The sequence below is a fragment of the Callospermophilus lateralis genome, unplaced genomic scaffold (genome assembly GCF_048772815.1).
Source record: "Callospermophilus lateralis isolate mCalLat2 unplaced genomic scaffold, mCalLat2.hap1 Scaffold_116, whole genome shotgun sequence".
Lineage (NCBI taxonomy): Eukaryota > Metazoa > Chordata > Mammalia > Rodentia > Sciuridae > Callospermophilus > Callospermophilus lateralis.
Genome location: NW_027511893.1, coordinates 1154300 through 1226388, shown reverse-complemented (window position 1 = coordinate 1226388; position 72089 = coordinate 1154300).

The window sequence follows — 72089 nt, the reverse complement described above, 5'->3', positions numbered from 1 at the left end:
ATGGCCCAGTTGGTGTTAGGTTTTCCTTGGTTTTGAATTCTCAAAGTTATTTGATAGAGAAACTTAAGTCAAATATTTGCAATAGGTGTTCATATACTCCTGACGAGCCAACTCATTTGTCATTGAAATTTGGTTTACCTGAAATGTAAGGATGTGTTCTTTTGTGCAGGTAGACACAAATGCTGTCTGTTTCCCTAGATGGATGGAGTGTCACTCCACAGATCTCACTGGAAGGTTGTTAAATACAAGTCCAGGCATAGCAGTGAGCACTGTTCTGGGTGGATCAAAGGACCAAAGGATTTGTTTCTCCAGTTGCCAAGGGACATCCCTCAGCATTAAACCAAGTGTTGCCTTGGCTGAAGAGTCTCTTTGCCCAGTGTCACTTCTCCCTTCCCTTCTCCACACCATGACTGGTCAAGGCAAGGACAAGACCCCCTTCCCAACTAGGAGCAACTTGGAAGGGACACACCAACTTGAGAACTCCTCATCATGTTGGTCTAGGGGTCATCAGACTACATGATATCTACTTCTGTGCGCTTCTGCTCTCTTCCCTTCCTTTCCTCATAATCTCATCCTGAGAGGATTCCCAGGAGACTCCCTGCATACTAACCTCTGCCTCAGAGACTTCTCTCCAGGACCTACCTGCCACAGACTCCTTATCTCTCTCTTTCTAAGCCACTGAAAATGCAAGACTGAAAGTCCACGTCTCAATATGTTTAATTATTCTGGAAAAAAAATTAATCTAAGGGATAGAATCATCATCATATTTCTTTGCATATTTGGTTGTCTTTCTATTATCTTTTCTGTCACTGAATTTTGAACTCCTTTAGGGAAGTTGATTGTTTGCTAGAGATGATAGAAATCATTTGCATGATGTTGTAGGTTGGAGATCTTTCCCCTCTAAGCCACCTCTGTTGCAATGGGCTGAGTTGTTTTCATACCAACCCTGATTTTACTGTAAACTATGGCAGATATCAGCCTTTTCTTGCTCTTAAGTGTGGCTTCTTTTTCTTGCCTAAGGATATAGCTTCACCCTTGTCGCAGGTGTACTGTTTCTTGTCACTTTTTAAAATCGTTGAATTTTTTAGAAAAATGAAGACTAGTACTATCAAAGCTGCTATTGAATGCCAACTTGTAAAGTTACTACTTTTTGTCTCATTTTGGTCTTCCTGGACTCAGCAAATAGTTGCTGGGTGTCTGTTCCCTGTAAAGTGTCTTGCTGGTAAATCTCGTTTAACAGGGTCTACAGGCAGAGGCAGGATCCTTGCAATGCACTTTTTGAATGCCTTATACACTCCTTGGAAGGCAGCTCTGATCATATTTGAAATTGGATGATACATTATGTGACTGCTTGTTGATCATCTGTTCCTCTTGATAGAAGCATTAGGAAAGCAGGAAGCATGTTCTACCTTGTCCATTCTATCCCCTAAGCTTCTTATCAGTATTTAAAGGTTGTTGGGTGGAGGAGGACCTGTTATCAAAGGAAGCTGAGAAGTAGTAGTCACCAAGGAAGAAAAATGAGTCTGCCTGTGTTACAAAAACCCCAGGCAAGATATGGTATCAATTTTGTTATGTGTTGCTCTATCTTTGAATATGAAGATTTAGCTCATTAGTGACTTTATGGTGCCCTATTTCAATGAAGGAACCCAATCATCTGTCCCCTCTGTGCCTGCATCCAACAGAGGAGCATTGCCAAGAAAAGTCTTTCCACCCATCTCATTTATCAACCACCCCTAATACTCCCTGGAAACATCACTAGCTTTTCAAGAAGCTTTCTCTCCAGCACCATGCTACCCATTTCACATCTTCCCTATTGTCCAAACTGCTCATTCTTTCTTTCTCCTCTACAAAGAGAAAGTCACGGCCACTAGACTGATTTCTCTACTTTTCTTCCATCACCTAATGTAAGTAATGGGCCTGCACTGTACCCTACCTCATCTCTCCTAGAGAAATTGTCTTTATCTATAAAAAGCCAATCTGTGCATCTTTGATCTGGACCCTACTTCCTTCTGTCTTCTGAGAGATCACATGGCCTCTGTAGCTGCCTCACTTTCCTGTATTTTCAATGTCTTTAGAGATCATTTTCAGATGCATTCATAGGTGGTTCAGCATCTCTCATCCTTAAAAAGCAAGAAATCACAACGAAGACAACTACACCACCAGTACCACCACCAACAACAAAACTCCTTACCTTGGCCTCCCTATCCCAGTTACTGCCTTCTCTTCGTCTCCACCAGTCACATACTATAAATCACATATGATTTACATTTCTTCATTTCCTATTTATCTAAAAACAATTTTATTAAAATATAATTCATATACTGTATAACACACCCATTAAAACTTTACAATCCATTCCTTTTTTTTTTGTATATTCAAAACATTTTGCAACCATAAATGCCATCGATTTTATTTATCTTTACTGTGCTGGGGATTGAACCCAGGGCTGCATGCATGTCGGATAAGTACTCTACCACTGAGCTACACCCCCAGCTCAACACCATCAATTTTAGACCAAGTTCATCACAACAAAACGAAACCCAGTACCCATTGGCAGTCACTCCCCACTTTCCCTTCGTTCTTCCTCTCTACCCCCAGCCCAGAAGAGCCACGAATCTAGTTTCTATCTCTAAGGTTTGACTATTTTGGACATTTAATATAATTGGAATTATAAAATATGTTCTCTTCGTGACTGACTTCAGTCACTTAGCATAATGTTTCAAGAGTTATCTTTATTGTAATATGTACCAGTATTTCTTTTCTTTTACTGCCCAGTAATATTCCACCATAGGGCTATATCACACTATATTTACGTGTTCATCAGTTGACAGACATTTGTATTGTTTTCACTTTTGGCCTGTTATGAATTTTCTGCTATGAGTATCTATGTACAGGCTTTGTGTGGGCATGTTTTCATTTCTTCTGACTATATGCCTAGTAGCAAAATGCAGAATGATAGGGAACTTTATATTTAATCTTTTGAGGAACTGACAGGTTGTGTTACAAAGAGCTATATCTTTTACAATCCTAGCAGTAGTGGATGAAGTTCCAATTTTTCTACATCCTCACTAGCATTCATTATTATCTCTCTTTTGGATAGTGGATGCGAAATGGTGTGTCTGTGGGTTTGTTGAATTTTCCTGATGGCTAGTGATGTTGAGTATCTTTTCATGTGTTTATTAGCCATTTGTAAATCTCTGGAAAAGTGTCTATCCACTTTTTAAAATAGAATTATTTGTCTTTCTATCGTTAACTTGTAATAATATATTCTAGATATAAGTTCCTTGTAAGATACATAATATTTGCAAATATTTTTATAGAAAATATTTTCTATTTCCCCAGTGGAAAATATTTGCAAACATTTCTCCCTTCTGTAGGCTTTTGTCTCATTTTCCTCTTTTTGTTTTCCAGTGTTGGGACTGGAACCCAGGGCCTTGTGCATACTAGACAAGTGCTCTACCACTGAGCCATATCCACAGCCCTTCTTTCAAGTTTCTTGATAGTGTCCTTTGAAGTGCAAAAGATTTTTCACTCTGATGAAGAGATACATAATAGCTTCTCTGATTCTTGTTGGAGGCTCAGGTGAAGTTGGCAATTAATGCACTGACATTGGTATCAATGTGCTCTATCATATCAAAATCATATCAACTGAATAAGGTTCAAGGACCATCAGGTCATTCCAGAGATTGGTATTCTAAAAATATCTCAAACCAACTGTGACTCTCCAGCTTTGTAGGGCATAGAACCCCGAGAGACCAAGAATGGCCCCAAATGACCTCTGAACGAACCCAGAGAGATTCCTATGCCTCATGCTTATTCCTGAAGATCTTTAATCACACCCTTCACTGTGGTGTGTATGTGTGTGTGTGTGTGTGTGTGTGTTCATCAGTATTAAGTTTTGAATTTAAATCACCTACAATCAACTTAAAAAAAAAAAAAACAACCTCAGCATCGTGAGAAAAGATTTCCATGTGAGAAATGTGAGATGAAATGCAGAAGTATGAACCTTTCCTCTCTGTCCCATCCACTTGTTGACCCCATGGAAAGAGCTATCATTTTGCTCAGATTTCAGTCTCTGACACAGCATTTTGAGTTATGTTGGCCACCTGGAACCGAAAGTAACAAGAAAGGAAGAAACTGGAACAGCAGTTCAGCACTGTCCACACAAACATGCTCCCTGCTGGTTGTGGTAAAGGTCAGGAGAGGGGAATCTGGCAGTCTGTCAAGTAGAGGAAGCTTCTGAGCTGTAGGAAGCCAAGCAAAGAGATAGTCTGGGGGGTTAAAAGTCCTGAGCCCCATGAAACAGAGGCTTCCACTGAGAAGATGTAATGGCTATAAGTAACAGAGCTTTTCTGAGAATCTTAAAAGAATGCTATCAGTCTTTTTCTTTTGTTTTAAGTCACTACTATTAGATCCATATGAAATATGTGTTAATTCAATTAGTATTGGTTAGTTTATTTGGTTTTAATGACATCTACTGGAGTTATAAATAGAGAAGATAATGCAAGTAATGTGACATCTGGTTAAGGAATTGAGGGTGTGTAGGGATTCCTTGCATATACACCTGGATGTGAGATGGATGTGGATGGAGAAAGTTGGTGATCTGACACTTATTAAATGACAAAATATTGTCATGCTTGTAGAATAGCTAATGTCCCAAGCACCCTGCTACCTCAAACTTCCCTGCATCTCTTCATTCACATTCCAGCAGGTCGGGGGTTAATACCAGCAGTGGGCTTCCAGAACTCCAAACCCCACACTAAGATCGCTACTTGGATTGTTTAATAGCCTATACCATATTGGTTGTTAACTGTCCTAATGTCACCCTATTCATAGATGTGTGTTGCATGGAATTACCTGCATCCTATGAATTCTTTGATGATGAATTATCTGCATCAGGATCACCTAAGGCACTTGTCAAAAATGCAGATACTTGAGTCCTGAATCCTGGACTCTCTTCATCTCTAGAAGAGCAAGCACTTGCATTTTTAACTATGTCTCAGGTTATTCTAGAACATCTTATCAAATATAGTCTGCATTTTCTGGCATAGAGCCAACCATAGAGCCATGCCTTCCATGTAGATGCCTCTTTCAAGGGAGAATCCAAAGTTCTAAAACTCTTGGTATTCACCACTGTGCTCAGCCTAGTGCTTGTTGATAGGCAATAAAGAGGAAGGACCGTTGATTCAGACGTGTATGCAGAAAAGATAAATTAAGTTTGATGATGATGGTGGTGGGAGTGGCAACCAATCCCTATGAGTGCATACTGTGTGCCAGGTGCTGTAAATCCCTCAGATGGATTAACTAATTGAATCCATACAATAACCCTAATAGGTAGTCTATTATCTCCATTTTATGACCAAGGAATCTAAAACCCAGAGAGACAAAGGGAACTTCCTAAAATCTCATTGTTGGGAGGAAACAGGACTCTAGTGTTGGCTTATCAGACTTCAAAGCCTATCATTCTTTGTATTTACTAAGCCATATTGGGTCTTAGATTAGAAAACAATTCTATAGATAATTTGTAAATCAGATTCTTTGGACTTAATCTCTTCAATTAGCTTTTTTTAAAAAAAAATTTTCTCATTTCATTACATAAGTGGGGGGGAAGTAGGCATGAAAGATGAAGAGGTTCTAAAAACTATACTCTGCCTTGCAGGAGCAAAGATGGAAGAAATAGAATAGAGAAAGCAGAAAGTGTATATAAATATTGTCCAATATGTAGGAACAATTAGAAACCTTTATGTTAAATAAAAATAAGATAAAAATTATAAAGCATTAATAAAAAAAAAAAGAACTTTGCATCTGTCACTAGAACTTGAAAGTCAATTTAAGAAGATAAAAGGATTTTGAGGCTATAGCTAGAAAATAAATAGTAAGGAAAGGGAGACAATTGAGAACCCATTGTGGAGAAATAATGAGGGAACTGTAATTTTATGTAAAGATCATCAAGGGGCCAGTTGACACCTGGACTTGACAATGGCCAAGACAAGCAGTATGGATGTGGGGAAATTAGGGCAGCTCAGAAGAGGCAGTGGATTGAAAGGATAACTGAGCTTTATGCGCATTCAGGTTTGTTTTGAAGTACCCTGCCGGGAAGCTGGGATTAATGAGATCACAGAGTATTATAATTTGATTCTGGTTAAACCATCCTTATGTACTGAGCTTAATGAAGAATGACTAATTAACAACTTTTTGAATGTAAGGGGGGAAACGGGAATATACATCTGAATTGTTTTTTCCAAGGCAAAAACAAGCCCCAAATCAAGATCGGGATTAATGGAATCAGGGTGCTTATTCAGACTTCAATACATCAATGCTGGTGCTTTTCTTTAAATATGCATGCTTTCTATTCATCCTTGATTTATTCATGACATACAGAGAAGACTAGATTTATTCTTACTGGGATCTGGGCAAAATCCCCACTTCTCATCTCTTTTGTATCGGCTTGTGGTGGCACACCACAGCAAGTCATCTTCCAGGCCTTCCCGGGTGCATTTGTGAAACCACTGATGGTTATACTGGAAGGGAAACATGCATGGCATCCCGTGGGCATTCCCTTTGATTGTATACATGTCTAGGAGAAAAAAAAAATGACAAAATCTGATAAATACAGTATCAGCATCATCTCCGCACACTGTCATCTTGTTATGCATTTTTATTGACTGAAATCCTCCTAGCTGCAGGCACTAACTAACCCTCCTGAGCCCCCAGGTCCTCATTGTCCAGTGACTGTAGAAGAGCCAATTCCAGGCCTGGGTTCAGAGGAAGAACTGTTAAATGGTTTAATTATACATTCATCCACTTGTTTATTTACTACAGTGGGCTGCTACAGTAGCACAGAACTTGTGAATGGATGAAAAGGAAAACTTAATGAAGATTTTACTTCAAAGTATCCGCCAGTTCCCCAATACACTGGTGTTGGTATTTAAACCTCAATGGTTTCATAGGAATTTATTAATTTATTCATTCAATAAATATTTGGTGAGCATTTAATGTACCTTGCACTGGGGATATCTTAGTGAAAAAAACAGAAAAATTCCTTTTCATGAGGAGTTTCTGCTTTAGTGGGGAGAGACAAAGGGAAAGCAAAGAAACTAACATATGATAATTTCAGGTCATGGTAAGTGCCATGAAGATAAATAAAATGGGGTAAGAAGACTGTGCAAGCATGCGCAAATGTGCGTGCATGAATGTGTGTGTGTATGTGTGTGCATGTGTGTGTGTGTGTGTGTGTGTGTGTATGCACCAATGTAAAGTCTACCTGAGTAAGAACTGGGTAAAATGGGGGTGTTAATTGTGGAAATATTTGTGCCAGCAAAAGGAACAAGAAATGTAAAGGTGTAAAGAAAAATGTGTGTGGGGTGAATGAAGAAGAGCAAGGCGGCTCAGGGGAAGGGGTTGCAGTGAAGTCCTGGAGTGTCTGCTCCCGTAGGACTATCTGCCATGTTGCTAAGGACTTTTCCTTTTTCACTGAGGGTGGTGGAGAGTATGGTGAATGGTCACAGGCAAGTTTTGAAAAGGAAAGTGACAAGATAATATTTCCATTTTTAATTTATTTGTTTATTTTATTTTTTTACTGGGGATTTAATTCAGGGGCACTCAACCACTGAGCCACATCCCCAGCCCCCTCTTTTTTGGTATTTTATTTAGAGACAGGGTCTCATGAGTTTCTTGGACCCTGGCTAATTTTCTGGGGCTGGCTCTGAACTCACTATCCTCCTGGCTCAGCCTTCTGAGCTGCTGGGACAGATTTCCATTTCTAAAGAATCTCTGGGTGCAGTGTGGCAACCAGCCTAAATGGAGAGAGAGTGATGGAGGCCCATTGGCTAGAAAGATGAACACACAGATGTGGTCTGCTGGCTGTGTTCTCAATACACTGCAATCATCCACCATCCTTTGAGTTAAGAAGGAGTCAACAAAAACTTCATGACTCAGCTGGGGCTTCCTATGGTAGGGGGCATTAAGGCCACCCTTAATTTAGTCAACAGGTCCTGGACAAAAGGGTCAGCTATGGAGATTCCCGTCCCTTTCTCAGAGTTGTCAGGGGCTAGACTGAGCTCATAGCACACCACCAGCCTTAGCAGTTACATCTGTTAGGAGCCAGAGGCGTTTTAGGACCAAATGCTTTGGTTTCAATCCCCTGCCTTCTACTCAGAAGCATATATTGCTGGGTCTTCCCCTGTGTTCACATGAGTTTGGGTATATGGCTAAAAAATTGAAGCAAAATATTGAGTTCTTCTTTAGAACTATGGCATTTTGAGTGCTGGTTTGTAGCACTTGCTTTATTGTATGTAGGAAGCCCTGAAAATGTCTTGCTCTTAGCTCTCTGTTTACTCATTCTTTGAAGCCCAGGAGATGATCTCACCTTGGGCCTTAGGAGTTCCATTCTCTGCTTCCATGGATGTTCTAGAGTCCTTCAGAGGATGTGGTTTCATTGAGGCATAATTCTGCAGGGCACCATAAGGTGAGGCACCAAATCTGCCTTTTTGGCTTTTGTAAACCAGGCGCCCAACACTGTGCTGAAGAATAGTTAGCATTTAACAAGTGTGTACAGGATAGATGGATGGATGGAGAGGTGGATGGAGAAGGCTACAAAAGAAACAAACCCTGAGGGAAATAATGTGACTTTTTGTTTGCTGTTTTAAAATGCCAAAAATAATAGAACTATAGAAAATATAAGTCCCCTGATAAATTGTGCCTCCTTACAGATCATGCTTGGTACACACAAAATAGAATGTCATTTATCATCCAGTATCTTTAGCATGACCGTTTCCTAAATACTGCATACCATCCCATGTGCACTTTGATTCAAAGTATTTTTACCTTTGTGAAGATGTTCACAAATGTCCCCACCATCTGACATGTAGGAAATTCACTTATGGAGATGTTTCTTTGAGGCCACAACCATGTCGTCCTGCTTCACCTGCACCATGTACTGGAGTGGGCCGGTGATCATCTTCCTGTTACAGCGCCACCTCAAGGAAACGTAGGTGGCGTCACATTCATATATACTTAGTGGCTGCTCTGGATTAGATAAATTCCGGCCCAGGCAACCACTGCCTCCTATGTTAAAGAGGTGGTGGTTTGAAACCCATTTCCACAGCATGTACTTGTTTGGCTGTTTGCAGTTCTCCAGGGTCAGTGCAGATTTACCTGCTTTAATGCATTTCTTAAGACTCTCACTTTGGATAATGAATATTCCTTTATCTGTAACAAAAAATAAAAGATGTGGTATTTGACTTTCTTATGTAATTAACTAATGCCACAAGGATCCCGTGTGCATATCTAAGCTGTGCTAGGTTGTAGCATCTAGCCATTCCAGATAGATCTGGAGCTGATGGGTAGGGTCTACTTTAAGGGCTTTCTTGCATAAAAGAGGAGTTTTTGGGGAAAATATAAAGGATTTATTGGAGATAATGGAGACCTCTGATCTAAGACTCCCTTGGCCATGGAAGAACAGAACTACCTGTCAATCATTTGGTGGTACTGATGAGAGAAAGCACTCACCACAACTGGACAGAAAGTGATATAATAATGAGAACAAGGGGGAGGGGCATTTGGTGTCCAGATATGTGGTGATACTTTAGGTTTTCTTCAAAGGAGTGCCTGGATGTTAGGAACATGACAACTGAGCTACTGAAATGAAAATTTCTACCACCAAGAGAATATAGGAAAGTGCTAGACAATTCTTCATGCTGGTGAAAAAACAATGCCTCTTAACATTTGCTTTCTGTGCTGGATCCATCAGGAGTAGAAAAGTGTCAACATTTTGCTTTGACAGGAGTAACCTGGTTGCATGGAACTGTCAGCAGCAGGTAAACAGGACACTAGCTAATGCCCCATACCTAGATAAAAGACAGGTGCTAGAATATCACGACAGTGGTAGAAACCAGAGGCCACATTGCCATGTGGAGGAAGTAGACATTTTGTGACATAGTCCTGAACTCTTTCCTCTGGAGCCAGAAGAAGGGATCTGGGTGAGTTTCCTGTGCAAAAGCTAGTGGGACCCGGCCAGGGAATATGCTAGCTCCTGCCTGTTACCTGACTTAAGTTGCTGACTGGAAGTCACCGATTGCACAATCATTATGCCTGTGTTTTCTCACAGATTTTGTTGTTTTCATTTTTTGAAGATGACAATCATGTTCAAGCACAGAGTATCCTGAACACAATGTCAAAGTTCAGTAAGTGCTCAATATTGACTGAAATTGCCAGTAGCTGCTCTTGAGGCCCATGAATTCTGAAGCTCCCCTCTGCTCTGAAAGTCTGATCAGGGCTCTTTAGCTCTCCCCTCAGCTAAGCTCCTGTCTTAGACTTTACTTCCTGTCTCTCCTTCAGAGCTCCCAAAGCACATAGTCAGGTTCCTTTACAATGGCCAGGGTTTAGAGAGGGTTTTGTCATGCAGCAAGGGCAAGATACAGCTTTCAAGAGATTTGAAACAGTGCAGAATGAACCTCCTCATGTTTGGTTATAAGGGAGAAATGCTTCACTTTTGGTAAAGTTCTTTGGTTTCTCCAAAATTAATCTGGCCAAGGAGAACTGATTTATGGTAACAAAAATCACTTAAGACACCATTAAAAATTGTCAATTTATTAATGAAAGCCATACCTCATTTAATAATTGATAACCCTTCTTATAGCCATGTGTTTGAGAAGTTAAATTAGTTGTCAGAAAATTGCTTTGATCACCATACATCAGAGCAAAAGAGAAGGGAGTGGCAGTGGCCATGGTGGGTTAGTGAGAGAATAAATGGTTTTAAGGAGATTTCATTTAGATCAGGAAATTTGTTTTCCTAATGAAGGCCACATCTGCATGGTCATTAGTAATAGTCATTCAAAATCTAATCCACCTTTCATCAACGTGATATGGACTCTGATAATTAACCTTCCTTCCAGCCCTCCTTTTCACCTTTTCATGCCTGGGTAGAATGTTAACTTTAATTTCTCTTGTAATCTACTAATTACTTTCTATCTAGCTCAGAGTTTCATTAAGTTTTCATTAAAGGATAATTATTTTACAATGATGGCACCATAGCCATGTATATTTATACATTTAAATATCTCCAGATCTGGGCCTCACCCCTTAATATACCTAACATAGGTAGGTAGAATAGCTGGTCAGTGGCTAAGAGCTCTGGAGACTAGAACTGGGCAGATTCCTTGATCTCTGAAAGCAATGCCTTTCCAACGCAGAAGATATGAGACAAACCCAGTCCATGCTTCCTAATATTGGGGTACCATTACAATTCCATGCCAGCTGCCTGCAGGATGCAGCTTTGGTAAAGTTCTTCAGAATGTTTCATAAACAAGCACCTGGGGATTGCCTATAAAAATAAACATGCTACCTCCAAATATGTTAAGCTGATAAATGACCTGAGCCTATTTCCTACGAAGTTTATAATAAAATCTGATCCTAAGCACTTCATAAATCCACTAAAGATAAGGGTGTTTCAAATAGACTGTGAGGAGACCCACTATAGGAATCAATATTCTGATTATTACTATATGCACATGAATTGTCTCTAACAAAACTATAATGTGGAAATGGGCCACTAATCCTTAGTGTGTATAGTTGCTGGGTTTCAAAAAGGATGAAAATCAAATGTGGGAGGAATCAATATTGATTATATATGTCAAGGACATCAGTTCTGCTTGAACACTGATTAAGTGATTAATGAAGTACTGCCAGAATCACTAAATCTCTTTGCAGGAAAATGTTATTATGCTTCCCTTCATAATTATAAGTTGATGAGAAGAAGAAGAAGGATTGATTTACTAGAAGTAATTTATAAGCTAATTTCCATCCTTTAAAAAAATCATGGGAGTTAGGGCTCCTGCTTTCTACTTCTGAGCTCCTTCTAGTGGGAGCCATAGATAACATACCATAAGATAACACATACTCTTCTGAGGAGTGGGCTAAGAACGTTTCTTTGGGCAACTGTTAAACTTAAGTTTAGGAAATTTCTTTTATGACATTATTTCAATAAAATATTTCCTTCATTAACTAATTCATTCCATAAGCATTCACTATATGTGGTGTTAGAGATAGAGAAATTATTTGCCTAAATATCTGTCCTTTGAAACTGTATCTATTTGTTCTGAAACCATGGAAATTTTCCTAGTTAATAAAAAGAAGGAAGTTCCATTTGTTCTAAAGGAAATAATATAATTACAACTCAAGATAAGCCCTTTAAAAACAAGTGATAAAAGTCATGATCAAGAAAACAGACCAAAATTAAACACATCTTACTGGACCCTCTGCTGATGTCATGTAAGGGGTGGACAGGGCTCCTTTCTGCGTGGTAAGTGTCCGCACATTTTCCAGGGAGGACAAGAAAGAACAGTGCTAAGGAATATGGGTGTGGAGACTCACTTTACCCATAAACCCAAAACCATGAGCTTCAGAGCTGGATGAGACTATAAAGATTATTTAATTGAATCGTTCTTTTACTCTCACCAAATCCATTTTGTCCTAGAAGCTTTAGACCCATATACCCAGTGAGGACCATGTTCAGTCCAGACATAGCTGTATTGACATGCACTCATTTGTAAGCTAGAAAGAAGAAAATGAACTAGTATAGATTGTTGTTGAATATTTTGAAGTAGGAGACTTGAAATTTCAAACCACCAACATGTATTGGGTACCTAATACTGCATGTGCTGGACCCCGGCAGGTGGAGGGGGCTGTGTTGCAATGCATGCCCTCCAGCCACCCATGTTCTCCCCAGCAATCACTGAAATGTATGGAAGAAATTATAACTCAGTGTCAAAAATGTATTTTGACTAAGAGATAAAAGCACAACGGGGTGTAAATAAAGGGTAAAAGGCAGTAGTTGAGTGTAGAACCGAGAATCCACCAACTGCCTCACATTTTCATCCCACAAACACTTACCAGGGACCTAATGTTTGTAACGACAGGGGTGCACTCATGAACAAGACAGGCAAAGATCCCTGTCCTTGTCACAGTGGTCAGGAGAGTGGGCGAGTGTCAATCTCTAGAAGGAGAGGCGAGAGATCATGCAGAGGAGACATTCCGGACAGAGAATGTCACCAAACTCGGAAAAATGATGCAAATAATCAGCTCCTGGGTGATGACAATCTGGGGAATGAAGGGAAGAGAAGCTGGATGGGAACAGGAGGGACAGAGGAATGAATCTAACATGACTTTTCTACATACATATATGAGTACACCACAATGAATCTCCACATCAGGTACAACCATAAGACTGGCATCCTAATTAGAGTAAGATATACTCCATGTTTGTATAAATATGTCAAAATATATACTGTCATGTATATCTAAAATAAATAACAAATAAAAATTTAAAAAGATATTGACCATAGTAAAATGTGAAGTTAGAAAGAGGTAGTTTGGGATCATTTTATGAAGAACTTGAATTTTGGTGTGGCGGGGGGCCACCAGGGAATGAACTCAGGGGCACTTGACCACTGAGCTACATCCCAGCCCTATTTTGTATTTTATTTAGAGACAGGATCTCACTGAGTTGCTTAGCCCCTCACTTTGGCTGAGGCTGTCTTTGAACTGGCAATCTCCTGTCTCAGCCTTCCAAGCCTCTGGGATTACAGGTGTGCACCACTGTGCCCAGCAAGAACTTGAATTTTATTCAAAAATTTGTATATTCTTCTTCAGGTGAAAGGGAGCTTTGAGACAAGACATGACTGAGGCTGTGGTGTAAAAGATGAATCAGGGTCGGGAGTTATTCAACAAAAACATTACTGAGCACCTACTATGTGCCCAGCATTGTTTTAGGTGCCAAGACAATCAAAGAAGAATGACTAAGCTCCTGCCCCAGAGAAGTTCTAAATTAGGTGGGAGGAGATGGTACCCTAGCACACTTGGGGAAGAGTCTAGAGACTATTGCTGTGATCCACCTGGAGAGACTAAAGGTTTCAGTGCATCAGTGATGCAAAGAACAGGAGAGAGCAGTTAGACCTAGCCAATAGGGAGACACCACATAGAGGGAAGAGGTGAGTGGATTAGGTGATGGGTGGAGTGGGATATGCTATGGTTGGGACATGGTGTGAGTGTGTCCAAGGATTCATGTGTTGGGAGTTTGGTTCTCAGTGTGGCAATGTGATGGGATTTTTAAGAAATGAGGCCTAGTAGGAAGTAATGAAGTCACGGAGGGGCTGCCCTTGGAAAGAACTGATGCAGTTCTCACGGGACTCTGGTTGGTTTATGTGAAAGGATTGTATAGAAAAGGTGCAAAACTGCCTCTTCCCCTCTCTCTGGCTTCCTTTCTTGCCATGGGGGATCTCCTTCTCACATGTATTTTGGCCAAGATGCCATCTGCAATAAGATACTCACCAGATAAACCTGTTTTCTTTATAAAGTCCAAGCCTTAGTTATTTCATTATAGTAACAGAAAACTGACTAATACATGATGATTCTGGAAAGGTACTTGTAATGAATCTTTTTTTTTCCTTCAAGTATTCAAAGGACTGTCAGAGGCCTGCCAATCTCTATAATGCCAAGATGTCAGAGTCTAAAGCCTGGGCTGAGAGTACAGTTTCATATGTACACTGCCAACTGGAGGTTCTTTTAGGAAGTGAACTTAGTACCCCTTCCAATACCTCTCCCTGCCTTCAATACTGTCTTCAACTTAAGATAACTATTCTGGTAGCACTGGCAGATTGAAGGTTTGGAGTGTTAAGTAACTAAGATGAGGTTTGAACTGTTAGGTCTCCATGAAGTGCCTGCACTTTTAACAAAAATAAATAAATAAATAAAAATTGAAACAATAAAATAAAATTCCTAAAGAAATACTATTTTTTTATGGTGGCATTTTAAGCAAGCAAAGGGCTTACTGCTATTCAATAAATTTCATGGTGATGGAGTTCACTGAATCCAACTACGTACATACAGTTGGCCTCTGTGCTGCTCTATGTTTAGAGAACTGAAAGGAAAAGTTCAAGTGTATGGTTCACATCAAGTGAAATGTTTTAAGACAAGCTATTAGGAAGCCACAGTTTACAAGCTGCAATCCAATTTCAATGGCCTAGCCCAGTCCTCTGGGCTCAACCTCCTCCACTCCGTCAGCCCACGTAGCTCATGCTGGGCTCACGTAGTTCCTACCTGCAGCATCTCTTGAGTGGGTCCATTTGCTCGCTGTTCCTAGAGCATTTCTGTTTTGGCAGGGATGGGCCCCATCCTTTTAGTTTATGGTCTATTTCCCCATCATTTGGCCTTATTTAACTGGAAGGTACCCAACAGACTTGGGGAGGGCATCTCTCTGTAACCAGAAGGTGGTCAGCTTTTTCTGGAGCTGTGTCCCCCTTGTCCAGTGACACAGATTTGGGTTTGTCACATCCCCTTCAGTGAACAATGAAGGGATGTTGTAAGCTGCAGAATCAAGTCCTGCTAACTGCTGAGTGCTATGGAAAATCTGGGTTCTTCACATGACTTTCCAAACCAGTAAGTGAGGAATTTCCCATGCCTACATGATGTGGTTCCTGAATGGTTCTTGAAAGGACAGATCCACAGGACTAAGCAAAAAGTGTTCCAGCCCTTCTGACCCTTTCCTGCATGAAATGTGCATTTTAGGTCAAATCTTCTGAGTTTTGGTGTGTCTATTAATAATCTGAAGTTTTTGAGTTTCTGTCAACTGCGTTCTATTAATTAACTAAAAAGTTACATAAGTACTTAAAAAAAATCTCCTTGAATCAGGATGCTGAGGCAGGAGGATTGCAAGTTGGAGGTCAGCCTTAGCAACTTAGCAAAACCTTGAGTCAGAATAAAAAAGGGCTGGGATGTAGCTCAGTGGTAGGGTTTGATCTCCAGGACTACAAAATGCAAGCAAGCAAACAAAAACAGAAATAAAACAAAAGCAAAACAACCACCTCTACTCCTCCTGTTGCAGAACATCCTTCTCGTTCCCTGTCCTAGCATTGTCCTTGACTCTGAACCTTCTTTATTCTCCTGCAGCTTCTGAACCTGGATAATCAGCAGCTCCACAGGCCTTTAGGACCCCTCTTTCTAAATCTTTTTACATGTTCTCTTCCTCTTTCTCTCTAATCTCCCCAAATCACTGCTCCAAGTTCCACGAATAACACAATACTCTTTCACATGTGGGAAAAATGAAACCCAGCTTAATCAGCTCTGCTGGGCTGCACTTTTGTGAGGCTTCAAATTGCCTGTTACCAGCCCCCTGTGGGAGGGTTAACACTTTCACACTGTCCTTTCTGCTTGCAATCCATCCTGTCTCCCTCTCTTTGTCCCTGGCTCTGTGCTACAACTTGATATCTTAGCAATGCATTTTTAAACCTAGTTGGAAAACATTTTTTATCCTTTTAGCTTATGGTCTATTCCTCCATCACTTGGCCTTATTTAACTGGAAGGTACCCAACAGACATTGCTGGTATAAAAAAAACCATTATTCACAGTGTCTTTGCTATTATCCTATAGACAGTGTTGAAAATGTATCATCTCAGTCACCAGGGAGTCTCCGAGTTATGGCAAGCACAAGAAGAAAGACATTGTTCAACATGTCACAGATGCCTGCATGTTAAAGCCTTGGGGGAAATGATACAGAGACTAGGTCACCAAAGCAAACAAAAACAGAAAACAGCTCCACCATCAACCAAAACAGGTCTGGAAATAATACAACATTATTGAAGGTAAAAGCGTTTACACCGAGCTATCTGTCTTAATTGCTTTGAGAATATACTTATTTAAAATATCTATATATTTACTTAATTTCTAGGTAGGAATTAAAACAAAACAACAACAACAACAAAAAAAAACTTTTAGTGGTAGACATAATATAATCTCTGGTGCTAGGGTAGCCCTAAGAAAGGACCATGAACTGTGTGGCTTCAATGACAAATTAATTTTCTCCCTATTCTGGAGGCTTGATTGTAAGATGAAAGAGTGGCAACCTTGGTTTCCTCTGAGGGCCGAGGGGAGGTGGGGAGGAGTTGCTCCAGGCCTCTCTCCTTGGCTGTCTTCTTCCTGTCTCTTAACAGAATTTACTTTCTATGCATGTTTCTCTGTCCAAGTTTCCCCTTCTGATGAGGATGCCATTCATATGAACTAGGACACTCCAATCACCCCATTTTAACTTGTTTACCTCTATAAAGACCCTATCTGCTAACAAGGTCTCATTCCAAAATCATGTTTGGGGGTTCCATCCCTCTTATTTGGACTGCCTGCACGATTTGCAGGGTCCAGGATAAATTGAAAATGCATGGCACTGGATGGATAGTATGCTTCACATACTATCACCACTGTGACAGTAGAGACACTTGAAACACAGGCACAAATTTGCTTGCCACTTTAGACCTTCGTAATTTGGTAAATAACCTAGATATATTTATCAAAAGATAAATAGGAGAAAATGTGAATAGAGAAAATACTATGGAGTGGGTGTGTATGTGTATGTGTGTATGTATGAACATATACAATGAAGCATAGATGGATATGCTAAGTGAGTGGGCTAGGCACAGAAGGACAAATAATGTATGATCTCATTGTATGTGCAATCTTAAAAAATTGTATTCATAAAAGCACACAGTACAATGGTGATTACCAGGGCATTCAAATTGGGTGGAATTAGGGAAGTGTTGGGAAAAGGGTATAAAATTTCTAGTAGGCAGGAGAAATAAGTGATTTTAGTAAATAATAATGCATTTTACCCTTGAAAATTGCTATAAAAATAGATTTTAACTACTGTCACTACAAAAAAGACATAAGTATATGAGATTATGGATACATTAATTAGTTTGATTTGATAATTTTATGTGTATATCAGTATCGAAATATCATATTTATACCTTAAATATATAAACTTTTATTTGTGAATTAAATCATCACAATACAAATTAATGCAAATGTTGAAAAATAATAAGTGCAATAGAGTTAAATTCTTATAAATATTAGAAGTTACTATTAGGAATGATTGATACTTTAACTTGTAGAATCCCAAATAAAAGAGAGGATTGAAGTGCATTCTTGCTTTCTCTTTGAGTTAACTTGTCAATATCTCTGACCAAAAGACCTGACCAGAACATGCCAAGAAGGACAATTTATTTTGGTTCATGGTTTTAGAGATTCATTCCACTGTCAGCTGACCATGCTCAGGTCAACCTGAGTTGAAGGACATCATGGCGAAAGAGTTAAGTAGAGGACAGCAGCTCAGGGCATGGCAACCAGGAAACAGAGAGCTCTGTTCACCAAGAGCAAACTATAATCTCCAAAGACAGTCCTCCAGTGGCCTATTTTTCCAGCTACACACTACCTGCTAACAGTTACCACCCAGTTAATCTACATCATTGGTTCAATCCACTGATTAGGTTAAGGCCATAATAACCAACTCATTTCAACTCTGAACCTTTGTGTTTTGTCTCACACTTGAGCTTTAGGGAGACACTTCATATATAAACCTTAACACTTTCCAAGTTCTTAATATATAAAAATTTGGTGGTATATTTCAGTGTTGTTATCAAATTCCAACTTGTTAATTTCTTTTGACAACCTGTGGGTGGAAAAACAAATACGTTTTCCATGAAAAAAATAAGTTATTCTAATCAATAATAAAGTTCTTTTTTTATGCTTCATCAGAGTTAGGCCATGGAAAAGAATTATACAATTTACATAGGACTCACGTGCCTTTCTCTTTTAAGTGCTTTATATTAGAAACCAGGGCTTTTGAGCCAAAATTTATCAAATATGTCTATTATAGACAAATTTATTTGCTTTAGCCTTTTGACCATTCATACTTGCAACCTTTAGAATAAGGATTAGCAAAGTGAAAGCATTTGTTGTCAGTGTTAATTTCTTTCCTACTTTATTCAAAAAGCAGAATTGATTCAATTTCAAAAAAATGTAGAATTCCATCACTGCTAGGAACTTGCCTTCTCAGATCGTTGAATAGGAAGGCAGCCCATCCAGCACTTGCTGTTCTCACTTTGATGACAGTTGGCTCTTGCCAGAGGACACTTGCAACTTTCCTGGAAAGGCAAAACATTTTTGATAATCTTTTATTCCACTCTATCTCATAACTTGAAGACTCCAGTTCTTTGCAAACCTGTGACACAGCCTTTGTAGTCATTGTTTTCATCCTGTGTGATCTATTCTTTCTGCTTTTCTATTTTTTTACAAAATCAAGCTGAAAACAACACATTTGCTGCTCCATTTTCTCTGGAGATTCCTCTCTTGGTTTTTCTCTTAAAGTTCTGTCTTCTTTGTAGGCTTCCCTTTCTGCATTTTATATGTTGATGTTTCCCAGAGCTGTTTTGGCTTCTTCATTTCTTCTTGCTACTGAATTTGAGCAGTGCATCTCCAGAGGTGTGAACACAGGAGTTTTGAAAGTGGGAGTTGGACTTGAATTGATGTTCTACCAGTTAGCACTTAACTTTGTAACTTTGGAGGAAACTTTTGGAAGCACTCTTTATATCTATTTTCCTCCAAAAAATCAATTTAAATGGGATAATAGGCTTAGTTCAGGAGATTATTTAAAAGATTAAGAGAGATTAGAGAAATAATGCATATAAAGTACTTAGGACACCAGAGAACCTGTGTTTATCAGTTTTTTGTTGCTATGATCAAAACACCTGATAAGAACAACTTAGAGAAGGAAGTTATTTTGGTTCATGGTGGCAGAGGTTTAGTCCTTGATGGGCCAATTCCATTGGCCTGGGCCCAGGGTCAGGGGAACATTATGGAAGAAAGGATACAGTGGAGGAGAATTCTTGTAGCCAGGAAGCAGAGAAAGGAAAGGGAAGGAGCCATAGGGAAGCTGAATACTTCCAGTGCATACCTCCAGTGACTCACCTCCACCAACTACTCCATACTGCTTATATTTACCACCTATTTAGTCGATTCACACTATAATAGACCAAGTTACAATTCTCAGTATTCAATAACTTCATGTCTGAAAATCCCTAGTTTAACACAGGAGATTTTTTTTGGGGGGGGAAGGTACCTTACAGTCAGATCATAACAGTGCCCAGACAACAAAAAATGCTCATTGCCATGCTGGATTTCACTTTCCACCTCAACCCTGTTTTCTAATCTACAATTTTATCAACTTCAAATTGATATCTAATAGTATCTTTAGCTCAACAATTTTAATGTCAAAGTCATGATTTTCTCTCTCTCTCTCTCTCTCTCTCTCTCTCTCTCTCTCTCTCTCTCTCCCTTCTAAAATGATATTAGCTCCTCTTTAAACATTCTTAGTCATGGAATATCTGAGCAAATGAAAATATGACAAGTCTGGCTAAGAATTGAAAACTGGAGATTCATTACAGTGTTTTTCTCCCTAAAGCTATACCTTGATTGGCATACCATGTGAAACAAGGATTTTCACTTTTTACTTACAATTTAGAATATTGTCCTTTACCATAAAATTTTTGGATAATAGATCAATTGCTATTATGTCTTGGAAACAAAAACACATTTTTGAATTATTTTCTCAAACTTATCTAAGATTGAGAAAAAGAAGCAAAACAGTGCTAGGAAAGTGAAGGATTGGCTGAAGCAGAGAAATCTTAATCCAGTGATGGTACTTAACTTAAAAGTTTATTGATGTAAAAGAAAGTCTATTAACTTTTAAAAATAAATAAAATGTATGAGGATAAAAGTTTTCCTTTCTTTCTTTTTTATTTTTTTTTTCAAATTGCAGAATGCCAGAAAATAAATTTAAAACAAAAGAGCCAAATCATGTAGAGCCTACTAATGCATAGTAATTTTGATTCTTCCAGGAAAATTAATTAAACATTAAAGGGTTTAAGCATGATACTGACATGATCCAAATTAAATTTCTAGAATGTCTTTCTTACCATGCTATAGATAGTGAGTTCTAACTGGGTAAAGTTAAAGTTAGGACATTTTGGGGGGCTTAAAGAAATAACCCAGGTAAAATGCAGTGATGATCTCAAGTAGGAATGGACTGGAGACATATTGAAGATAGAACTATCATAATTTAGAATATGTATTGATTTTGGAGGGATAAGAAAAATGAGAAATCAAGCACTATGATTCCCTCCCATCATGTGTTAGAGGAATGTTAAATGTTCCATTTTATTTCTGTAAATTTTGCTTTACTAAAGGGAATTTATAGAAATTGTTAAGCAAAAAATCAGCAATGAAAAAAGTGTTTTAAATTTCAAATGCCATATGTTATTTATATCTATCTATCGATTGATCTATATATCTATCCATAATACAGTCTTGAGGTATGTTTTAGTCAACTTTTTTATTGCTGTGACTAAAAGATATGACCAGAATAATTGTAAAGGAGTCAAAGTTTATTTGAGGGATCACAGTTTAAGAAATCTTAGTCCAAAAGAGGCTGGATTCATTTCTTGGGGCTCAAGGTAGTTGAAGGAAATCATGGTGGAATTGTGTGGCAGAAGGAAGCAGCTCACATGTATAAATGTACACCCCAAAGCCACCCCCTAATTCCCACCTTCCCCAACCACATCCTACAAACTTCAGTTACCACTTAGTTAATCCCTATCAGGGGATTAATTTACTGATTTTGTTAAGACTCTTGCAACCCAATCATTTCTCCTCTGAACCTTCTTGAGTTGTCTCACATGTGAGATTTTGGGGGGCACCATATCTAAACCATAACCAGGTATGAAAGCAATGAGTTTGATTAGTTTGCTTAGATAAGTGAGTAGAGAAAAAATATAAAAGGATCAGAAATTAAATCACATAGGATGTCAATACGCATAAAGATATAGTGAAGGTCTCAAGATGTAATAGGTATCTAGAAATTTTGCAAAATGAGTTTTAGGGGGCTTAAGTATTGCTTAGTGGTAGTGCACTTTTTGGCATTCACAAGACCCTGAGTTTGATCTCTAGTATGCAAAAAGAAATCTATATCTATTCCCAAGCATATGTTAATTTTTCCTGTATAGACCACATAAAGATATAAATCCTTGACTCTTGAATTTATTACAGAATTTATTTTCAGGAACAAGTTTGGAGACATTATCTGTAAGTTTAGCATTTGTTTTAAAAAATGAAATTTTGGGGGGGTCTTGTGGGCTTAAGGTTATCCAGCTAAAGATGTGCATTCTCCCAAACATTTGATTTTATCCAAATTAGGATGAACTATTATCAAGTAGATCCATGGTGATAGTTACAATCCTTTTGCAATGCTATGGTAACACATGTGTATGTAATCTATATATAACATGGTTTCATTCAGGGCTACCAGATAAGTAGAAAATTCTGTCATTTTCCAATAAGTTTTCAATTTTTTTCCCCTGCTGAGTCTGAAACATTCTGATAATAAGGACAATTTGTATTTAGAAAAGTTATGATTAATTATTTTAAATTTATAATTGAAAAATAAGAGTGTACATATTTATGATATATGGCATAATTTGAAACATATGTTTTAGAATGGCTAAATCAAGCTTTAACAAACACGTTACACCACAATCTTGTTTATGATTTGAGAGATAGCAGCAATCTTTCTGAAACAAAAGATGTAAACTTTAACTAGACAAACTAAATACTTCTAAGTATTTATGTAATATTAATAATTTTCCTAAAATGTAGGCTCTTATAAAAATGTGGCCCTAAGAAACTCAACTGTACAAGATAATTATAATTACAGGATAATTGTTTGCATCTTACATGGTCCTTTGGGATCATATTTTGTAAAATACAAAAATTTCTAACTGAGATTTCAAGGATACTGGTCAGTGGTTCTTTATCTATAAAGATCATACATATAGATCATACACATCATACATTTTTGCACATCATGCAAAATGTATGATGTGCACTTTGAATTATATCTGTTGCTCCTGTTTTCATAAAAGTCTTCCTGCTTATTAGAGAACCAATTTCTGTTGTCTTAATATGAAATTTTACAGGAGATTGCAAGAAAATGTACATAGGAAACAAAGTTTAAATTTTGTGACATATCTCAGGGAAGTAATCCTAGAAGGGGTTGTCCCAATTTTTATAAGGCAAATGGCCTAAACAATTATACAGTCTTTTAGTCATTTGGTCAGAATATGCATCAATAAATAAACCTGTTGGAATACATGGCACATGCTATGAAAGCTATTTTTCCCTTCAATTTTCTCTAATGAGTCCAACTCATCATTACACAAGACCTGGAAAGCAATGGTAGTAAAGCAAACTATGAGCTTGACAGCATCTCTGGGAGTTGATTACAAAGCCCTACAACACAAGTGGCAGCAACTGATGATACCCCCATGGGAGATCATATGGAGAGATTAGTCCAGGTCAGAATGCATGGTGCCAGGATATGGGTTCAGATTTCCTCATATCCTATATGCACCCCTCCTATTAATATGAAAGTTCTTATTTGTGCTCATGACATTCTTTGCACGTTAGTCTTTCTGACCAAGGTAAAGTAAATGCTTAAAGGCTTTCTGGTCAGTGAAGCCATTCCTGACAATGCTGTATTAGGAATCCGTATCTATTATTACTTTTGCATCCATTACCTTGCTTTGTTATTCTTCTATAGTATTTAATACTTTATGCTACACAACATGTTCCTAATTTTAAAAGAGGTTCCTCTACCTTTAAACTGAAATATAATGTTTGAAAATGTGGTTTTAATTTTTTATTAGTATGACCTCAGTATCTAGAACATTTCCTGAATTTACTGTTTCATACTTGTTAAATCCCAAAAGGGAAAACAAGCTTTCCCTCTAAGATACCATATTGCTCATGACTGAAATTCATCTTGTCATATTTTATCAGTCTGAGGAAAAAGTCATAATCATACTAGAGGCAATATATACAGCTCCCAGGAATATAATGGACATTTTCTGTCTACATAGTAGGGTTTTTTTTGTTTGTTTAAGATATTCAGTGAAAACAAAAACTATTTGTTCTTGAGCATATAACTTGTCTCATATAACAGGGATATTGCTCTTACAAATAATCATAATTCATTTTCATTTAATAATCCAATATTTTTTTCAATAAAATCATTAAAGAAATACAGAGCACCATATATTTCCTTCCATTGTTAAATACTGATAAATGGTACCATCATAAAAGTAACTTCAGTCTTTGAATTTTAAGCCACCTGCTTAAAACCAAGCTTATTGAGTGATACCATGCCAGGCAATTTAAATATACAGGTGGCCAGGCAAAGAGTAAATCAAACTGCTGGCCCAGAAAGAAAAGAATCAAATTACTCTTAATATCCAGCATTAGCAGTGACTCATAAGACCACATAAGCCAAATCAATGGCTGTATACAAATTAGCCATAATTAAAATAATTTTTCAAGGTAGAAATATGGTCAGTCACAGTTCTCTTCTAGTTGCTGCAATTTTAAAATCTATAAATAATTCTATTTATGGTCTATAAATAACTTCCAGAATCCACTTGACTTTTGTGCTTGCCAAATTAAGACCATAATTGGGATAATGTTGGTATTGGACATAGCCTACCTCTCCAATTTCCATATTAGAATTAAAGCTTTATACATCATCTCTAAAATATGTCAATTATGATTCATATTTATGATTTCTTGTGGCTGAAAGACTTTGGGTACTTCCATTTTTCCTGTATAGTGAAAAAGTTGCTGCAGTATGGTTTTTTTTTCTTATGAGTTAAAAGATTTCCCACGAATCACAAAGAATGAATCCCAGCACCAGTTGAAAACATAGGGAAAGCATCAAAATGAAATCACCTTCATAATTTATGTCCTACCTAAATACGTAGTAAAATTCTGCAGCTTCAAATTTTTTCTCTTTAATACACATTAACATAATCTCTTCTTCCAAAAACTACTACATGTTTTGTTTTTACTCTTAATATTTCTTAGAAATATTTGAACTTGAACAGACAGCTATGGTCTCTGCAGACAAATTCCTACAAGCTATTTACCTTCAGGGATTGACTAGGTTTAAATCCCTATGCTGCTGCTATTGCTAGTGTTCAGGTTTTGTTGGAGGCATGTGAGTTTGATGGGTGGGGTTGTGCTTTTTCTGATTTATTGTACAGACTGAGATTGATCTTGGTGTTAGATTCCTAGGGCTATTACAACAAAGTATTATAAGCTTCAAACACCTATTTTGTTTGTTTGTTCTGCAGTGCTGGATATTACAAGTCTGAAATTGAAGTGTGTGCAGCACTATGTTCACTAAGAAATTCAGGGAAATTCTATCCTGTCTGAACTGACCTTCTGGTGGCTTGGTGAAACTCTTTTGGTGTTCAATGGTTTATAGATAGATCACTTCACTCCTCAGTCTTCTCATGGCCTTTGTCTCAAACTTTACAAAATATTCTTATCATAATGACAACAGTCTTATAGGACTAAAGGCACATCCCCCTGCATTATGATCTCATTTTCACTTAAATGATTGCATCAACAAAGAACCTATTTCTAAATAAGTTCTTATTTTGTGGTACTTTGGGTTAGGACTTGGAGAATATCATCTTGGGGAGGACATAGATCAAGTAATAGTGACTTCCTCTCTTTCCTCTTAACACAGCTTCTTGATCTCAGGAGGAGTACTTGTCAATACAGGTAGGGTATTCACCCTTGGCAAATCCACTACAGCAGCAGTTGCAAGAAGTGTCCATGTGTCCTTGGTAAAGACTATGGGCTCCTCAAGTTCTGAGAAGATAGTTGTCTCTATCCAGAGGAGATGATTTTCATGCTGGTGGAGCAAGTCTTTCATTATCTAGCTCCTGTGAACCTGTCCAATTTTAGATTGACCTTCTGAGAAAACTGCCAAAAAAGTAGAACAGGTATACCAAAGCAAATTTATTTGAATTTCAGTCAGAGGTAAATCACTTCATTGAACATTTAATCATCTAATCAGGGCAATGGATATAAGCCTGCAGATTTTCTTCAACAACTGTCAGGAATCTTAGAAGTTTTTCTCTGGCAGGGTAATTCACAAAATGGCTGTTATCTTCTGGTTTTTACTATGCACTGTTTTCATCTTTGGACACAAAACCTCTTGGGGTGCTATGTTACCATGGTATGACATCCTTATTGAGGTCCTCTAAAGCTCCTAATTCTTTCTTTTCCAGAGGGTCTCTACATCTTACTGAACTTTACAACCATGAGATCAGCATGCCACCTGCTGTGCCCAAAAGAAACTGGCAATATATGTTAACTAATGTGGGAGAGATGGCAAGTAATGGAAATCATTATTGAATTCAGAAGGATTTTATTAGTCTTTTAAATAACTTCTGCCTTCGACAAATGTTTCTGTAAGAAGAAAGGAGAATATCTGAGCAGTGAGAAAGTTTGATGATTTCTTCCTGACTACCCAAATCTCTGAAAAAAAGATAATAGTGAATTTTTGCTATGATTTCTAAGCTATTTTATCATTTCTTTTTTTTTAACAAGCCAAACATCATAATAACATTGTGTTTATCATGATGCCTGGAATTGTCTGGGGCTCTGCTTTGAAATTCTGCTGGTTTTATTTGGATCTGTCACATAACTCCATTCAGCTCAGATTTTTCTGGAGGCCATCTTTCAACTTTTGATGCCTTTGTCATATATCTTTAATCATTTAATAGTCTAGTCTGGTTGCCATACAGCATAGCTCCTGCATTTAATAAAATTGAAGCCCTTGCTGTCACATCCTATTCATTAGAAATAGCCACAATTTGGTCCCAAATCAAGAAAGATAAGCACTTTCATTTTTCAGTGAGGAGTCAAATGTAGATAACAAAATGGAGGAATTTGATAGCAACCATATTTGAAGACTGCTGACCTTAGTATCAAATATTTATTTAACATTGCTTCTAATTTCAGTTCTTACTTCATGATAGTGCATCAAGAAAGCTCCTATCAAGAGAGTAAAACAACAGAATAATTTATAAATGTGCAGTTTTATATAAAAGTGTCTAAAACAAGGGATTGGAATTGTGAGAATTTAGCTAGGAACCAAAAAAAAAAAAAAAAAAAATCTGAAAACTAGAAGAAAAACAGATACAAAAGAATGTTATGCCCTAACTCTTGGGTTAAGATGTCCATTGAAAACAGACCCCATCCTCAGTAGAGAAACCTAATATGATGTGAGCTTTTAATGAAAGAATGCTCTATTTTTAATCAATTCCACTGGGGCAGAAATTAGAGACAGTGATAGCATGTAACTACATTTTCCTTATTTAAACCACTGAAATATTTTTTCCTATTAAACTTAGAAATATTAAATAACTAACATTATTCCTTATGGATAGAAGAAAGATATTGTAAGGACACCATCAAGCTCTATATATTTTCATTTTCTCTTTCTTACTGGAACATATACAAAATTCCTCAGAATTAAATATTTGGAGACATTTGTGATGTCTTATGTGACAAAATATACTGACAAATTTCAGTGAAGTTTTCCTAGGGAAAAAAATTACCAGATATCCAAGTCCCCAATACCCTTTGGCTGTGATGTAGTATGTCCTGAAAAGTTTATGGCATCTAAATTCATAATTGTCCCAGAGAGTTTTTGAAGAAATTTTAGTTGATATATTTCTTATATATATTTGAAACACTTAAAAGTGGAAAAATACAACAAATATTAAATAATTTTTGAAAGTCCTTTTGTTTTAAAGTGTCCCTATTAAAACACTTAAGGCAATAAACTACTTTGTTAGTAATGCTGAATTTCATTGTCTCAGATTACAATAATATTTTAACATTTATCTTTCAACCTAAAGGACATGCATATTTTATCATTAGACACTAATGATTTTTATTTTTCTTCTGCTAATTGTATGGAAATTAAAACAAATGGAACAAAATAATCACAAACCTATTAAAGACTTAGGTGGATATTAAATAATTAGCTTTAAAATATGCTAGATTTATTACAAGAAAAAGCGAAAATATTTCTCAAGTATTACATGAAATATGACATAAGCCACATTAGCCATCTATTCCATAGTGAAGGATACTGCTGAATCACAGCACTACAAAGGACATCATCGGTCACTAAAAATGCCAGCTATAACAATTATCAATTACCAAGTGCAACAAGAGGCACACTTGTTGAGGAGTCACACTTGCCTTCAAATGCCAAAAATTCATCAATGCTGCAGAATGCTTTAGGAAAGGGATACTCTTAAAAATTGAAAATTATGACTGGAATATGGCAATGTGTTGAAGTTACAGAGGGAGGTGGTTATCTGTGATAACACAGGTAGTCATACCAAAGTAACATAAAAAAATGTTTAAAATTGCATTAAAGAGTTTATTATTTGAAACTGATGTTATAATACAATATTTCAATAAATAATAAGTCTATTTTAATCAGAGATAATGAACCTTGGTTACAGTACAGTCAGGAAGAGCAAATTCTCAATTACTTAAGAGTAACTGTTAAAATTTGAAATAGAATTAAGCTATTGAAGGATTAAACATGATTCTATAGTTTACAGTAACATGGTGAAAATGCTTATATATAAAATATGAATAAAAGAGAAAAAGTAATTATCCCAAAAATTGTAAAAGGAATTATACTGACTTAGTGGAGTTTAACCTAAAAAATACATTTTCTATGAAGATTCATGAAGTGTTTCATTGAAATTTTTGAATGCATAAGTAAAAACTTACAAATCATAATAAAAAAACATTCAATTAAAATACCCAGTGATCACAATACTAACATATTGAGATTGAAGTGGCAGACTCAACATTTTCTATGTGCAGCTGTACAGACACTTTCAGAGAACACTAGATTTTAGCCAGCTAAAGAGAAACCAGGATGTGAAGTTTGGCTCTACTTGTGAAGAAACATTTTGGAAAATAAAGAAGCAATTATCAGTGAGCTAAGTTTCAGGCTTCTTTTGCTCACTGTTTTTGGATTCACATAATGAATGAACAGCATTGACAAGAGCATTTTGAAATGCCTTAAGATAGGAGTGGCACCCAGCCAGGAAATTCTGCAAATTCAATTCTAACAAGAATAAAAAAGAAATATAGAAACAGAGCTGGAGTTGTATTTTGTATTGTCTTTGTTTCTTTTGTAGAGTTTCAGGATATTTTTATGAATAATTTTCTGTAGCAATGGGACTCAAATGCTAAATTATCAATTTTTTTTTAAAAAAAGAAGGCAAAAAAGCTTCTGAGGGTAGAGGTAGAAAATGACCTCCAGTGGTGGCAGTAAAATTCTCAGAACAACCTAAATTACATATTTTCCAGCTATGACAATGCCCAGAGAATTACACTGGTACAGAAAGAGCATGCATCACATTCATAACAAAGACATTACTTAACCTGCAAATATGAAAACAAAATGTGACAATATTATTATTTCCATATGTCTCTTTATGAAATTAATTAGTCTACTTCACTTAGTATGTTCTTCAAGAATAAATATATACCCAACTTTAGTATTGAACCTATAAGCAGATTTGTGTCCATGTTGGTGACTGCACAAAACCTGGAGGAAAACCCAAGATATGCAGAGCCCAGAAGACTGAGACAGGGATAGGAGAAAAAAAGGAGTCATAAATGCATTTTTTGGGTGGAAGCAGAGTGATCTATGCATGCAAAGAATAGAAGAGAAGATTCCTCATAGAAATTGAGGAGGTGAGTTCATATAGAAATATTCCTTATGTAAAAATTAGCAGATTGTTTTATGCCAAAGAATTGCCATTAGGTAGAGGAAAGCTGTTGTTAAGAATCAAGAGGAAATAATTTTTGAAGGAGGGTAAATATCCTTTCAGGTAAAACTTTTTGATATTTATAAAGTTAATATTTGGTTGCATATATGTTTCATTTTCTCAAATAGTCTGTTCTTACACTCATCATTTCTGCTTTGAAACAAGACTTGTTTGAAGCATTGAAGCACATTCTTGAACTTACACAAGACCATATATTCTAAAGAACTGGAGAAAAATAAGTTGGAAAACATGCTCTGGCCATGCTCAACATTAATTTACCAACAATAAGAATTCTTGCTAAGGCATAAAAAGGGGATGATATAGAACCCAAAAGAATTTTGAAGGGAAATATCTACAGTCAAAAGTTCTTGAACTTTGGCAGCCAAGTAACATTTTACATAGAAAATACAATGCATATGTCTTTAGATACAGATACACCCTCAAAGTGGAAAAAAAATCTGGACTACTCTCCTGAAGCAAAAATTTTAAAAGCGAGATAAGTTCTTTACACTTTGCGTGGCTAGCACTAGTTAGAGGAAAAAAAAAGAGAACACTATCCCTAAAAGCCCAAAGCAGTCAGTATGCATAGAAAAATAAAATTCTTTCTCTCCTAAGAAGTCACTACTAAAGTGCTTGAAGAAATAAAACAAAAACTCACTTTATTTTGCAAATGATAAACCCAGTGATTTCTGGAAACTTTGAACAGTAAATTCTCTTGATCTTGAAGACAGTTCAGAACATAAAAGTAGAATTTGGAGCAGTATCCCTACATTCGCTGCCTAGAACTATTTTCTACAGGCCGAGCTGGGAGACAAGATAACATATTCAAAATTATTCCATCACCTAAGTTCTAAAAGAGCTCTGTGTGAAAATTCTCACCTCTAATGCTAAATCTGAAGACATAATTTAATATGTGGGCTAAATTGGTCTTTCAAACTCTTTATCTCCCCATTTGCCATTCTAGGATTTTGAAAATCCCATCTGTTATCTGAAAAACCACTTACACAGGTTGAAAACTACAACTACTTTAAGGAATGAGGGTGAGAGGAGGAAGAATCTGACTCCCTCACACTCAAACAATTTAGTAGATTTAACTCCTATTGTGGGCAATGCATGCAACACACTTGGACAAGAGTTTGAAGTGAGAAAAACATCCCAGGACTTCAGGAAATGTCCCACTTAAAGAAATTAGGGGAATGAAGAAATGACATTGTGCAATGTTGAATATATTAAGTTGAAAATTCTGTTATTTAAAAAAAATTAAAGGGATCATTTAGATAAATTTGCACAAATGATTTTATCAGTGCAACTTGGGATTTAGGTGTCATAACATTTTTGTATATTCATTTGATATTAATCTTCCATCATAAAATACCATGTAAACTATTTAGGGCAGAGGGCTAGGACTCAGGCTGCCTGATTACATTTTCACCACAAACTTATTAAGGGTTTTTCAAGAAAGGTGGATAATTATATTAACCACTACACTTGTTTCTTGTGGTAACTGAAATGTTGGATTAAATATGAAATGTTATTAGAAGAGATATTTCAAGCACATTGTAATAATGTTGGTTGTTATTATTATATGATTATAATGAATATTATGCAATGATAGAAAGTACCTTACATTTATAGAACAATAAACATATAAAAAATCAGTACATCCAAAAGAACAAGAAACTTTTATTGACAAGAATTATAGTGACTTCCTTTTGTTTTCTTTGCTTCAACATCCATTGGGTTAGTCCCTCTTGAGAAAGTTTGTATTTCTACAACTTCTCTCAATTGCTCAATGCTTGTCAACCCTGATATCTGTCTTATTCAATTATCCCCTTGTGACATCCTTCCTATGGGACAACTATGAAAAACCTAACTTGTTCCACTGACCCCCACACCCCATGTGCACTGAGCGGAGTTGCCATAGTGACTCCACAGAGTGTGCTTTGACTTGCTCTGAACCCATCAAGAAGAACTCACACAGGGTGATTTGCATGCGTAACATCCTAGACCCCATTAAAACCTTCAGCCAATGTGTCTCTCCCTCTCTTGTTCCCCATATACTGGGTGAACATGAGAGTCTGGGAAAGCTACCCGCTTCTATTTTGGCTCTACAGGGTTTACTCACCTCTTGTCTCTGGGATCAGTGAAAAGTAAACTGTTCATATATGAATAAACCACAGTGAAACTCCACATCATGTACAACCACAACAATGGGATCCTAAGTAGAATAAGATTTACCCATGTATGTATGACAAAATATACTCTACTGTCATGTATATATAAAAAGAACACATTTTTTAAATTAAATTCTTATTCCTATCTCATATGCTTGGTTGAGTTGCCTTTTCCTCACCTCACTTGACTGACATGTCAGATTTAATCTGTTCCTGCTCAGAGCTCTCCTAGGGAATGGCTCCCCTGGCGGAAGTAAAGTGAACCCACTTCAGTCAAGTGCTACAAGGCCATTTTCCAATAAAAATACTTATCTTGTGAGAAAGACTCCTGGTCAAGTTTGAACCCTTACATGTTAACCAGCTCAACAGGATAAAGCAGCATCCTATGAAAGGCACATTGTAAATACTTAAGGCCCCAATCCCTTACAGCCTGACAGGAAAGACTAGAGTTCATAACTACTCTAAGAAGACCTCAATGCCAAACAGACAAAAAAAATACAGTACTGTTATTCTAAATTCTTGATACAATTTATTTTATAAGTAATCATCCTCAACATTTAAGCATTTTAGTAATTTTTTCTAGGAATTTCTGCATGTATATAAATGTATGTAACTTTATAATTTCAATAAAACATATCAAGTATTAATAAATATAAAAGAGATTCCTTTATATGATGTAAAATACTTATATTTACTTCTAATTTGTAATAAAATGGACTTTTTATTAGCATGTTGTTAAAACACAAATTATAATTTTTATTAACTCTAATACTTGAAAAATTCTCTATTTGTTTGAGTTCCATGACAAAAAAAGTTACTCTTAGTGAAAAAATATGCCTCTTTACCTTAAGTCACTAAAAATACTATTTAGATTTGTACAAAGTATTTCCCCAAACTCAGCACAATTAAATTACAGAAAAAGAAAAAGAAAAGGATATCTCTTATTTATCAATGATTAAATCCAAAAAGATGCATCTTGAAAAATGATTAATTTCCACAGTGTTGCACATACAGATATACACTGTGTTGAAACATGACATCTGTGTCACAAATTTCTCTCAAAATTTAAAGGTAATTGAAAAACAGCAGAAAAAAAACCCAACAATTTAAGATAATAATGGAGGGCTGGGGTTGTAGCTCAGTGTTACAGAACTTGCTTAGCATGTGTGAAGCACTAGGTTTGATCCTCAGCACCATATAAAAACAAATAAATAAAGTAAAGGTATTGTCTCCATCTACATCTAAAAAAGTATTTAAATAAAAATAACAATGGAAATCTTAAAAATAAATAGATTAATTTTTTGGTCAGATGATGAATACACCATGATATCTCAAGTATATTTTACTTATCTCAATATTGGAAAATATTTTATGGAAATGTTAATTTAGCCAAACAAACAGAAAAGCTTTTTCTCATATCCAACTGTGCAGTGAAATAAGGAGGAAAAAAAATAGCCAAGATATATCCATGGAATAGTGAACATGAAATTGATTTGATGAAAATGGGTTTCCCACAAATTTAGATTAATCATTATTAATGTAAAGAAGTAGATATTCAGGGGAGTGGGACCCTGTGGAAATTTTCTTAAGCATGTTTTCCAGTGAATACACATTTGCAAAAAGCTCACTATTCAGATTTACACATATAATGAATACATAAAGATCTTTGATAGTACCACTTTGCTGCTACTTCTCACAAGGCTATAAAAGAGACAATGAAGTTGATTACTTCATATCACCTCCAAGACTTTCAAAACTAGAAATAAATATTTACTAATGTTACATAATTAAAATTCATTTTCATATTCCCATACCATTTATCACTGTTTACAATTTTGTTTACTCTTTCCAATCATTTCATCTAAAATATTCATTCATTCAGTTCCAAAACAACATTAAGCAAACAGTAATTCCTTTATGGAACTTCAGCCTGTGTTTTGGCTCTCTGGAAATTTTACCCCTGAAAGAACCACCAAACAATCTTTAAAAAGCAAAATAAGTCTTCAGTTAAAATAGTAACCTGGTTGTCTTGACCACCAGGTGCACCCCCCATATCCTCAAAAGGAACACTGGTACCATGCTTCAGTATGCCCCTAAAAAACTCTATAGTAGGAAATAGCTTCCTCCCTCATTTGTATACTTGTCCATTGAATATGCTTTTAGATCAGTTTGCCTGACCTGCACTAACCTGAAAACAGGGTAGTATTTTATGTTTGTCAATCCAAATTAGTAGTGTGACCTCTTAGATTCACGCATGAGGCATGGTCATAAATCATAAGGTAATTTGTTATAAGCACAATGCTGAACTAAAAATAATTTATCAAACCATTAATCCTACTATTAAATATAGTGATGTTGCACGAATAAAAAGTAAAATTTTAAAAAATGTATCATCTCTAGCACTAACTCATTGTGTTTAGAATAAACTTGCTTTGCTCAATTTTTTCCTTTAGAAGCAGTATTTTATGGGGGGGGTTCACTGCACAAATGATTCAGGTGTGCTGGTTTTACTTTGTTTTGTTTTTTAAACAGGATAGGCATGTCTTTAATTTACTTCTGGGCTAAATCAATGTTTCACATCATTTTTCATCTCATATATTTTAAAATTTATTTTAAGTTTTTGCTCCAAAACTCACCTTGTTTTATTTTATTATTTTCCAACTGGGTTTTATCTTTGTAGTTCATGCCTTGATTTAAAACTTCTGACAGGGATGCTTCATCACTGTCTCATTTGAATTTCTTCAACCCTTTACATTTATTTTCTTCTTATAATTTACAGTACAATCAATGATTCAGTTTTTTAAAACCAAATTTATACAATTATATTTCACACATATTTTTTATAGCCACAAATAACTTTGTCTTTTTAAAGAAGTTTGTTTTTAAAATTTTTTATTCTTATTTCCTACACATTTTGATCTATGAATCATTTTTAGTAAATTTGCATGTTTTGAATTAAATTTCATGGTTTATTTTCTCCTCCCCTAAAACCAGTTGCCACAGCACTATTTGCTGAACAGAATTTATCTCCTCCTTTGAATTACTTTGACAACTTTATTGAAAGTCAATTAACCAAATACCTAAGAATCACCTATTCTTGAACTTGCTATGCCATTCTATTCACATCTATGCCCTGACACTAATACTCCTGTGTTGTTACCCTTACCTTATAGCTCAGCATGGAATCACTGAGATGAAAGGTGAAAGATATCTCTGTTCTTTTTTTCAAGTATTTTGCCTAATTTATGTCCTTTGCATTTCCACATAAATGTTAGCATCTGCTTGGCAATCTGTAAGAAAGTTTCCTATGACTTCCACTCAGATTTTATTATATTTATAGATCAATACTGTCTGGACAAGAATGTTTCACAGTCAATGAATATGGTATATAGCACTATATATTAGGTTTCTTCTCATTTCTCACAGGATTGTGTTATAATTTTCAGTTTAACACTTTTACATGTTACATTAAATGCATCTTTCAATGTTTTTGTAATGAATTCTGTTATAAATTGATATTTTATTCTATTTTCTAATCAAGTCTAGTTGTAGTATTTGAACAGGCAATAGAAATTTGTATGCTGACAAAGTTTCTGGTGAACCCACTAAATTCTCATATTATTCAGTGTTTGTGTGAATTCTTTTGGATTTTTTAAACATCTATTTGTCCAAAGCAAATAGAGTTTCACTGCTTTACTTGTAATCTACACATCTTTATCCTTTTTTCTAATGCACATAGAGAATTCCAATGATTGATATTGCAATATTAAACAAATATTGCATTCTAAACCAACCATCACTTGGTCATAACTGTAATTACTTACATATTGCACTAATTTTGTTCTGAAGACATTTTGGTTCTATTTTTGCATCTATGTGTACATCAATATTTTCATCTTTGCTATCTTTTACATTTTTTCTGATTTTAGTACACTTCCATTTTTTTTCTCATAAACAAACGTTTTCCTCTATTTCTGAAGTAGGATATACTATTCACTTGTTAAATATTTATTGTGTTTACAAGTCAATCCATCTGGGCTGTGATTTTTTTTTCCTTTGGTAGAAAATGTTTTATTAACAATTTTGTTCCTTTACTAGGTATAAGCCTTTAATTTTCCTCTTTCTTCTGCAATCAGTTATTTATTTACCTATGAATTTATTTTGATACTGGGTATTTAAGCCTTGGATTCTTTACCCCTGAGCTACATCCCCAGCCCTTTTATAAAAATATTGTATTTTAAGACATGGTCTCATTAAGATGCACAGATTGAGTCAAATTTGAGATTTTCCTGCCTCTACCTCTGAGTGGCTGGGATTACAGAAATGATCCACTATGTCCAGCCATGAATTATTTTTAACATTGTTTTTTTAAAGACATTTGCCAGTTTCACTTAAGCTTCCAGATTTATTTGCACAAAGTTGTTCAGTTATATTTTTTTAGCAGTCACTCTTTGTTAGATATGTAATGGAGTCTATTCTTTTATTAGATTCCCTTGAGCAATCTCATTATTATTTAATTAAATTTAATAATTTCATTAAAATAGTAGACTTTAGGTTTGCTAGTTTCTTTTATTGTTGTTTTATATTTTTTTCATAGATGCCTACTTTAATTTTATGTTCCCTCCCTTCTATATAACATACAAACACATTTTTTTGACTCTTAATTCTTTGTCTAGTTGTGAATTTTACAAAACTTCTCTACTTACACCCCATAAATTTCAAGTTTTTTTTTTCTATCTAGTTAAATGTTTTCTAATTTACCTTTTGAAATTTCTCACCAGTAAAATAATGGGAGCCTAGGGTAATGAAAAATGCAAAATAGATATGTGAGAACTCTGCCTACTTATAAAAGACATGGCTGCCTCTATACTAACAATGCAAAATCATCTAAGTATTATTAGTATAATTTAGTAATTTTGAAGAATTATGTGTGTGTGTGTGTTGTGTGTGTGTGTGTGTGTGTGTGTGTATACACACACACACTTTGGAAGATTTCCATTAGAGCTCCAGCAAATAAAGTATTTGGAGGTCATTATTCCCAATATAACAATAAGAAAAAAAAGGAGAGGCTAACTGTTGTCAACTTTTCTTGGTCTAACTTAAAAGTGAGGTTTCAGACCATTTTAAGTAACCTGGTTATAGAGGCATCCTGAGAAATACAAAATTCAGATCTCCTTCCCTTAAGAAGAAGCTGCTGGATCTATAAGTCAATATGGTGCCATAAAGGATAATTGTGATGAATTGCTGTAAATTGAGATTAGATTAGTATGACAGTGAAATATTCCTGGGAACTGCAGACTTAGGAAAAGGGATGCACACTTTCATTGATCCTATCTGCAAGATCCCCATTTGTTCCATAGTTCCTCTTAGGAATCTGGCAAGGTTAAGGCAAGAGTAATATTTTTGAAATGCACTTGTCACCTTCTCTAAAAGAAAGACCAATTCTCCAGGGGTAGTGACTTTCTCAGAGATAAGAGAAGGGCATTTCTTCCTCTCTGATCTCCCCTAGCTCTTCCTGTACAATCAAGGGAAAAAAATTGTTGTTTCATGGTCAAGGTTTTAAGGACATAAATTAAAAACATTACACCTATAGGAGATATTGGGTGGAAAGTGGAATAAAAATGTGCTATTGGAAGACATGCTGCAGACATAGCATGTAGGTCCAGTAAAACATGGAGGTGTTTCAAAGGTCATAAAATATTCCATCCATGTCAGATATTAGTATCACACTAAAGCTCCAGTGTAATAATGGATTATGTTTAAAAAGCTACAAAACACAGTCTTTCCAAAAACCTGTGCTCATGAGATGAGCTGGTTCAGAGGGGCTAGCTGCAGTAGTAAACTAAGAAAAGGATGAAGAAATCACGCAACACAGGGACATGAGTTTCTCAGATAGAGGGTGGGACTGCTCTGCAACCTTAAGGGTCACCTTCCACACTGGAAGGCACCAGAAAAAGGGAGTGTGCACCCAGAATCTGTTTATTTTTATAGGAGGGACAAACAAAGGAGGTTCAATAGAATGTTCTTCCCAAATAAGGCAGGGAATGAGGTTTCAAAGGTGGAATTTTGCTTCCTAATGGCTTGTGGTCAGCATATTGATTGACACTTGGCCAGTCACACCAATCTCAGGTGCTGTGTGGAATCACAGGCAGAGGGAGAGTGAGAGGAGAGGAGCTCTTGCATTGCGCACAGCCCAATTAGCTAGGAGAGCAATGCCGGACCTGTCCCTGCATAGAACTTCAGTGTTCAGAGCTTACACACTGCCCATGGATGGCTTGAGACAACATAGATTCTCACTGTGGGAACTTATAGTATAACAGGAAACAGAATCAAGAGGACAACAGAGTAATTAGAATTCTTTGAAACTTACAAATAGAGCAAATAAACATTGCCCAACATAAATCCTTACACTAAAGACCACTTAACCTCAGTTCTTTCTATCCCATACAATATATTCAGCTTTTGACAAAAACAAAAAATAAATAAACAAATAAGCAAAAAAAATAAAGAAAAAGAAAAAAGAAGAAAGAAATGCAAAGCATGCCAAAATACAAATGCATATATTTTTCAATTTTGATTTTTAATTGTAGATGAGAATAATATATTTTTTCTATTTATTTATTTATTTTTCTGTAGTGCTGAGTTTCAAACACAGTGAAGTAAGTGTGACAGGCAAGTGCTCTACCACTGAGCCACAAACCCAGCCCACCAAATGCCAATTTTAAAGAGAAAAACAAGAATCAGAACTATGTTCTGATATGAAACAGTTCTTAGATTCATTTTTCAGAGAAATTAAACTAACTGAATTTTATGCTAAGAATTTTAATAGGAAAAAACAGCTGAATAATGTAAAATGAAAGATGAAAAAAATCTAAAGATAAGAACTTCTGTGGTGAGGGAACAAGAGAAAGAAAAGTTCTCTTCCATAATTCATTAGTTGACTTATATGACTGACAAAAGAACCAGTGCACTAAAAGTACATCCTTAGAAATTTCTAAAACTGAAATTGAAATACTTGTTATGAAGTGTCTATACTACAATGGAAGTGATATTTTAAAAAGTAGTTATTTAAAATGCTAGTTAAGAATACATATTATAAAAACCAGGCAGCCACCAAATAACTTTTTCAAAGTATCATTTATATGAAAATGGAGAAAATAAAATCAGATAGTAACCTCTGTTTAGATTAGAGTAGGCAACAAAAAAAGGAACAAATAATGATTGGAATGAATAGAAAACGGTTATGGAAATGTTAGATACTAACCAACTATAATGATAATCACATTAAATGTGAGTGATCTAAAAGTAATGATTGAGAGATTGCATGATTTTTATTCACTGAAATTTGTTAATGCATACTTATGTTCCAAATGTGGTCTAACTTGATACACATTCTGGATGATACTAAACAGATACTTAGGCATTACATAATAGTAGAAAAATTATAATTCAAAAGACTAACAATGTTGTTTTTTAGCAGTTAATTGAAGGAATGGAAACTTTCATACATTTGTTGTCAACTGCAAGTTAGCATAATTACACTGGGTAACCAGTTGACATTCTCCACACTATTTGAAAATACTCATTTTTATTGCCTCCTGGGGACATAATTAAAACACATGATCATGGCACCAAAAGATATGCATGAAAATATTTATGAACAAATTAGTGAGAATATCAAAATATCATAAGAAAAACATAAATAGTATAATGAATATTTTGAGGCATACTTTATATAATGACTACAATCATGAAAAAATAAAATATAACGACACATTTAAACACTAATAAATCTCAGAAATATCTTTTTGAGAAAATTATTCAAGAACATAAATGGCACACTTTACATAATGATAACTCATGGCTTTATAAGTCAAGCAGTTCTTCAAACTGGAATGGAGAGAGAAGTAGTGATCAGGAGGTAAGGTGAAGGTGATACTCTATATGGGATGCGGGTGAAGTTCCATTTCTTGACCAAAGTGCTAGTCATCTGAACATGTTTGTTTTGTGTAGTAAACTTGACATTTTTTTGTCTATGTTACACGTAAATTTAAAAAAAACATCAATTTTAAAAGTACTTCTATAATTGGCTAAATACACTGAGTGACTCATTTTATGGTCATTATGCATACTATGGTTATTACTTAGTTTTTAAGTGAGGATTGGCTAGCATGAATACTCCTCACACTCTCACTGCTGATGTTTCTACAGATAATGTAGTGCCTCCAACCTTCATTTTCTTCCTCTATAATAAGAAGTAATTTAAAATTTATTTTTTTGTCTAAATTTTCAAGATAACACATATCCAAAGAGTCTCAAATTAAGATCCTTGTTAAAATCTGTATTTTATTGCATTTCTAAATTACATACAGGTGTTGATTTTTAATGTACATTTAAAAACTATTATTCCTAAGGACACAAAGAGAAACACTGAGCATTCAATCCATTGTGTAGTATTAGGGTTAATAATCCATTCTTATACTAAAAGGCATGCAATCAGTCCAGTCATGGAGAGATTCACAATGAGAGATACCTTTGTCAAGAGTTTTTAACATTTATAAAATAGTGTCAAGTAAGCAGAGGAGGAAGCAGCATAAGTGGACATGAATATACAATAATATCTTTACAACTCAGCCAGGTCCCCAAGGGGGCTAACCGAGCTTCTCTTCATATTCAATAGGTATTTAATACCTTCTAATATTTAAAAAAATACTCTTTATCATGGTGACTTGTTTCACATGACTATCAAACTCAATAATGCCCTATTATCTATCATCTCTAAATGACAGAGAGAGAGAGAGAGAGAGAGAGAGAGAGAGAGAGAGAGAGAGAGCGCACAAAGCAAGAGAGTGAAAGCAAGAGAAGAAAGAGAAAGAGAAGGTGGTGGAGGGGGGAAGAGAGGGAGATTTCAGGCAGAAAAGTGTTTTTATAGTCAAAATCTAATGGGGTCTTTGGGTCTGCAAACTGCCTTGTTGGCAAACAGTGATTGGATCATACAGTAATTCCTAAGGGTGTCATTTTCTGCCCTCAGACAGACCCAGCAGGGGCCAGGTGTGGCTTTCCATTGCACAAGATAGGTGGGGCCTGAGTGTTCAGCTTTGAGTGGAGTTGAGTGTTCAGCCTTGTGGCAAACAAGCGATAAGGAACCAGAAGGGTTACTGCCAAGTGTTCAGCCCACCCTGCAGATGACATTTATTAAGCCTGCCCTGCAGCTAACATATCTAACCTTTGACTTTGCATGTAGTGACTTAATTTCTTTTGAATTTTAATTCCAAACACTTTTTGGAGTCACATTTTCCCTAACATATTGTTGTGTTTATTTCCAGGGGATGGGACCAAGACACCTGCCCTTATTAAATATTCACTGTCTTGTTTACACATCCTTCTTTCAACAAGAAATTTAAAAATCAAGGTGTCCTCCAGGCCCTACGACAAAGACAGCTCCTTACAATAATGATCTGGGGGCTCTGAGAAGTAAGCTCAATTGCTAGTAGAAAATTAATTCTGACACATTTTAAAATAAGGAACAAGTTCCTGCTACACATGCTCCTTTATGAAACCAGTGTGTATTATATAGGAAAAATACCGTTGTTCAGGGGTTTCAAATAAGTAGCTAAATGCATCCATCACAGGGATGAGCAGGGAGATCTGCCACCATGAGCACTGAGTGCTATTACTACTCCCATTTTTCACTCCCTTGTGTAAATCAGCACAACCAAGCATGGAAAGAGTCATCTCTATCTAGTCCACTTCTGGAGCTCCAAAGACTCAAGATGATAAAAGATCCAAAGTTTTTTTTTTTCTTAATGAAGAAAAGGAATATATATATATATATATATATATATATATATAATATATAATATTATATATAGTCAAAGAGCAGGTGGTTAATGACAATTGAGGAGAAAAATAAAGAAGAGATGGGTGTTAACCTACCCCTGGGAGCTGGTGAACCTTATCAAGAAAAAAATTCATCTCTAATTTTAGTTTTGATGAGATAATTTGAACTGCACAGTCCAAAGAGAAGGCCTAATCCCATGTGACTTTTTAAGTATATACACAAACTTACACTTTAAAAATTATGTGTATTTTAATTGTGTGTAATTTTGTTCACTTAGACATACTACTCATGCTTCAGTTAATCAATAACCACATGGAGCTCATGGCTTCACACATATAAATCATTTCTTTCATTGCAGAAAGTTAGAAAGTTCAATTTGACAGTGCTGAGTTTGTCAAATAAGGAAATAGGAACAGAAGAAACAGAAGAAATTTTCCAGTTAGAGATTCATGAAACAATATATTTTTCCAGAGAATTAAAAACACTTTTTATTAATAAAACTTAAATTTTAAGGTCATAAATAAAGTGAAATGTAATTGGATTTTTAGCCAAATGCAAGATTACAGCCTTTTATGTCATTCTAAGTAACTGAGAATTTGTATCCCTGGACAGGCATTTTTCCTCAATAATGTTCCTGTAAACAGGAATCCATGAGATTTTAATGGTACTGAAAAAAGGAAGGGGTGGGGGCGGGTCAGGAAGTGATGTAGAAAAAGAAGAAAAAAATTCCACAAACAAAACTCACAGCAAAAAGAATTTGCTCCAAATCCCCCTTTTTGTTGACAATGAACATTATCCATATCTGGAAATGCCATTTTTTAAAATGGTTATTGTAGATCTTTTCTAAGGAAAAGAGTGAGTTATTCAACTTCCACTCATGGTAGTGGTGCAAAGGCGAAGTGCGGGACCATGTAAATGCAAATACTTTTGAAAACTATCTTGAAAATTCATGAAGATATGACAAAATACTCAATTATACTGGGATGCTATTGAGGAAGCAAAGAGCTTAATTTTTTAAAAAAAGTTGGAAGATAAGATTGGAGAATGTTGGTAGTAAGTTAGACACATAAGGAAAGAGAAAATTCTTACATGACTTCTGGTTTCTGCACTGGGTGATTGTTGTGCCATTTCATAAAATAGAATATCATAGAAAAGTGATTATTGTGGGAAAATGCAGACAAGCATTCTGAAAACAAAACAGTTTTTAAATAATATTTTCCATCATGATAAAGCTAGGTAGTTGTACTTGCTATGTACCACTCTTTTTCTGCCCCCAAGCTGACAGAGAGATCATCGTTTTCATTATTATTACACCATCATTGCTCAAGACATTAATGTGCCTGCCATATAAGAATAAAAGTTAGGAGCAATAGAGGAGCATTGCTTTAAAGAAATACAAGCTATTTAAAATTTGTCTTCTTTTGATTATTTGCCAGTTATTACTCTCCCATTTATTTTAAAATCCTCTTTATTGCCTGATATACTTCACCTGTATTCTTAGTTCTCATTCTTATATTCCTGTGAATAGATTATATAGACTAGTTTAATTTTCTATTTAGCTGTGTCTCCTTCCATTCTTCGTATTACAGCATATTTTTTTTTTGCTATTTATCTATATCATTTTCTAATCACAGACAACTCCATTGAAATAACAATAAAAGGCCTTGTGAAGTTTCTTCCTTCTCTATAACAAGTTCTAAAGTTTCTGATAGGTTTTGTTTAGATATTAGAAATAGCAATTTGTCCCTTTCTATTTTAGTGATGTCTTAAATATTAAACATATTTCTGTTTAAGCGATATATTCAGGTCAACTATAACATGTCACTTTATAATACATGCAAAATATGAGGTCCCTGTTGTCAAGCAGACCCTTGGTGATAACTGTGCCAGAACATCGAAAACTAATCAGCTAGCATCCTTCTGTTGGGTACTACAGCCTGCAGATTTAATAGCTATAATTAAGTTTGTTTCCTTAGGAGAATAGAATTACAGATACTTGTTTTGTCCCTCATGATCCAACTGATTATGCTCCATCAAGCTTGAATTTGCTTGGATATAATTGGAGTTTCCTCAGCTGGTGAATTTTTTGCTAAATTAGTAATTAAATACACTTTTGTAACTCCTGGCTACCAATGAATATTAGGCTACTTGATCTATTTGTAGTTATGATATACCCATTTATGTTTGCTGCTATTTTGTTATTTATTTTCTTAGTGAGATTTTAGATTTTCCTTTTAACATTAGTTTACTAAATGTAAATGGTTTTCTTGACTCTTTTGTATGTACTTACTATTTGAGTAGAAATTGAATGTGTAAAGTATGCTTTTATAAAATCTGGGTTATTTTATGTCATAAAATACTAAATTAAATTTCATATAATATTATAGAAATAACCATGATTTTTGTCACACATTTTCTCATGTTTAAATAAGCTGAACTTCTTTTTTGTCTAAATGTGAAAGCATAGGATATTTTTTTTTTCAATTTGTTGTTTCTCTCCCATTTATTATTCCTAACTACCAAAGATGTTGTGAGAGAATCAAGAGATTTAATACTGCTGAGAACACTTTGAAAATCAGCAATCATGCATATTAACGTATGTTCACATCTGTGTGAATAAGAATGTGAAGCTAAAATGTGCTGAAAACAAAGGAAGATGTCCAATTTACTATGTTGGACTTGTTAAAAGCAAGTAAAAGTGAGATGATAAAAATGCATTCATATTAAAATAATCTCACAATGGAGAAAGTTTCTGATTGAAAATTTGAAATTATCACCTCCACTTAAAAAACTTTCCATCTGAAAGAAACACTTATCCTTGTAAACTTATAATATCCTTTGCATTAAAAAAAATTTTAAAACTGCCTACCACATAGTCTATCTCTTCTGCTAGATTTACAAGTACAAACAGGCTTGGCTGTCAAAATAAAATAAAATAAAATAAAATACCTGGGAATTTACTTAACAAAAGAGGTGAAAGACCTCTACAATGAAAACTACAGAATACTACATAAAGAAATTGAAGAAGACCTTAGAAGATGGAAAGAACTCCCATGCTCTTGGATAGGCAAAATTAATATTGTCAAAATGGCCATACTTTCCAATGCACTATACGGGTTCATTGAAATTCCAATTAAAATCCCATTGTCATTCCTTGTAGAAATAGGAAAAAAGCAAAGGTAACATGCATTTGGAAAAATAAGAGACCCAGAATAGCCAAAGCAAAAAGAGTGAAACAGGAGACATCACAATAACAGAACTTAAACTCTATTAGCAAGCTATAGTAACAAAAAACAGCATGGTATTGGCATTAAAATAGACACGCAGATCAATGGTACATAATAGAAGACACAGAGACAAATTTGAATAAATACAGTTATCTCATACTAGACAAAGACACCAAAAACATACATTGGAGAAAAGATAGTCTATTCAACAAATGGTGCTGGGAAAATTGAAAATTCATATGCAGCAATATGAAACTAAACGCCTATCAATCACTATGCACAAAACTCAATTCAAAGTGGGTCAAGAACCTAGAAATTACATGAGAGACCCTGCACCTAATAGAGGAAAAGTAGACCCAAATCTTTACCATGTCAGATTAGACCCTGACTTCCTTTACCAGACTCCTAAAGCACAAGAAATAAAGTCAAGAATTAATAAATGGGATGGATTCAAACTAAAAATCTTCTTTTCAGAAAAAGAAACAATCAATGTGGTGAAGAGAGATTCTACATTTTGGGAGCAAATTTTTGCCACATACATATCAGATAGAGCACTAATCTCCAGGATATATAAAGAACTCAAAAAATTAACACCACCACCACCACCAACAACAACAAAACAACCCAATCAATAAATGGGCTAAGGAGCTGAACAGATACTTCTCAGAATAAGACAAATATTTGTCAACAAATACATGAAAAAAATGCTCAACATCTCTAGGAATTATAGAAATGCAAATCAAAACTACTCTAAGATTTTATCTCATGCCAGTCAGAATGGCAATAATCAAAAATATAGATAACAACAAGGGTTTACAAAGAAGTGGGGGGAAAAGGCACATTCATACATTGGTGGTGGGACTGCAAATTGGTGCAACCAATCTGAAAAGCAATATGGAGATTCCATAGAAAACTTGGAATGGAACCACCATTTGACCCAGTTGTCCCATATCTGTATACCCAAAGAACTTAAAATCAGCATACTATAGTAATGCACCCACATCAATGTTTGTAGCAGCTCAATTCACAATAACTCAACTGTGGAACCAATCTAGATGCCCTTCAATTGATGAATGGATAAAGTTACTGTGGTATAGATTTACTTAAATATTGTTAAGAACTTTTGTATCCATATTTAAGAGATTATTGATCAAAGTGAAAAAAAAGTCATTGTCTGGACTTCAGTTAGCAATAAGTGAAACTCTAGGCACACACAAAATTGATGCTAAATAAATAACATTGGGAAACATTAGTCCTGATAATAAAGGGATTAAAATGATATTGGAGATCAAAACAAGCTTATGATGCCATTTCAGGGAGTAAATGAAATCTGTTGACAGATCACTAAGCTCCTCCATATAAGGTACACAAAAACCAGACATGTCTAGCAAATTCATGAGCGTTGTGAGTTGAATGCTTTAATAATACATTTTACATCATAAATATTCAAGTCAATATATGAGTTTATTTTCAAATGTATAATCAGTCTGGTACTTTTGAATTATATTGACAAGCTAATTTATTTGTGTTTTCCAATCTTACAATCCACAACTTTGAAAATCAAAGTGTACTAGATATTTTTATATTTTCAATTTTGTAGAATTTTTTTTATACTTCAACAAATTAGTTATTAGTCTCAACTACCCATTCTGTGGCTATTGGTACTGGGTAGGAGCTAAGAGAGCAATGTGGTTTGCTGTCTTTGCCTAAGTATGCAATTTGTGAGAACAAAACATGCACATCAACAATTTATCTCAAAATCCATTGTCATGTTATATGCATCAAGGCCTTTTGCTTTCTCAGTTTTACACCAGTATTGTTTCTTTCTTTGTTTCTTTCTTGGATTAATGGTCCTGTTGTAGGTTACAAACTAGCTTTGAACTTCATTTGTCCTCTTTCTCAGTCCTGAGGGAAATGATCTGTTGAACACTATGCAATAGTCACACCCCAATCTTCCCCCCAATCCACATGTATACCACCCTTCCCAAAACTCTAACTTAATGGTAAACCAGGGTCATTAAGATATTTTTCTTAGCACTTCTTTGCCAGTCATAACTGATTGACAACCTCTGAAATTACTTTTCTTAAATTTTATTTCTGATGTAATTCAGCATTCATGTTCCTTTTTATCCTTTGTTTGCTTCAGAAATTATGGATTTTATTTGCTCCATTTATTTAGATGTTATTAGTTACTTAAGACTCTTTTTGCAGGATTTGATAATGTATGTCAAGAATAAACACATATATCATTGATTTAATTATTTCATTAATATTTATTGACCATTTTATATTTCTCAAATACTATACTAGGCATTTTGAAAAATAGTGAGATAAATAAATCAGGAATTGTTGTGCTTCAAAAAGGGTATATTTCAGTTGTACAGGTTGAAAATAAATGTAAATATCAGTTAACAGGAAGTAGAAATTACAATAAGACAGGTGTATATTTAACAAATTCCCAAAAGTTAGAGATAATTTCTGATTTGATATATTAAAAGAACCATTCTGAGTAAGGTGGAGTTAGGTTGGGCTTTGAAACACAGACTACTATAGGAACTTAGAAATGTCTTAAAATTAATATGTAATTTTGCCAAAATAAAAATTAAGTGAAGTCACATTTTAGGATATACAATATTTCAGTCAGATAATACAACATTTGTCAAGTGGAAAGTGCATACCATTCACTGGAAATAGGTGTTAAATAGAATTTAAATGAACATAGAGATCTGCATACTTTTCCTATAACACATGGAAGTAAATGAAACATTTTTGAATGGAGATAGAAAATAAGAAAGATAATTTTTTAATACATTTTTTTGGAGGACATACTCAAACCATAGAGGTAACTCTCCGGAGAATACTTTGCTGGAAAATATCTAAGATAATGTCGAATAAGAGTTTTTATCACTTAACTTAAACTATAAAATTTGGTCAATCAAAGGCACCCTTCTGTAGTTACATTAGTTTTTAAAAATTTTTATTGAAATATAATATTTCTAGGTTTAAAAGCTACGATGTGATGTTTTGACTCACACAACACACACACACACACACACACACACACACTCACACACAAACACACACAGTGTAAAAATCAAGTCAGAGTTCTTAAAATATTCGCTACCTTAAATTTTTGTCATTTTGATTTGTTAAGTACATTTAAAATCCTCTAATTGATGAATATACAGTTCATCATTTTTAATTGTATTTATACTTTCCCATCAACACCTGAGTGGATTCTTACTATTGAAATTCATATCCATCTACCATCCTTTTCCAATCCCATCTATGCAATCTAAATTATTCATCATTTTAGGTTTTCATTAAATGTTTGAAGAAAATAAAGAACATAAAGAAAATAAAGAACATGGTATTAACAATTCCTCCTCCTGTGTCCTGTAGCATCGCAGAAGAGTAAATAGATGTAGTTTCTTTCAGAAGTGCACCAGTTAAAAGATGTTAAAGCTATGTTAACCTGAATTAACAAAAATATTAAGATTAGAATAATGGTGATTTCAATATGATAAACTGCATATATTTGTTTAACTAGAGTAAAAAACTATTTATTAAAATACGATTTTATAAATATATGCGGTTTATAGAAAATTTTAAACTCCTATAATTTCTAAAACTGGAACTATCTCAGCAGATTTTGCAAGTCATAGAACAATTAATATCCTTTTTAGTCAAGAGGATAATCAAAGTGTGAGACATTATCCCAGAAGTAGCAAGTCTAGAAATGTCAACCATAACCACATGTAAATTTAGATGATTAATTAATAATAAGGCAAATTAAGGAATGACAGATATGCCCCTAAACAAATTGCTTGAACCATGTGATTTACTAAAAAATATAGAAAAGATTCCCTACTGTCTCCTATAGAAGAAGGAGAGGGAGATGGATTAGTCACTGTCCGTTTATTTGGCTTCTTTTCAACATTTAGTTGAAGCCTCAGATATAGAAGAAAATTGAAGCCACACATGGCAATATTATGCACAACAACAACATTATTGTATATGCATAAGGTGACATAAGACTTCCTTCAAACATCAAAAAAAAGGTCCCAGCATAAGAGAATCATCTAAAGAATTGAAGCAGGATCATCTAAAGAATTTAAAAAGACAGAAAGCCTACAACCAAGAATGAATGGGTCCATCAATAACAGAAATAGCACCATGTAAGGGAATGATGTACAAATTGCAAGGCAGAATGAGATTATTTAACAGCACCTGGGAACTTATCCAGGAATATTTTATGTTTTCTCTGAAAGATCATTTAATGTGCAGAGAAATGGGCAATTTTCATGGCAAAGTCCTAAATAGAGGGAACATTGAAATGTCATCAAATTATGCTTCCTCCAAAGCTAAAATATAAAATGTTCTCCCAATTTTTTGTCTAATAAAATATATATGATTTGTGTGTTCTCTTTGATTAATTCTTATAATAAAAGCTCCTATTTTAATGTATTATAAGAAATTATGATGATTGTATTACAGCAGGGAGAATATTGTTTATTTTGTTGTAATTACAATATTTAGTTACTAAACTTGCTAAAGTGAGTATTATACACTACCTTCAAGTCCTTATTAGATTACTAACACAGGAATCAATTTAAGAAATCAACTTGCATCAAAGTTAGAAGCACCACTTCTTTTTCTTCTACTTCTTGTATTTAAAGTATATTTATTGTATATGTCAACATTTAAAGAAATTTTATTATTGAATAATAGATATTTTCACATATGTGTACAGTTTCTTCACCTTGTTTAAACATATTTATCTTCTCATAACATTTTTAAGCATTCTTTATTCAGGACTTGAGAAAACATGCAGTCCATGTTGAGCTTGTGTATTCTCTCTCTCTCTCTCTCTCTCTCTCTCTCTCTCTCTCTCTCTCTCTCTCTCCCCCTCTCTCCCTCTCTCCCTCTCTCTGTCACACACACACACACAAACACAAACACACACACACCCAAACACACACAAATAAGAAAAAAATATCTTTACATAAAACAAACCAGTTGCCTAGATTTTGGTATGGCACTTTGACCTATATATTGTAGCCATATCTGCAAACCTAGGGATGAATATGGGTGTGTAGGTTTTGGGGTGTACTGAAATTCTTTATCGCATGATAATTACCTTAAACCATATCAGAAACACATGGGGATTATGAACAAAAAAATGTTTCAGAAAAATGTTGAAATAAAAGCTAAGGCTTATGCACAGGAAAATAAATATGTAGAAAGTTATTTTTGTGGCCACAAATAACAACACCCAGAATGGTCTACACATACTTAAGAGAATTCTCCAACATAGAGAAACTATATGTATAATATGTTGGCTTGTTGGCTTCTGCCACTTGGGAATTTACATTCATGCTATAATAAGAGGAACTTAGTTTTACTCATAAAGCCATTTTTAAAAATCAGTATTTCCTATTAATTGTCTCCCTGAACTTAAAACTCTATTTTCTGTAAACTGACATTGTTAATTCTTCATATTCACTCCTGAGACTACATTCTGGAGTCTGAATCAGAGTTTCCCTACCAACTTTAATACCATGTTCCAAGAAGAATGAACAATTGTTTTCTCAAAACTCGTTCTTTTTTAAATTTCTGATGTCATGAAATGACACAAAATACAAGAAATTGTCACAAGTTGTTTGCTCATTTTCTACTATATGCAATGAATCACTTAATCATCTCAGAATTCTCTCAAGTCACCTCTTTTCTATCTGCAGATCATAGCTTAAAGTCATAGTCACCTTGTCCTGCACCTGGGTGACTACTTTAGCACTGAATGGTTTTTTGGATCTCCCATCTTGTGGGCATTCTGCAATACCTTCATCCTACCATAGTGCTTTTGAACCAGAAGGTGTTTGGGTCACTCCCCTACTTAACACCCTTCAATGGTTTTCAAATATCTTTAAAATAAAGTTGGTATGAGTGAAGAAATAAAACCAAAATATTTTTCCCCTGGATATATCTGGTTCCTACCTGATTTAAAGTTGCTCTATTCATCAAGTCAATAGTATTCCATGCTTCATAGAAGGACAGAATTGGGCTGATGAAAGGGAAGCCATTGCTTTGCTCTGAATATCAAACAGTTTTGGTTTAAGTTCTATAAGTCCTGATGAAAAAATAGGTGAGAATAAGTCCTCTCAATATTTTAGACATCTTTGTATGAGAAAAGAAGGACATTTCTCAGAATTCTCCAAGTAGAATTTTTATATGCTAAATTCCAAATCTGTTATTTGAGAATATTGGGAGTGGTATTGTTGCTGTTTCCTTTTGATTTGTTTTTATTGTTGTTTGAGCAACTTATACAGGACAGGGTTTCAGAAAGTATTCTGCAGCAAAAGAAGAGGTAAATGGATCTTTCTTTGTTGTTGCTACTGAAAGACAATCAAAAAGAATGCGAGTAAAAGAAAAAAACATTTGCAAATCTTGTTTTTATTTTCAGATTTGACAAAAACTTAGTTTAAAATAAAAATTTATTATAAGAATGGTATTTGATGTCTCTCTTTCCTCCCTGCAATGCTAAAAGTCTCAGATAATCCTATAGCTTCCTGATAATTAGTTGAATATAATACTGGAGGGTAGGAATATTGACTTTTAGAGAAGTACTTATATAGTTGTACGTTGGTAGTTCCCTTTGGTCCCTACTGACAACACACACCACATAGAAAAGTCAAAGATTTCTTGTGTGCCTCAGTTGGGAAAAACTAAAAGCTAAGGATATTGGAGGGAAAGCTAATAAAGAAGAAGGAGTCTAGTGTTGGGGAGGTATAATGAGTAGGTGAACACATGGACAAAACAAAGGGTTTTCTATCATCATGTCTTTCTCTTTGACTTGACCTTGTTGCCTCTTTTTTAAAACCTAGTGACTAAACTGGTTGTACCAAGATATTTAATCATATCTGCTATTGCCTTTTAGAATGTAAGGTATAAAAATAAACAAGTTTCAGGAATGAAGACAGGATATGGGGGTTTGGAATTAGGCAACCTATCACTCTGCAGTGATTTCTATTTGGAGTTTTTTAATTTTAATTTTTTTTCTTTTTCTTTGCAGAACTGTGGATTAAACCCAGGGGTATGCTACTATTGAGATACACCCCCAGACCCTTTTGTTTTATTTGTGTTTTGAGACAGAGTCTCACTAAGTTGCCAATACTGTCCTCAAACGTGATCCTCCTGTACCAGTCTTCCCAGTGGTTGGGAATGCAGGTGTGCACAACTTCACCCAGCTAGAATTTTTTTTTATTTTTTTAAGAGTAAATGATACAGGAAAAAGGCAGAGATAAAATAAAGAAGAAGCAAAGTAAAGAGAATGGGAATGATAAAAGGAAGGGAGTGAGAAAGGGAGGGAAGGAGTGATGAAGGAAGGGATGAAGAAAAGAAAACTTATTGGTGAATTGCTAATAATTCAATGGACAAATTAGCTAGTGCTGCAACTATTTTGAAAATGAGATTCCAAATGACCTCTCCAACATATATTTATTTACAAGAATACTAACATTAATATGTTTTAAAGTTAGCACGGAATTTCATATCCTCTTTCTAAATGATTAGAAGCAATCTTAACATCATTTAAAAGCAGTCATATGCTAGCTTTAACAGATGTCTAAAGTATACTTTTAGTTTTCTGGCAAAAAAATATGCTGTTACCAGGTAGACATCAGAAAATGAGACACATAGTATGTTCCAGAGAATGCTCTTAGATGTGCAATATTATCCCTCAATTTGTCCTACTGAGTTAGAATTACTGATCCTCAGGACATGAGAGAGATCTCTTATTTTAACATTTTACAAAGCATAGTCTAATGTATAAAGCCTGAGAGCAACCATAAAAAAAGAAATCTTCTAAAACCAGGATGCAATTTCTGCTTATAGGTTATTATTTAAAGGATTACTTATGTTAAATAGAAACCTATTTGTATTTATTTATTTCAACAATAAAAATGCATGGACTATTCCTAGCACTGAATAGGAAACTAATACTCTCTTATTGCATATAACACTGATTCTCTGTATTTTTTTCTATAAATTGTGTCATCTAGACCCTCCATCAATGGTTATATACATTTACAATTTCACCCTAACATACAATTTTTATTGAAGAGGTCATTTGCTGTTGAGAGAGTATTTATCTTTCTTAGTTCCTCATAAAATCTGTAACTCTTTATTTATATCATTACTGAAAGAAAATCTGCCATATATATTAAGCTGCCTCATTCTAGAAATGTACATGTTTTTGTTTGTTTTGTAGCAAACCTCACACACAGTCTAATTCAGTCCAATACCATTCCCTTCAAAGTAGCAGCAATATTTTCAATACTTTTAAGTAATATTTGCAGAGAAAGAATTGCATTCTACTATATTACCATGTTTTTCCTAGATATTTCTAAGATATTTCTTGATATTTCACTAAGGGAAGAAGACCCACTTGTCTTCCATTGACATTCAATAGTTCACATTTTGCCTTTTGTGCAGAGTTAAATGTGGAATCTAAATATTTTCATTATACTACTAGTGATATAATTCCTAAACCACTGCGGGTACAAAGGCACTCCCAACTTTCAAAATATTGTCAACTTTTTTTTCCCTGATAATTTTTTTTAAACACGTGATTTACCATTTCAGTGCATTCCTGCCTAATCCTACAATGGCTTCCCACTTCCTCAGATTCAATCTACACTTTTTATTTATAGCATACAAGGCTTAAAACAACCTTCCTCTCCACTCACAATAGTGAACTAGCCTCTTACTCTCCTTTCTCACCCTGTGTCAGATGTTTTGGTTAGCATGCTTTCCAAACATGTAAATCTTGATATTATCTTTGAGTTTTTTCAATGGACTCTGCCTTGTGAGCAGGCTCATTCCCTTACATCCTTCCAGTGTCATTAGTCTTAACAATATGTTGAGTATTGCAAGCCCTCTCTCTATTTTTTTCCTCTCTTTGTGTAATGCATAAGCAACTAGTTTCAAACATTGTGTATCAACTTCTACTAGAACACAAATACCTTCAAAACACTGATCCTTTTTTCTGTGCATCTGTGCTTGTATTTAACTGAGTATCTCCAAAGCATAGAACAGTGCTTACACCATAGTTGTTAAGTATATGTCATACGAATTTATACTCTTTGTAGAGAGCTTTATAGTTTGACTATATGTGTGCCTTCAAAATTTATATTTTGCAGCCTAATCTCCAATGCTGCCATTTTAAGAGAAAAGATCTTTCAGAAAGTGAGAGATGATTAAATAATGAGGGCTCTAACTTCATGAATGGACTATTACTCTCATAAAATATATTGAAAGGAATATCCAAATGGATTTTGCCCTTTCATCTTCTTTGGCATGTGATGACAGACAAAGAAGGTGCAATCTTGGAAGCAGAAAACATAAGAATGAGTCTGTAGGTGCATGGACTGGAATTCTCAGTATTCTTAAGTACAAGGAATGAATTTCTGTTCTACATGTCACCCAGTGTCTGCTTCTTTATGATTGCCACACAAATAGACTAAGACAGGAAATTTTTTGCTATGTCTTATCTGGATTAGAATTATCTTCTATTTGGTTTTCCAAATTTTATTTTAATTCTCAATAACCATTTGAATAAAAGTATTTACAAATAGAGAAAGTGAACAATGAGAGATCCCTCAGAATATTCAGGTGCCCAAGAGAAAGAAACAGGATATCTTGGGAAAGTAGTTCTTTATAAATTGATACTGATACATGAATTTGACAGAAAATAGATTCTCTGTTTCTTCTGGTGAGTGGAGTCTGCATAAGCTGTACTCCTCTGCAATTTCAGAAAGCCCATTTTAATATTAGCAGGTAATCACAGCAGGGAATGGCTGCTAAAGTCAGGTCTGAGGGTCACATCAAGCAAAACCAAATTCTTCTCCACTGCAATAGAGGGTTTCAGTTTTTAATGGTGAAACCTAGAAGCTGTCAATTTCTTTCTGGATTATTTTCCTGCAAATTTGAAGAATAAAATCCATGGACAACAACAGAAAGCAATAGTTAAATGAGTAAGATTTATCTAAGTGGGAATAAAGGAGATAGAACTCCACAAAATGAGAGAGTACCTGATAACATGTTGCCACATATATGTACTAGTGGCTTCTGTGTGAGGGCATTGATCAAAATCCATCTTAAACAAGTACTGAAAAAAATGCCAAGGTAATTTTTGTTCAAAATCTAGGATAAAAAGATATTGGAAAAATGTGAAGGTTACTGGTTAGGCTTTGATTTTATGTAGCCTTTACTGAGACCTGTCCTGCTTCCTTTTTCCCCTCACCACAAGACAAAGGAATTGGCTTGATATTTAGAATATTTCTACAGGTTAACTCCTTGGAGTAGACTTTATATTTTAAAAAGCCTAACTTGGAACCAATTAACTAGCCTATCTTTTTCAGTGCTGTCATAAGTACATTTCATAGGAAATATTGCTACCCAAAAGGAGGTTTAATGCATGTATAGTAAATTCCATTATAAAGACAGAAAATATCCTTCATATGTACAGATTTTGTTTTGAAATTTATTTGTCTTGTTTGCCTGAAAATCTACAAAGGAAACTCATATGATGGTAGGAATTTTTTTGTCCTAATAGCCCCTTCCACTAGAAAAGAAAATGAAACATTAATCATTTTGAAAGTAAATCAGCTATATTGTCTCTATAAAGTCAGAATATTGTACTTAAATCTTATTAATGTTCTCTGTATCCATTTTCTGCCATGGGAGCAATACCAACATAATAATACTAACTAATTGTTAAAGCATCAATAGCACAAAACAAATACACAAGAAAACCTGCAGTGAATGGAGTTGGGTTTTTTCCAATCATAAACCTCGGGTGGTTAGCATTAAAGTTGAGAGTACCCTGAGGTAACACAAATGTTTCTGGTTTAACATAATTATTTTCAGTCAGAAGGAAATTTTCAAAATATTGGAGAGTTGTATTTCAAAGTGTGACTTGAAAAAGGTTATTAATAATGTGGAAGCCAAGTTTTCCTTAAAATACTGAATAAATCAACATTATTTGAAAACCAAAATATGTCTTCATGTAGTTGGTAATAAAATGTTTCCAAAATAATAAATCCAAGCGACAAATATTTAAAGAAAATGATCAATATTACTAATCATTAGGTAAATACACATTAATACTCTAATGAGATACCATCTTACCCCAGCTATAGTGATTATTATTAAAATAATAATGGTAACAGATGCTTGTGAGGATGAGGACAAATATAAACTGTTGGTGGAATTATAAATTAATACAACCTTCACAGAAATCATTGTGGAAGTTCTTCAAAAAACTAAAAATAGAACCACAATATACAGATCTCTCTCTCCTGGGTATATATGCAAAGGGAATTAAGTCATCCTAAAAGAGATACCTGCACACTCATGTTTATTGCAGCAATAGTTAATAGTTAAGATCTGGTAATAGCCCAATTGTTCATCAATTGATTAAGGGAGAAAGTATAATACATATAGTTAATGTAATTTCTACCTTCCCACAAGATGGGAGATCTGGAAATCCATTCAGTCAGTACTAAAGTAGTCACCCAGGTGCAGGACAAGGAGACTGTGACTTTAAGTTATGATCTGCAGATAGAAGAGAGGTGAGATTCTGGTATGATTAAGTGATTCATTGCATATAGTAGTGACAAATTCTTGTCATTTCATGACGTCAGAAATAAAAAAAAAATTTTGAGTAAACAATTGTTCAGTCTTCTTTGAACATGTTATCAAAGTTGGTAGGGAAACCCTGATTCAGACTCTGTCAATCTTCTTACAAGATGCACTTTTACTTAGAGAAAACTAGTTCTACTCTGATATAGTTGTGTAAGAATTTGAATACAACTGTAAATACAAATAAAACCACTTATTTCTGTTGATCTCTAAAATTTTGATGTTTTAGTCTCTCAAGTTTTCCTCCATAGAATACCTTTCTTAGACTGCTCTGTACTTTTTAAACTTTTTATTGTAATTTATTTTTTATTGTAATTATCAATGCTTATTAATTTTTCAAGTTAATGGCTCTCAGTGTATTATTTTCATAAGTTCTTACATTGTGCTTTGATCATGTCTACCCTCTCTCATGCTCTCTATTGTCCTCCTCTCTTTACCTGCTTCCCCAGTCCCATTTCCCTTCCCTGTATTCCTATTCTACTTTCTGGTTATTTTTTTTCTTTTGTTAATTTCCGCAGGTAAGAGAGAGGATGCAACAGTATTCATTCTCTGTCTTATTTTTTTTAACATTATGTCCTGTAGTGCCATCTGTTTTCCTGGAAATGACATAATTTAATTCCTATTTATGGTAGAATAAATCTCCATATAAATGCAATGGAATATTACACACACACACACACACACACACACACACACATATATATATATATATATATATATATATATATATAAATGAAGAAAAATATGGTATATATATACACACACACATACTATATATGGCAATGAAGTATTACATATAGATCATTTATATGCAATGCAATATATAACATACCATATATAATGTAATGGAATATTATATAAAAGTATAATATATATATATATATATATATATATATATATATATATATATATATACATGTACATATATATTTCATATTTTTCTTTATTCATTTAGCTATCAACAGGCACCTAGACTGATTCTATATCAAGAGCATTATCAATAATTGCACAGAAAGCATGTATATGCAGGTATACAAGTATCCAGATTTCATTTTCTACAAAATAAATACTCAGGAGTGGTATAATAATATCATATGGTAGTTGTATTTTTAGGTTTTTTAGGAACTTCCCTCATGTTTACCCTAGGTGACTGTATCAATTTACATACCCAACAATTGTGTAATAAGGATCCTTTTTCTCCACATCATATCCAGTATTGCTTTTCCATTCTAACTGAGGTGAGATGGTATTTCAATAAAGTTTTTTTAAATTCTTTTAGATGGAAAGCATTTCTTTATTTGTTCAGTTTTATATGCGGTGCTAAGGATCAAACTCAGTGCCTCACACATTCTAGGCAAGCGCTCTACCACTGAGCTACAGCTCCAGTCCTCAATATTTTTTTGATGTGCATTTCACTGATGGCCAAAGACATTGAACATTCATTCATTATTCATTGACAGTTTGTATTTTGTTTTCTTTTGAGAAATGTCTGTTCACATTATCTGCCTACTTTTAATTGAATTACTTGCTCTTCTGTTGTTAAAAGATTTTTTAGTTCATCACATATTATGGATATTAATCCCCTCTCAGATGAGTAGTTGGTAAAGATTTTCTCCCATTCTATCGGTTATCTTTTCATTTTGTTGATTGTTGTTTTCTTTGCTTTGCAGAAACTTCTTAATTTGATCTCACTCCATTTTACAATTCTTGCTTTTGTTTCCTAGATATCAGCGTTCCAGTCATGAAGTTATTGTCTGAGGAAATATCGTGAAGTATTTCCCCTGTATTCTTATTGAATATTTAAAGTTTCAGGTCATTGTTCTATTTTGAGCTGATTCTTTTTTCCCATGGCAAGAAAGCCGCATCTAGCTTAAATCTTCTTCATGCAGATATCCAGTTTTGCCACCATTGTTTGCTGAAGAAGCTGTCTGCATATGGTGTGATTCTACACTTAAAATACCATAAGGACATCATCAAAAGACTCTCAGAACTGTTACACAAATTCAGTGAGGTGACAGAATACAATATCCACATACAAAACCAGTAGATTTTCGATGCACTAATAATAATTTACTGAGAAAGAAATCCTATTAACAATAGCCTCAAAAATACATCATAATAAACTTAGTTATGAAAATTTTAAAACACTAACAAAAGAAATTGAAGAAAACACTCAAGGATGGAGCTTCATCCCATGATCATATATTGGGAGAATTAATATTCTTAAAATTACCAAACTACCTAAAGCAATCTGCAGATTCATGAATAGTCAAAGCAATATGAAGCCAAAAGGATAATGCAAAAATATCATAATGCCTGATTTCAAAATGTATTACAAAATATAGTAAAAAAAACAACTATGGTATTGACATAAAAACAGGTATGTTGAATGGTGGAATAGAATAGAGAGCCCAGAAATAATCCCAAATATCTCAAGTCAATTGGATCTCAACAATGGTGCTGAAACATACAGTGGAGAAAAGGCAGTCTCTTACATTTGACTTCTGATTCTTCATCTGCTACTCTGAACTAATCCCTACTCTTTCATTTCTCTGTATTTCTTTATTTCTTTACTTGTTTACTGGTAAACTGAATACACTCCAGGAACATTGACCCCCTGTTCTTTTATTGGCTTAACCTTTCTTTTCTGGTTTCAGTACCTATGTACTTTCTGCACTAGCCTGGCATGTTCTTCCCTAGATACCTGCATGGTAACTGACCACTGCCCCTCCAAGGGACGAATTGTGATGCAAGACTGTACGTGTTTATTTGAAGGGGATCAAAAAATGGCCTACAAATAAATTGGTGCAGTAATTTTCCTTCTTTGCAGAGTTAGTGAGATCTTATAGGAGTGGAGGCCCTGTGGGGGGGCGGGGGGCGGTGAGGGGGAGACCAAAGAATTCATCTTGTGGATTTCCTCATTTCCTCTTTTTAGAATCCAGGTCACTCCATAGGTGTGGGGCCATTGAGAAAATCAACTACATAAGAAAGGTATCAGAGGAAAGATTGGAAACATTTGGATTTTATGAAAACGTAGATCTGAGCTTATGAGTTTCATTCCTCAAGGATTGTCTTAAAGAATGTCTTGGGAAATAAAATCCACGATAAGATTAGATTCCAAAGAGATTAAGTAAGATTGCAGAGGAGGCAGAAGTGTGGTGAGCTTAATATATTGTGTCTCAATTAGCAGCCAACTGCAGGCTTTCCAACAGATTCTAAAAGTCATCTTGGTATCACTTGTTCTATGATTGTCACTGGAGTATGTAATTTGAAAAATAAAATTCTTCCTTCTCTGCACAACAGTCATCCTAAGAGGGATGAGAGATTATTTGATTGTATGGGAGGCCTTCATCTTTAGAGTGTGGTTCTTAGTAAAAATCACCTGCTGAACTGCTAAAATATATCCACAGATAGAACTCTGAATCAGAATCCTTTTTGTTTTAGTAACTAGTATCATCTTTGTTTGGTCATGTAGATCTAGTTTTTGGAACTGTTAAAATTTTAACTATATGTTAATGAACAAATTTATTTCCAGTTTCAAATTTACCTGTATATTTACTAAAAACAACAACAAAAAAAAATTTCAAATATACAAAAATTGAAAGTCTTATTTAAATATGTATTTAAAGTAACTTGGAATTTATAAATTATCTCCTTATATTATTATTTATCTTTGAAACTTTATTTTATAAGCTAGTAGCCACACTTGATCAGGTAACCTCCTGGGTATGTTATATTTTATAATACTTTGAAATTCTTTTATAGAACTTTACTTTCTTTCTTTTTTTTTTTCCTTTTAAATGGGCTCCTTTAATAAATAAATTTGATTGACCTCAATTTCCTCATCTGTAAAAATTCAAGCACTTAAAAATACATTTTTTCAGTTTTCTAAGGATATTATTTCATATCTATCTTGAGATCACAACAAATGTGATAACATAACTTGACATTCCATGAAAATATTCTCTTAGATTATGTTGATAGATATCCTGACATCTAGATGTTATTGCAAACAAAATTAAACTAAGCTTTTTAAATTTCTTTCAAAATAATACTCATTATAATTTCCTTCTTTCTTTCAAAGACCTTTTCTTTCAATCATTTTCATTCTAAATTTTGGAATCAACCCTGACTTCAAATTTTATCAATTTCCATATTCAGTTGACTAGTTCTTTTAATTCACACCAGTATTTCTCAACTAGTTCTAGGCCTTTTATTTTCTTTACCCTGACTGATATAATATTTAATTGATGCATAGGCCATCAATTAAACTTTCTGCTTATATAAAATAAACTTCACTTTCTAGTAAACAACTTTTCCAAGATATTCCATCAAACAGTTACAATAATTCACAGAAATTATCTATGCACTAGTCACTATTCTAATCACTTTAATTTAATTGACTTTAATTTAATTTGTCTTTCATTAGTAATTTCACAAGATAAGCACCATTATTATCACCACTATGCAGATAAGAAAACTGAGGTAAAACTTTGCTCATGATATGCTATTACCATCATAATGAAGATTCTAATCAGAACAAATTAATCCAGACTATAAGAATAACTGTAATAGGATGTGACTCTAACATTTTCTGTTTCTGATTTTCTTCTTTTGAATATTTTTATTACTGTATTATAGTTATACTTAATATTTGGGTTCAATTTGACATAATCATACAGACATGGAATATAATTTGGTCAACTCAGTTCCCAGCATTTCCCCTTTCCCTTCCTGGTTCCCTCCCCCGTTCCACTTCTTCTGCTGGTATTTTTTCTATTTATTATAGCTGTTATTTTAAATTGGGCCTTTATGTACATACATAAAAATTAAATTCAGTGCAGTATATTCTTATATGTAGATGTCATAATTTAGTCCATTTCATTTGTTGATACATAGATGGAATTGAATGTTTATTCTTACTAGTATGTTTGTCTTAGTCCCTTCAGGCTGGTACAAAAAAAAATAAACTATGTGGCTTTTAGTAAACAGAATTTATTTCTCACAGATATGAAGACCTAGAAGACTAACATCAGGAATCCGGCAGATGCAGTGTTTGGGAGAACTGCCTTTGGCTCATAGATGGCAAATTCTCCAGCGCCCTCCAATAGCACAAAGTGGGAGAGAGCTTCCTGGAGCCCCTTCTTTAAAGGGGCTAATTCCCATTCATAAGGGTCCATCATCATGACATAATCATTTACCAAAGCCCACCCCACTAAACACCTTTCATCAAGGATTACTTATCAATATATAAATTTGTGGAGAAGGTGACAGGTGTTCAGCTTGAAACATTTGATGCATTTACCATACTCTCCCATTAGCACTTTCTATTTAGGCATATTTATCCCTACAGCCCAAGTTGAGGAATATTCCTATATTTGTTATCATCACATTTCCCACAGTGTTGTCTCTCCTATACTTTTTATCATCTACTGTCTATAGGAGTTACTTGTTATTCATTTATAATGTTACTTTTTATTGAAATGCAATAATATTTTTGTATATCTTAGTATTATGTAAGGATGAAATGTTTTTCTTTTCACAAAAGTATCATGTAAAAAAGCTTTAAACATAAATGTTATAGAATAGAAATTATTATAAATACATAAATTAACATGTTGCAAGAAGTTATAAAATCTATATAGTATGTGCTTTGCCACCATATTCCATTTCCTGTGAATACAAAACGAATAACTAGATATAGTAAGGAAAAGCTTTAATATGCATTTGAGAATTCTGCACTATTCTATACCAGAGTTTTCAAAGAGCATTCTTTGTAACAGTGGAATAATTTAGGATTCATAAGTTTCACCTCATTATTTTGTGGAGAATAATCACACACCTACAAACAGTTATTTTCTAGACAATTTTACACTGATGATTACTTCCCTTATACTTATAAGCAATTCAACCTGTTAGTTTTTTAAGAATGGCCAATGGAAAATCATTTATAAAATAAATTTTGTACATATTATATTCAAAACTTCCTCACAAATTTATACAAAAAATTGAAAGTTTGTACTTGTTCAAAAGAACAACAGTGTTAGTTCAAAATAATCATAAAACTTAAAATAATTGTCTGAATATATAAACTGGAAAGAAGTATTGATTGTTTTTATGTGCTTACTTAAAATATGAAGAAATCAACAACTGAGTGGTTAATTTCTATTCTTAAATTTGTCTACATAAACTAGAAAGAACTCTAAGCTGGGTGCAGTGGCACAAGCCTGTAATTCCAGCCCACTAATCCATTCGACTTTTAGGATATCAAAAAATAATATTTTATATACTTTGATATTCTGCATTTTATGGTTTTTCTTTTTATTAAGAATATATTGAAAACAAAAATTTTATTACAGTGGACTTATTTAGAAATCTGACTCCTGCCAGGCATGGTGGCACACACCTATAGTCCCAGCAACTCAGGAGACTAAGGAAGGAGGTTCAGGATTTCAAAGCCAACATCGACAGATTAGTGAGGCACTTAGAAACTCAGTGAGACACTATGTCTAAACAATATAAAAAAGGGCTGGGTACATGCCTAGTGTTTAAGTGCCCCTAAGTTCAATCCCTTGTATCAAAGAAATAAAAAAAGAAATCTGACTCCTTTCTTATTCCAGTGGTGATCTTGACATTTGTATTCATACTCTTCTTATGAAATGGCAATGGGATTTAATTGCCTAATCACTTCTTTCATATAAATTCTCAAAGAGGCTGTAAAATGAGGCATGCATTAGGTTATGTTTCTGAAATTATGTTACTACTTTCAAAGTTTACATTTTAAAGAAAATACGGCGTGCTTGAGGATATTTATTTTTCTTGAGTTTTTGTTTTAAAAATAGAGTTCTTGAAACATGAGTTGCCTGGAATACGTGAAACATTGGAGTTCAAGAATGCATATGTGAAATTTCACAGAAGAATTACAAGAAGATGTGCCTGTGCTTGAAGACAAATAGATCATGGGGCCAAGCTCCTGGAAGGGTTGTGAATGACCTAGAGTGATCATTCATAGCAATGAAAAGAAGAGGACAATTACTATGTCCTGATTCAAAGCAGGAAAAAAGTAATGGGAATTTGATAATTAGTCAACAATTTTAACATAAAAAGTAATTTTATGTAGATGAACTTGCAGTAACGAACCAATTCACATTTTCACATACATTACATAAAAAATATTCACTCTGTTCAGTTCCTTATTCCCCCAGGAACAGATCATGCTGTTATAGGAAACAGAAGGAAGATCAATATGAAGATATTTCATCTGAAAAGTAATAATTAATATTGAGTTGAAACATAGAATGTGATTCTGTTAACATACTTTAGTAATAAACAAACAAAAACTCAATTTAGAACAAGTTTTTTTTTGCTATAATTGAAATTAACTAAGATTCTCAAAATGCTTGTTTAAATATTCTGTGAATATGTGTGCATTTTATAGCACATCAGAAATGCCCATCATGATGTTTTGCAATCTCTGTATAAAATTCACATTAAATTGCTTTCAGTTATCATTTTTCATTTTATGTTCTATTTCTAGTTTATTGTTTTCTTAAGTTCATTTTGAAAGTTGCTTTTCCCTTTCCTTTTAAACAATTTTGAGCCCTTTCATTTTTCTGTCCCTTTGTTCCTAGTGGAATTTCTCTCATCAAAAAGCATTAGATTGACATGGTAGTGAGTTATTCTTCTAAATTTTTTTTCTCTATGCCCAACAATCCAAGAGTATTCAATTGTGATAACAACATTTGCATCAAAAGATATATACTGGGGTCTAATTTAACTTCTGTTCATTAAAAATGACCTTCTTGCACTGAGGCAGGCAATACCACAATTTCAGCCTTCACAGAGAAACATTTGGAAACAGTGGAGAAGGATGGGATCTTTCTGACACTTCTGAACTTCTCTGACACATGAATCAGAAAATATTAAATTTTAATGGTCTTATTAGCATAATCATCTTTAATAAGTTGATCTATTTGTTCAAAGATGTGAAGATCTGCTTTTTTGCCCACTGAGTACTTTAATATTGGTAGAGATCTCCATTAGCCTATAACATCAATGTCCATACTTTTTCTTTTGATAACTGTATGTGTTAATAGAATACCCCAAAGTCACATTTTCTTGTAATGAGATGTACTATAATCAGATGCACTATAATAACTCACAGTGTATTTTCCTTTTGAAAGAAAAAGAGAAATTTTGAAAATATAAGTTAATTGCAGATGTTAATATTTAATTTTTTTTCTTACGTTTTTCTTCTTCTATAGATCAAGTACCTGAGTTATTTTAAGATATGTGCTTTACTAGCAGTATAATTTTATCAAGAGAAATATGAGTTATAGTAGTAATTGGTAAATGTATTAAATTATATAACCCATTAACAATTATAGCTCTATTTTTCTAGAAAAAGTAAATTTATAAAAAATACTGTACTAATGCAAATTTCCTTTCATAATTTACTTAGGTTCATATGCCCCATACAATTCTATATATTCATTCCATTTGAAATAAATTCAAACTGTTACTTCATATTTTAAACAACTCTACCATCTCCATAATTTTCTTCACTCCTCTATTATTATTTGTTCTATCTCTTCATCATATACAAAATAAATATAACAGGTATGCTTAGGAATGTTCAGTTATTCTGTGGAAACATGACCCTAAATACATGAATCAAATTCTAGTCTCTATCCAGTGGAAAAAGGGAGTGCAAGTTACCTAGTTAGAGGGTCTCACATCATATTTAGATGTCAAATTCTTAATTTTGAAATCTATATTTAAAAATATAGAGATAATTTTTATGTGTTTAAATTAAAGGAACTTATGTAAAACACGAAAAATGAAAGGGTATGTTTAGGAGTAAAATGAATTTGAACTTAAACTTTAAGCTGTTACTTGATGATATAGATGAATGATATCATATATCAAAATGATGTAGATTAAGATAAGGTTTATGCCACTATTTTAGAAGAATTGCTGTGCTGTGGAACTGGGTCTCACTAATACTAAATCTGACTTCTTTATCACCTTGTGTATATTATTTTACTTTTCTCGGCTTCAGTTTACCGTTCCCATAAATTAAATGAATTAGACTAGTGTAAAAATTCTCAAAACTGCATGTATCATGAAATTAACCAAGAAGCTTTTGAAAAGATATTTCTACCCAAGTCCAATGATCAGATTTTGAGGTGGTTCTAAACATCAATGTAATTTTAAACTTACCAGTTTGATTTTATGGTTACAGTTGACATAATTAATTTGATAGTCACTAATGTTTCTTGAAAAAGCATCTGAATAGAGACCAATAAAGTAATAAACTAAATGTTGGATGTTGAAAACACTTAGCATCTAAAATTCAGAGAACCTAAAATATACCCTCCTTGAGATGTATATACTATTTTAAAAAAAGGTAATTCTTATAATTCCTGTTCATTTCTTACTCTTATGTACCGCCGCCTGTGAGCATCAGCATGCATTTCTAGGAATAGATTTTGCCAGGAGTTTTTAATGACTGAAGCAGCCCACACTTGCCACTCAACAGAGACATAAGCCCTGCAGGGAACCACTGTAAGGCCTTCTCATGAAAGCCACAGCAATTCACTAAAGTATTACAGTGAGTGCAGCAGAACATAAGTTTATTACCTCACTGACTCTTCAGTGCTTGGGAGAAAACAAGGGAAAATAAATCTATCCCTAGCTGATGTTCCAGAGACGCTTCTTTATCCAGCTCAAGAATGTGATTTAGAAGAAACCAAGAATTTCAAGGAATTTACAACACTCAGCTTTTTCCAGCACAAATATAGATACAAAGAATAAAGCATACTAAGATTAATAAGGTTATTGCTTGTAGAAAGCTTGAAATTCACATAAAAATCATTTTCTTAACTATTATAAAATAATTCAATTAATTTTAATATAAGCTATAATTATTTTCAATGAGTACTGGAGTACTTTTGTTATTTTGATAAAAACAAGAAACTTTACATTTATATAGCATGATATATATAGATATATATATATCTATATATATATATCTATATATATATATTATATATTAAATAGATAATACATTTAAATATACTTGTATACACAGTACATCAAATCTATAATTATACTTTACATAAAATTCATTATGTAAAATATACAGTTGTGTATAATTACATATAACTTAAATAATATAGATATTTAGAAAGTTTGGGTAAATTAGTGTAGTCTAATTTTAACAAATGGGCTTATCTCCTAGGAGGGGGGAATATATATATATATATATATATATATATATATATATATATATATACTTTTATAATCTAATATAAATTTCAATTACAAATTTATCAGTTACTTGGTATTGCAAACAATATAAATACTGAGTAGATTTTAGAAAAATTTTTGTTTCCCACAGCTCATTTTGGGTTGAACTGTCAATTATCGAAGAAATTGCGCTTTCTTTCTGTTTACATGCCCATAAAGGTTCTTGCCCTGGTTCTGTTTTCTCCATCTTTACAAGGCTGGAAACTTCAAAGTGGCTTAGAATCAGTCTAATTAAGGAAGAGACCAACTTAAACAACTGGTCACCTTTAGAATTAAGGTCTCTGGTCTTAATTCTAGTCCCATTCTGTTTGACACTGGCAAATACTGTGGATAATTATTTTTAGTGATTATTTTTAGTAATTATTTTCTCGATAAGAAGGTAAGCCCCACTCTAGTCTCCTCAAATACTGAGGGATTCTACACTCCCAGAGAAGAAATTCTGTTCTGTGCTACACATTTAATGAAACAGGCATATACCTGGATATGTTATTAAATGATTACAACTCCAATGTAGAAATTGTTATTCATCTGTCAATTTTCAAAGGAAGGAGAGATGACAAAATCAATGCAAATGAGTTCAATGCTCTTTCTGGGGATGAAAACTCATGGTGTAAGAATACATATCTGATTTCTGCCTAAATTGCAATAGATAACAGCTTTGTTCATTAATAGTTTTTAAAAAGTGATTCTACTGTAAAGTTATCTTGTCTGCATATCAAGAGCTGCAATGTTGGTTACAGATGAAACAACACATTTCTATCAAAACAACACATTAGGTAATTTAAATAATTTTAATAAATTGAATGTAAAAAAGTCTTTTCATAAATCCAAAATATTGTTAATACTGTTCAAATAATTACAAATTTGCTAAAGGATCACTACAAATGATATAAAATGTCATCCTGTATAAAACATGATAGTCCTCAAAATATTACAGTCAGATTAGGACTACTTAAGAGGGAAAATAATAAATAAATAGTAGTTAGTTTTCAATTTCAGGTAAAAAATATGTAAATTGGAAAGGAATAACACTATTGTCCATTTCACTTTTTGAGGAAACAACTACATGGATTTTTTCACACATACATATCTATGATAATAATCTAACTACTGGTCATTGTCAACCTGATGATGTAGCTGTACACATTATACCACTAAAACTAATGGATTAACCAGAGGCTAAATTTACAAATTCTGAATATATGTCATGACTTGCATTGTCAGTGTGAAACATTAGTTGCTATTTTCAATAACTTTATAATCAGACATAAATTTTTATACATATAACATAATTGCTTGTTTTAAAATTAGAATATACTGCTTTAAGATTAAGTCATTTTAAAAATAATTTATAACTCTAGAATTCTTGATAGAAACAGAAAATATTTGTTGTTTAACCTTTTAGATTAAAAGAGGGAAGGCTGTTTCTATCAAGATTTCTAGAGTTATAAATTATTTTTAAAATGATTTAATCTTAAAATAGTATATTCTAATTTTAAAATAAGCAGTTATGTAAAGATTTTGAGGAATTTTCATAAAATAAAAACTTTGAAAATAAATAAAAAACCTAAAGGATGACATTAAAATTAAACCTGATTATGATTCTAGTGTGGTTTTTTCATTTTCATTTTCATTTAAAAGTAAAAATTGCACCAAAGCTAGAATAACCCAGTGCTTGAACTAAGGTCATTAAATAGATTTTCATCATCAAAAGACTCACCTCATTGCAAGCACTATTATCATCTGTCAGATTTTATAAAAGAACATATTTTCCCATGGTGTTTTAGTCAGTTTTTTTTTCCTGTGTCTAAAAGACCCTACACTTACTACCCAGTTGATCCTTATCAGAGGATTTATGCAATGATTAGGTTAAGGATCTAATAACCCAATCATTTCACCTCTAAACCTTCTCACATTGTCTCACACGTGAGTTTTTGGGGAACACCTAATCTAAAACATAACACATGGCTAGTGAGTTTTAAGTATTTTACTATTTTTTTTAAATTTATTAGGGAGTGGAGGTAGAAATTTACTATAAAATTTTACCCATGATCTAACACTATAAAAATATTAATCTCAGAAAATAATTCTTTCTGTGTTCCTAAAGATACTGAAAAAAAAAGGTAGGTAAGTGTTGGTAACTGTTACCCCGAGACCCAGGGGGCAAATGCCTTTCCTCCTACTACAAAGATGAGGATATCACTAAGAGAAAAAAATAAATGACAGTAAGCATAATTGTTATCCAATTATACAACACCAACAAAAATTCTCAAGTTTTATTCCTGGACACAAATTCTGACAGAGAATAGCCATATGCATCTGCTACTCCAATCCGTCACAATTATATAGAAGAGGGTATTAAATTAGTAAAGAAGAGTTTGTGTGCACACAGTTCTCAAACTCAGTGAATAAATAGAGCTGCTTTTTCATTTACAGTAGATCCTTGTAATAAGAGTGTGTCAGGCTACATATGTGGAAATCAGACCACAACTGTGCAGGATGCTCTTGATGAACATAAGAGGTGGGCCTCAACTTTCCATTCTTATGCTACTTTAATGTCTGGCACATCGCATGGCATGGCACAGACTAAATGGATTTATGGATGATTCTAATGACATCGTTATATTTATTCTTGAGCATCTTTCAAAAGTAATGAAAAACAATAATCTGACTTGAATATCTTTAAGAAAAAATATATCTTCTAGTGTAGTTTATACTGTATTTGTGAAACCTATACATGAAAGTTTGAACTTTAGAAAAAAGAAAAATTTCCAAGAAGGCTCCCAAAGGGCTATTAGGATCTAAATTAGAAATGAAGTCTTGATAGTCTTTGCTGACTGGGCTCCCATGCACACTTTGTGACCCTGGAAGAACCACAAGCTGTACTTTTTGACCTATGCTCAGAGAATATTTCTGTTTTAACTGCCAATATAAACAGCAACCAGAAAAATTTCATCTTGCTATCAGAGGTGACTGATGAACTCTACTTCAGTAGACTGTAACCATAAATCAATCAGGACCGAGCAGTCCTGCATCCCTAATTTTCACAGTGGCCTATAGTGGGAATCTGGGCAGTGCCTTTGTTCGTATACATCATCACTTCTCCTTATGCTTTGAAGTACACTTCTGCTTTGTACTGCAAGCTATATATTTCTGTTCTGTAAACTACTTATTGAAATGAAGCCTGGTACTTACCTAAAATTCTTGCCATGTAAATTTTCATTAAGAAAGGGTACAGATCAATGCAAAATTCTATCTGTATCTGTTTGCTTATGCACATGTAAAATAGGTCAGAATTACTATATGTTTTTGAATAATAGCTAAAAAACTAGATAGATTTTTGTCTATATATAAAAAACCATCATGCAAATTTGCTGGAGAATACTCTTATAAGGCACTAGTGGTCATTAGTGAATGGAAATTCAATGTTATTATCAAATTATTTCCAGAACATTTTGACAAAGGGACACAGGGAGAGAAAAATACATAAGTCCTGGAAGAAATACGGAATCAGAGGTCAAATAAATCTCATTCAATTTTGCTTGAAAAAGTTTTCTCCACAAATATTTAGGTTTCAAATGCATTCATCTGCAGTCAGGCTTCTAAATATAAATAACAGAAACACTGAAAGATGAAATTGCAAGGAAGTGAGTACCTAAGGAATAAATGAGAGAGAAAAAGAGAGATGAAGGAAGGTTTGAAATATTTAAGTTTGTATATTCCCTCTAGCTTTGGGTATTTTTTAATGTTTCAAGAGAAGTTCTTATTTTCACAGAGAGAACTACAAAGAAAAGTAGAAAAAAATGTGAGAAAGAAGGGAAGAATAGTCTTTATACTTTATACTTAAACTTTTTCACATATTCATATTTGCCTTATAAATCAGTCTTTAAAATAGCAAAAATCCGTGTAGAATTGGAAGAATTTTTTTTTCCAAAACTAAGAATTAAGTAATTTTGAGAAAAATAACTTTTATTGTCAGTAGGGGGAAAAGCAAAATGACAATAAATGATTAGTTTCTAAATTTCATGATATAATATGTATGCTTTTTTTCCCCAGGCCCAGCCCCATAACTGTAGAAAACCCATCCTACTACAGCCCCTTTAGAAGCCAAGGACATTCTGTTCTTTGGCAATGCTTACTGATGTTATTGATACAATCAAAGAGACTCATACACAGCAGTTTCAGAAAATTCCAGACGAAGGGATAGCAGCTTTCTGTTGAGAATCTCTGGAGATAAACAGGGAAGTAATCTGTGGGAAGCCTCAGTTCAGGTGAAGAACATTGCTCACCAGGGTGAGAAGCTCAAGTTTGCCCTTTTCCTTTGTCTTCCACTTGGTTGACTAAAAATGGTGATGCTGGGGTTTGATTACACCACCCAAATCTCCCAATTATATTCTTTTATCTTTCCCTTTGGGTTCCTTCGAGGCCATAACTTCCTTCCCTCTCTACCCCATACAATTCCATATGATTCTTCTTGATTTTTTTTTTGAAATACATAATTATTTATTTTTCTGTGGTGCTGACAATGGAACACAGTGCCTCACACATACTATGCAAGTGCTGCACCACTGAGCTTCAGTCCCAGCCCTTCAATGTAATACTGATGCTTACATTGGCCTCTGATAGTTCTTTCTTTTCCTCAACATACCTGTCATAAAAGGTTACATGGATTAATTTTATGTTCACATCCCCTCAGTCCCTAATGTTCTGACTGCCAAAAGCCCAGTTAGAAAGTTTTCAAAAAATAGATGTTTTGTCTTTCTCTTTGCACATCTATTTTAACAACTCTAGACATTTTCAAAGTACATCAATTTATTCATCTGAAAACAGAAGGAGCAAGATGTATGTAGGAAGCACAATGAATAATATTTCATAATTTTTTTGAATAATAGAATCTGAAAATATAAAATATTTAAAATACAAAATATAAATATTTTCCACACATTAATCTCACAATTCCAGTGGCTGCTGAACAGGTTTTAGTACCTGTTCTATATCATCTAAAGTAAAAGCTGTTCACAATGGTCCTTTGAACCAGGTGCTCTCCTGACTCCTGTTTCTTCTTCTATTTCTGTTTGCTCAGTCATTTTGGAAAACTGAGAGCCAAAATTTTCATTCCCATTGTTGCAGTAATTCCTTGCCTGTTCATTCAGTGGAATACTAAATCTTAATTCTGTCTGCACCTTTCCCGCCCTTATCTCTTCTGCTATTGTTTTACTACCCCATGAGTTCTAAGTAT